The sequence below is a fragment of the Lacerta agilis genome, chromosome 2 (assembly GCF_009819535.1).
Source record: "Lacerta agilis isolate rLacAgi1 chromosome 2, rLacAgi1.pri, whole genome shotgun sequence".
Taxonomy (NCBI): Eukaryota; Metazoa; Chordata; class Lepidosauria; order Squamata; family Lacertidae; genus Lacerta; species Lacerta agilis.
This window is the reverse complement of record NC_046313.1, coordinates 103,642,350-103,696,887: the sequence shown is the minus strand read 5'-3', so window position 1 is coordinate 103,696,887 and position 54,538 is coordinate 103,642,350. Positions and strand designations below refer to the sequence as shown.

General features: G+C 45.9%; 4 protein-coding genes across 8 annotated transcripts; 1 reads left to right on the top strand and 3 right to left on the bottom strand.

Moving 5' to 3' along the window:
- Positions 1-226: 226 nt before the first annotated feature.
- On the bottom strand, positions 227-9,853 carry LOC117042045 (E3 ubiquitin-protein ligase TRIM7-like). Its single transcript, XM_033141497.1, has 7 exons — positions 9,425-9,853; positions 7,660-7,755; positions 6,553-6,783; positions 4,505-4,527; positions 2,930-3,048; positions 2,105-2,161; positions 227-822 (listed from the first exon to the last, which is right to left on the bottom strand). Exons 1-7 carry the CDS (start codon positions 9,842-9,844, stop codon positions 305-307), a joined length of 1,464 nt encoding a protein of 487 aa, XP_032997388.1. The 5' UTR covers positions 9,845-9,853; the 3' UTR covers positions 227-304.
- Positions 9,854-10,939: 1,086 nt separating this feature from the next.
- On the top strand, positions 10,940-26,325 carry LOC117042071 (zinc finger protein RFP-like). The gene is made up of 8 exons (XM_033141533.1): positions 10,940-11,124; positions 13,386-13,821; positions 15,603-15,698; positions 20,515-20,745; positions 22,716-22,738; positions 23,552-23,670; positions 24,515-24,544; positions 24,855-26,325. Exons 2-8 carry the CDS (start codon positions 13,399-13,401, stop codon positions 25,361-25,363), a joined length of 1,431 nt encoding a protein of 476 aa, XP_032997424.1. The 5' UTR covers positions 10,940-11,124; positions 13,386-13,398; the 3' UTR covers positions 25,364-26,325.
- A 1,707-nt stretch (positions 26,326-28,032) lies between these two features.
- Positions 28,033-44,974, bottom strand: LOC117042049 (butyrophilin subfamily 3 member A3-like). 3 transcript variants are annotated; one of them, XM_033141506.1, is made up of 8 exons: positions 44,663-44,974; positions 44,530-44,586; positions 41,721-41,858; positions 40,994-41,275; positions 39,011-39,115; positions 31,591-31,611; positions 30,543-30,575; positions 28,033-28,888 (listed from the first exon to the last, which is right to left on the bottom strand). In XM_033141506.1, the coding sequence occupies exons 3-8, from the start codon at positions 41,818-41,820 to the stop codon at positions 28,374-28,376; spliced, it is 1,056 nt and encodes a 351-aa protein (XP_032997397.1). In that variant the 5' UTR covers positions 41,821-41,858; positions 44,530-44,586; positions 44,663-44,974; the 3' UTR covers positions 28,033-28,373. The 3 variants fall into 3 exon arrangements, with proteins under 3 accessions (XP_032997397.1, XP_032997396.1, XP_032997398.1); XM_033141505.1 differs by having other exon boundaries at positions 44,530-44,974; XM_033141507.1 differs by lacking the exon at positions 39,011-39,115 and having other exon boundaries at positions 44,530-44,974.
- A 3,408-nt stretch (positions 44,975-48,382) lies between these two features.
- Positions 48,383-54,184, bottom strand: LOC117042060 (vespryn-like). Of its 3 annotated transcripts, none has more exons than XM_033141520.1 (4): positions 53,975-54,184; positions 51,746-51,832; positions 50,618-50,713; positions 48,383-49,108 (listed from the first exon to the last, which is right to left on the bottom strand). In XM_033141520.1, exons 2-4 carry the CDS (start codon positions 51,795-51,797, stop codon positions 48,603-48,605), a joined length of 654 nt encoding a protein of 217 aa, XP_032997411.1. In that variant the 5' UTR covers positions 51,798-51,832; positions 53,975-54,184; the 3' UTR covers positions 48,383-48,602. The 3 variants fall into 3 exon arrangements, with proteins under 3 accessions (XP_032997411.1, XP_032997413.1, XP_032997412.1); XM_033141522.1 differs by having other exon boundaries at positions 51,746-51,822; XM_033141521.1 differs by lacking the exon at positions 53,975-54,184 and adding an exon at positions 53,446-53,462.
- Positions 54,185-54,538: the final 354 nt, after the last annotated feature.

The following is a 54,538-nucleotide window of genomic DNA, read 5'->3' as shown; positions in this document are numbered from 1 at the left end:
AGCTTTCCAGAATTTCCATGTTGGTGACATGCTTTTAGACATGTATCATTTCACAACACAGTAATTCAGTTTTACTAGCAAAGCAAAGGTTAAACCGCTTCCCAGCCCCGGGAGGAGCGTGGGGAGCGTTTGCACGACACACCTGCACACTGCAGCTGACACAGTAATGTGCCACTATACAGTTCAGAAAGCTCTTCGGTACAGACTTCCAAAGACAATGTGCATAGAATGGATATTAGCCGATTTTTGGTACTAACGTCTGAGCACCCAGGAAAGGCAAAGCACAGGCCAAGGACCACGTGCTTTAAGAGCCCAACTGGAGGCAAGTTGACGAATCGACGATCCGGAAAAAAGGAAAAACTTCCTCCTCTTCAAAATCAATTGACCGGAAAATAAAGAGACGGGTCTTATCTTCAGCATCATAAAAGGCCACAGTCCCTGCTTCATAGTTCAAAGAAATTTGGATCTCTACTGGATCCTCTTCTGGTTCCAAAATGGTAGGAGGTGAAGTCAGAGCTTTGTACTGATCATAACTAAAGCCCATCGCCCAGATCCCTTCATCAGGTTCAAAGTCAATTTCTCTATCCCTCTCCACAGATGCTCTGGCTACGCCCACAGCCCAATGGTCAACATCCTCAACATCCACCGTCCAATAATGTTTCCCGGAGCTGAATCCTTGCATTCCAAGCACACAGCGAGCATATTCAAACCTATTTGGACTGTAGGGGTAGTCCTGACGGACCTTTCCCCACCGTACTGATTTTCCATCAGAAGACACAATACATCTGGGATGGGCTGTATCCGGATCCAACACCACATTTTCTGAAACACAACATGAAGCAGGATGGTAAAACAAACAAGACAAAACACTTAACAGAATCAGTTACTTCCGTAAGGTAGCGTACCGAGCTCGCAAATTGCATGTATTCTTTGTGAGGGGAGAAATGCAGGACGAAAGTAGGCCAATTCATAGAACCAAATTTGCATGGCAAGAATACAGGGGCACCTGCAGGGTGAGAGTTGCAAGCTGGAGACTGCGTGTGCGGAAACGAAGATGAAATTTACATTTGCTGCTTCACCCACTTCTGCCTCTGGCAGGGGCAAAACTAGGCTTCATTTCACCAGAGTCCAAGGCTCAGTTTGGAATCCTCCATGTACATTTGTACACACACATGCACAGGCTGGGAGTCTCAATGGTGCCCCTTTGAAGGCTTCATCTCGGGCAAAAACCCTGGCTAGCCCCCCTGTATGGCTCTGCCTCTGGCACCACCCAGCATGGCCTGTGGCCCTGGGAAGTCTGTCTTGAGAGAAAAGGAGGATTTTTTTTGTACGCAACAACAGCAGCGAGGATGCTGATTGCCAAGGGGTGGAAAGGAGATAAAATTCCATCAAAAGAGGAGTGGCAAGTAAAACTGCTTGAATATACATAACTAGCGAGTATGACGGAAAAGATCAGGGATCGACCGACCCAAAAGTTTAAAAAGGAATGGGAGATTTACAGACAATATTTAAAAAACATTGTCCCCATATTAAAACTTTAGAATGATCTGAATATCTCTCAGAACTGCGTAAGGGATATAATACAGGCCATGTTTATTGAAAAATAAAGGAAAGTAACAAGGAAACAAAGAACCCACACCAAGGAGGTTGGAAGTTGATGGCTGAAATCTTTTTGTGTTTCCGCATTGTACTGTTTTCTTTTTTGTTATTTGTGAGTTATGTGCTGTGTTTTATTTTATTGGGTTGTGTGCGTTTGTTTGTGTGTGTGTGTGTGTAGTTTATAAACCAATAAAGATTGATTTTATTTTTTATTTTTAGGAAGGCTATCTTGAGAGAATGTGCAACCTTTTCTACAACACCATTTCCTCCAATCTAAGTCCCACTTGATCTATTTACTTGCTGGGGTGGTGGTGGTGGTTTAGACTGGAGTGACAGTGCAGGGACTAACTCGCTTTCTCCGCCCCTCAGCACTGCTGCCAGGGCCTCAGTCCAGTTTGATCTCCCCCTGCAGCAGCTTTTATCTGAAGACAGAAACGCAAGAACATAAAATGCTGGAACTCTCCAACATCTCGTCTTTTTTTGCTCTCAGGAACTAGCAGCTTACCTCTTATCCATTTTGATTTGTCCGTGTTGGACTGAGAACAGTTGGGCTCAGAACAGTCTAGGAGGAGAAAAGAGAGTAAGGTAAAATGTCCATCATAAGGCTAACAGAAAAGACATTGGAGCCTGTTTAACCACGCACCAATGAAGCATTGTTGTTAACTAAACTACAATAATCATTCACAATAATTATCGACTAATGCGTGACTCATGTTCCTAAGGCTAACTGACAGATGAACAACATCTACGATCTGAAGTATGATTCTGTTAAAGCGAGGGCAGCCGTAGTGGCAAGAATGATAAAATAGGGTGATCAAGTGAATTCTGGGTAGCCAGGAAGAGGAGATGGGGCACACGCCACACACTTTGGGTAGCAGAGAGCGAAACCCTTTCCCCCCATACTTAAGGTGCACAACTTGCATATTGGGGACTCGATAGCAATAGACAAGAATGGGGAACTGGCTTAGCCAACTTGGCTTGGGTACAGGAGATTGGACAAGATGACCCTCATGGTCCCTTCCAACTCTACTATTCTATTAGTTTTATCTATAATCAGAGTGGCCTAAGGTTGCTCAGTGGGTTTTATGCCTGAATGGAGACTCGACACTAGTCATCCCTGGTCTTAGTCAGACCTTTTATCTAACCCATCAAACCACACTAGCACAAAGTCACTCGCTTTTTCTAGTAATGAGCACAATGGGCGAAATCGATGGCTGCTGGCATCACTCTGATACGCTATTCTTAAAGGTACAATGCTGCTGACCATAAGAGGAGTGCGGCACCGCATGTTTCATCCCTGCAATCCGATTTAGGGTTCTCTTTTACAAACCTCTGACTCTCCTCAGAGAACTCGTCAAAGATGCACTTTCTTGAGAGAATTTCCTGAGCCTTTCCTTCATGTCTGTAGAAGCAGGAGTAGCTGGAAACTGAAATTTCTCTGTCTCGCATCTAGTGGGAGAAAGCGAGATATTGAAAGGACCACCCTCAATCTATTTGTACAGTCCCTTAAACTACCACCTTTTATTTTTTTGCTTCACAAAGGCTCGCTTGCAGCTTGGTCCGCCACTTGATAGCATAGGGGTAAAAAGTTTAATTTTGGCCTCATAGTTAATGGCATAACAGTGAATGCTGAAGTACACTTATAGTGGCCTTATAGCCGTGGCCCCTTCAGCAAGTTTTTGAGTTCTCCAGAAATCTTTGGCTATTTCTAGATTGCCTGCTTACTGATCATACACACATGCCGATTTGCTTCAAAGGAGACACTGGCCATTTAATGAGCATTCATCCTGATTCGGTTAAAGGGAAGTGAAGTCAAAGCAAGCATCACCCCATATTTTACAGTACACCTACCTGTCCTCATCTCAAAAGAAAGTCTGGTCTTTGGAGGAAGCAGCTACATTGTGCAAAACCTTCCAATCAAATTGCCGGTATGTGACTGAATCCCACCCTAAAGTAGCATCAGTCTGGGGGCACCATTATGTAGCGTTTCACTTAGGCCACATGGAAGCATCTTTAATCAAGCAAGAGGTTATGCTAAGCGACGGATTGGGCACCGGGAGAAGGGGGAGTAGGCAAGGAAAAGTAAAGCACAAAAATTGTGCTGGATCTTGTAGTCATGTCAACTGAGGTGCGCTTAGATAGTGAACTAGGTAGACAACTGATTACTTTTTCATCCCAGAATCCTAGGTGTAGCTGTACCTGCTGTCTGTTGCACCAAGGTGGAGACTGCAGGCTGAATAAGGTCTCTACTTTGGGCCATAGGGATCAGGTTACATACCTAGGATTCTGGCATGAAGTAATGATGGACTCAGCTATACAGCTGCATATAAAACATTTTAGGTGTGTTGTAAAATGCAATATACAAATGTGACACTAGATTGCGACACTGCGACAGTGAGCTATGGCAAATTCAATGTGTTTATCGAAACGTTTTCTTAAAAAGCATTTTCACAGCGGTTGGTTTTTTTTTAAATGTGTGTGTGGATTCCACCATGGCTTCTTTACCTAGTTCAACATCCAAATTTTTAATCCCTGTTTTTGCTTACACAAAGGCACCACTGTTTCTTTTTACTTCCATGCTCCGCATAAAAAGGAACCCTGAGTTGCACGCCAAGGGCTGTATATCCTCAGATATGATGAGACAGAGGTCTCAGGACTGGCATTAGGTTCCCTAAATCAGACAAACCTCTGCCCTGCCATTGCATGTAGCTGTTGAAAATAGAGAGCACTCAGGTCTGCTGGGAGATGACGACTCACAGTCATCGCAAAAGAGATGAAGTCCAATGATGGTTCCCTGAAGCCTTAAAACAGTAGCTTAGATGCCATTAAAAGGGTAGTTGGGGAGGGGAGAGGGGGCCCCAAATAAGTCAAGCATTGTTAAAAAGCAAAAGCAGAAGGCAGGTACCTGTCCAGTATGCTTCCAATACCCTGTGAAGTGAAAAGAACAAAGACAAGTTAGCTACATTTTGCACACAGTGTAATTTCAATTTAATGGGTGACATCCAATGTTAATAATACTCGAAGCCATTGGTTTCAATGGGTCTGCTCAGAGTATGACTTTGCAGGACGTCAACAAATTATACACACACACACACACACACACACACTACTCTTTGCTATGTTTCAATGCTCTTATGGATTTTACCCTGCTTCGTGTGGCTTTGTATTAATATCTGTGCTAGGCTGCTACTGCATCAATTGTTTTTAATTGATTTTAAGTTGTGAACTGTGTAGAATGTAGTTAACTGGGTGGTATGTTGTCACACAAAAAATGGATGAACGAAGCAGTTTTGAGCCTCTTTCCCACTGTTGCTGTGCCTGTGTGAAAGACAAAAATGTTCTTGTTATCAGATTTCTTAAACCCACTGATTGTCGTGGATATACAATTGTACTTCATCCTACTCATGTTACGGCTCTTTCGTCACCTTCTAACAGATGTCCTCCATGAAGCTGTTTTAGTCCTCCGGATATCATTTTGTTTCTTAGAGGTCTACACATTTGACAATGGCATATTTCACATCCTACCTAGTCTCTTCCCCTTGCAGAGAAGTGTCTCTCTCGAAAGGGTGAGGCTTCCTTGCCTGCTTCCTTCTAATTTTGCACAACGGTGAGGAAGGATCTCCTGCATGGCCATTTCCTTAACTGTCTCTGCCCACCTCCCTTTCCTAGGGTCAGGAGAAAGCCGGGTCAATTTCACCAGCGTACTTGGATCTCCAATTTTAAACTTACCCCACATGACTTCACAGTGGAGAACTGTGGTCACAAGCACACTATACATTAAAACACACTGCTTCCACCAAAGAATCCTGGAAACTGTAAGCTAGTTTCTCCCCTATGGCATATCTAGCTAAACTCGAAATCCCTAAGCACCGGAGGGCCTTTGGCTGATGTCATGGCCTCCCCTCAGCTGTCCTTGAAGGCGGATACAGGAAGATTGCTTATCTGGAGAGGCAGTGCCCCTGTGACTGTGGACAAACAGAAACTTCAGAGCATGTGCTTCCCCAGTGTCTTTATTACAGACATTGGTACTAGCCTCATCTTACCATCACTGCATAAGTACCCAGGGCTCACAGGACAATTCTATACCTCCTTGCTGCTTTCAGATAAAAACCCTGCTACAACATACATCTGCACGGCAGCGCTCAAAATTTGTCGGATGACGACTTGTGCCACAAACTAGATATAATGAGCACTCGTATTGGAGTGCTCTGTTGTGGGAATACGCTCCGACGCCTCCCGCGTGCGGCTGCTATCTCTCCGATCTTGTGCTGCCGCGCGTGGAGGAGAAAAGAGGATCCGGCCGGAGTTAAAGCCGGGATTCCTCCGCGCCTCTGAAAGCGCGCCAGAAAAGCCTCTGCTAACAGCTGCTGGATTGCTTTCCCGCCCGGAAGGGCTTGTTTTATTGAGTTATGATTGGTTAAAGCCTGTTTAATGACGCTGTTCAGTTCCTTAATAAATGGCCCCTGCCTCAGTTGGAGGCAGTTGGGAGAGCTCGCTACTAGTGAGTGCATTAGAACCATTGACTGGTCTCTTTTATTTGGCCTCTTTCCTGCTTTCGGCCACACCTTCTGCTTTACTTCTAGCTCTGCCTATCCTTTCCTTTTTGGAAACCTTCAGAAGCCTTCGTAACGCAACTCCAGAGAAACCTTCAGAACTACAACAACAATCTCACGACCTTCAGATTCATAACCAACGGACCCATTCACGGCCAGTGGGAGCAGGCACTCCGGGAATTACTGGCTGTCCCAAATGTTGGTTATCCCCACACTCTGTAGACCGTTAAGTGTAGTCTTATGACCTTTTACACTCTTTCACTCTTGTCTAATGTTCCTAACCCTTCTTTTAGACTTTTTTTTACTGATTGGCAGCCCTTATCTGCCATCTCACCAATCAAGTCACCGATGCAGGATATTTTTGTCATGAATACATTCTGGTTCAGAATACTAGACCTACCTCCAAGAATCCATCTGCTGATTGATTGTCCTTCTTTTCTATCTCACCAATCAGATCGCTGATGTAGGATATTTCATCCTCAAATTTGTTTGCATAATCATTTCTTCTCTTCTCAATCTCTCTTTTTATGTCTTCCAACCTGGCCAGCTGGCTTTGCTCTTGTTCCTCCAAAAACTGCCGCTGTTTTTGTAATTCAGACACAATCTCCTCCCTCTTGGCTTCTGCCTCTTTCTACAATGGATAAGATATAAATGACAATGGGATGTTCTAACAGATTGCCCAACCCAGATCCTAATCATATCACAATCATATCACGTACTCAGTGGGTTTTTTTCTCTAGAAAAACAGGTGCTGGTACTCACCATGAAATTGTTATAGTGTCACACTTTTTAACAACAAAAAGAGATGCCAGTACTGCGTACCCTATAAAAAAGCACTGCATGTACTTGGAATTAAATTGATTCAAGTCTCTTTCAACATATGAGGAGGGTGTTAAATGAACACACCAGCCATTCATTGAACAGAAACTAAAATGGGATACAGGATAACATCAAAATATTTCAACTCCCATGACTGTAATTTTTAAACTGTTTTCAATCATGAATTTTAAATTGTTTTAAACCAGCCTGGGACCTGCTGGTGAAGAGTGGGTAAAAAAACAAAATCACATGGTACAAAAAGGTATTAACATAGGCACCATGCAAACCTATTCCACAAATTGGGGGCCACCAGCAAAAAAGCCCTTTCTCTGTCGCCCTCCATGTTTCAGAATGAGGGGGCACTTGGAAAAGTTGGTTTCAGTGCCAAACCCAGGTCTAAATCACAAGTGAAGCGGATCCAGAAAATCTGTTTCACCCGTAAATCTTGACTTGAAAGCAGCCTCAAACATATTCCAACTTCACGAACACAACAATATCAAGGCACTTATCTAGTTCCCCTTTGCATTTCCTGTAATGCAAAATATAACATAGGTCAGGAAAATGTAGATCCTTATCAAATCACACTCCAACAATGTACACAGATCCTTGCTCTCAAATGATAACGTTGCCAATGGTGATCAGCTCATCGTAGACATGCCTTAAAAGGAGGAGTTTTGCCAATTCTTACCAATAGCTCCTGGCATGGCTTCTCACCATTTGATTTAACCGACAGAATCTTGCTTCTTTCTTTTTTCAGTTCCTTTAGATGTCTAAGTAGTATGCCCTAAGGACAGACAATGCAATGATACGGTAGATTTAAAGTTTCTGCAGACTGAGAATGTTTTATTTACAACAAGCAGCAGACTTGAAAATATTTAGTTTATAGGGTGGGTGGGGCAGAGGGAGATTGCAGCTGACTGTAAGTTGTTGAGCTCCCAGTTTCCATCAGCTGCTACAGTGACACAGCTTGGCACAGGTCGGAGGGAATGGCCAAAACACACCCAACTCCCCCACCCTCCACACAAAAAGCAGGACAGTGCTTAAAACACGCGCCACACAATATGGATATACAGGCTCTTTTACAGAATCTGGATTTTTTTTAAAAAAAATTACTGGTAGCACTTAATGTGGCAACCTGTGAAAAAAAAAATACAGAAAACAAAAGGGCAACCATTTCACTATAAATGCTGTGCAAGGAAGACCCCAAGACAGAAACAGCAGTGGCTGCTTAAGACAGGAATTGCCAACCTTTAGGGGCCAATGGACACCTTTGAATTTTGAGGGGAAATTACTGTCACAAAATGGCTGCCACACTTGAAAGTGGCTGGCCCACAAAATGGTGTGGGGAGGCTGCCCATTACTGGGGGCGGAGGGTGAGTCTCTGGAAGTACCAAATATCAAGCTTCGCAGAGAGCTCTGTGAACCACTACCACACTTCAAACAGGATTGGCACAGTGCAGTTTGAAGCTAACCCCGATTGTATATTTAAAACACCATCTCTGAAAAGGGGAGGAGAAATACACTAAGTGAGGTGTTCACTGTTATAAGAATTACCTGAAATGCCACTGCTTCATATGGAAGTCTGTGGCGATACGGAGACTCAATAGTTGATTCTAGGTTCAAAGCTCCGGTCGGGAAAAATGACAGAGACCAACAATGTTGATCAGGCAAAACAATACTGATCCTTTATTTAGACACAGAAAAAAAACTACAGCTGTAGGGTCCCTGCCTTCTAAGAAAAGGGAAAGGGCCCCGATAAATGGGAAACCCTAATATTTATACCCTCCTATTCCCATACAATCCAATGGTGGCTGGAAGGTGTGAAAAACAAGGGTCTTACACGGAAATTGGATAGTTCATGGAAATAATGGGTGTCCTTTTCATGTGGAGGGGTGTCAAATGTTCTTCCCCTTATCTTCCTATGCGAGACAATAGCTGCTAGCTCATCAAAGGAGTAGATTGACAGCCCTGCTGAGAATTTCCTTCCTGAGGGGTGATAGGTGATATGAGGGGTGATAGGTGATAAATTCCTGAGGGGTGATTTGCAAATGGAATGAAGAGGAAGATGTTTGAAAGCTGTGCCAGTGGATCATGGCGTCGAAGAGGAGGATTCTGGGAACTGGTGAATCGGGCCTCATCTCCAGTCCAGTTACCCCTCTCTGTTCATGGCTAAAATGGTAAAACTGGACATGCCCTGGCATCGCCTTCCCCCCCCTTGTAATTCTTATAACATCACCTTAATCTATATCTGGGGAGGATGCTCACCTGTGACCCTCAAGGTGCTGCTTCGCTACAACGCCCATCACCCTTGCCTGGGTTTAATGGGAGTTGGGATCAAAACACCAAAAGTTCCCTTCCCCTGTTGTATATCATGGTTAGATTAGAGATATCACAACTGCACCAGGCATACAAATGCAACTGAATTATTTGCTAAAATGCACCAAATCATTTACCTTGTAATCCGCAGCAGCTGTTTCTGCGGAAATAACAGAGTGGTTTCTGTGAGCCTTGGATCTCTCGCAGAACATGCAAATAAGGGTATTTTCGGTTTTGCAGAAGAGACTCAGAGGCTTCTTGTGCTCCTTGCACATTTTCTCCCTTCCTGGACTTTGCTCCAGCTGCAGACTGAGCTGCTTAGCGGCTTCCACCATGTTCGCCAGGCGCCGGTTGGGTTTCAGGCTTTGCCAGGAAGCTTTTCTTCTGCAATCCGGGCAGCAAATGGAAGCTCCCGGTCTTTTCCAAAACATAGTGACGCAGGCTCGGCAAAAGTCGTGCTGGCACTCCGTGATCATTACTGGATCCTTGAAGTAATCCAGGCAAATGGAACAAGTGACTTCGTCCTGAAGGTGTTTTGCTGGATCCGCTGTAGCCATGATCGCAGCAGCTGCTGTTTGCTGGGAGCTGGAGGTGAAAAGGCAAGATGAGTTTCGCTTTCGTGTTGCTGCAATCGGGCGTCTCTTTTCTTCCCAGGCAGACTCACAAGCAGGAAGCCTGGGAGAAGAGGAAGGACTACCTCTATGTTAGAGGCACTGACGGGGTAAACGGTGGCGGCTAGCCTCTTGCTACCTTTGACCCTAGTTAGCAGATTACTAATTAACTCAAAAGTATGAAATCGCTTTATTGGGTCACGGTCACAGCTGCTGGCCTGGTTTCATTTAACATTCCTCTCTTGCAAGATGCTGCCCAAACACTTTCTGTTTGAAATATATAGCCCTCATTGTGGTGGTGAAGGAAAGAAAATGCAAGGCTTGCTAAGTTAGCACTTCATTGGAAAAGGGTAAAACGCGGATATTCTCTCTGCAGCTGTGTTTTGGGATTGCAGTGTAAATCCGAAATGCAGTGGTCGTTTTGCTTTAAAAAATGAAGAGGATTCCTCCATTTCCTTGAGAAGATCAAGAGTATTGAGAAGCAGTGTGGTATAGTGGTTAGTATCGCACTAGGACCTGGGGGGGGGGGGAACCAGACTCAGTGCAATTGTGAAGCTGCCCCTTCTGAACTCTTGCATTCTTTTTCTTTTTCTTTCTTTCTTTCTTGCCAAATACCCAGAGCCCTAGGGCACTACAATTCATTCCGCACCCTTCCCAAGCTCCTGCGCCTTTTAAGCGTTTCCTGGAAGGCAGGAAAAGAATAGTCCAGTATTTGCCAGCATTTTATATCCAGGGTGGGGTAAAATGCACCTGAACATCCCCCCACCATGCCTCTTACACACATTTATTTATTTAAAGTATTTCAGGAGAATCTTGCAAAGCAGTGGGCGTAAAATTGCTGCAAGTAACGCCGATTTAAAAAATAATAATCAGAAAACAGCTGTTTGCTTTCTTCTCCCTTAAGGAAACCACCTGGTGGTAGTTGGAAGAGACCACCCCTGGGAGCTGCCTAGTGGCAGCAAACCCAGCTCATTTCCTTATTTCCAGTTTTTTTAAAAACGCCCCGCTCCCTTTTGTTATAACCCAGATGGGTGCCTTATTGGAGAGCTGACGCAGCCGGCAGAGATCTCCCATTGGGAGCGCTGTGCGGGGCGGAGTTAGGCCGCTGCTGGGCTCTCTCCTTAGTCCGGGCCGGGCCGGGCTTTTGCCTTGCAGGCTGGCTGATGATTCCCGGGGGTCGGACGTTGCATTTTAGCAGGCGAGTGCAAGAGGGGGAGCAGAGCAAGGTAGGTGGGCGGGTGGGTGGCGAGAGAGCTGCAGGCGAGATGGGGCAGCTGAAAAGCCTTGGAAGAAACCGTGGGAGGTCCGAAGCGTGGTCTGCTTAAGAGGTTTTGCTTTTCTAATTTAAACAGTGTGGTGGCAGTGTGGCGTAGTGGTTAGAGCGCTGGGGAAAGGTTCAGAAAAGAGCAGCCAGAATGGTCAAGGGGATGGAGGAGTGACTCCCCCCCCCCCAACAAGGAAAAGCTGCAACGTTCGGGACTTTTTAGTGCAGAGAAAAGGTTGACATGAAAGAAGCATTTAAAATTATTAATGCCACGGAGAAAATCCCCCCCCCTCTCCCACAGCTCTAGAACTCGTGGGCATCCAGAGAAACCTGAGTGTTGGGAAGGTTCAGGTCCAGCTTTCGAGCTTCCTACAGGCAACTGGTTGGTCACTGTTTGGAGGCATCACAGTCTTTCAGCCTCGCTTTGCCTACCTCGCAGGGTTGTTGTGAGGTTAAAATAGAGAGAGGGAGGGAGGAAGCCCGTGTTGTCACCTTGTGCCCATTGGAGGAAGGTGGGGTCAGAAAGTACTAATAAATAATAAAACAATTGGCTGTTGGGGAGAGAGAGGCTTGCCATAGTGGTACACAATGTGTGGCTTTTTCCTCCACTGAAGGAGTAGCCCTGTAGGAAAACTATAGGCTGCAAATGTACCATGCATTTAAAGCCTATTCCCCCTCCCCCCATGCACAGTAAAATCATGGGAACTGTAGTTTACCCCTCACAGAGCTACAATTTCTTAACAAATTGCATTTCCCACCATTCTTTTGGGGGGGAAAGAAATAGGCACTGTGTGTGCTTTAAATGCATGGGGTGTACACCTAGAAACATACTGTATTGGGCCACAAATTAACTGAATGATATCTGATCGGGAAACCAGAGGCTTTTGGCATTTTTGTAGTACAGTATTTGCTTGGTGTAAAAATCCAACAATGTTGTTTTTGCAAGGTGACAGATTCAAAGTAAATGGTAATTCAAGCTTGCTGGGGGGGGGGCGGCATTCCCTGGGAAAGTAGCAGGGCAAGAGGAATACTGCTCAGTGTGGACAAGGCCGTAGAGGCAATTCTGACACATTTACAGTATACTCAGCCTTTAACCGTGTGCAGGTGGCTTCAGTACTAATGACTTCAGGTACTTTCGGATGGCGGCTTTGCACTGCAAATGAGAATATTCAGATATTGCACCTGGGTTACTGGCAGCAATGTTTTAAGCAACATCAGATTTCCTCCTTAAAAGTTAAATTTGGATAAAAGGGAAGTGGGCCGACATTTTTATGCTGATGTTGCATGACACTTTGTTGTATGTTTTTATGCCAATGTTGTCTGAACTCTGTAGAACCTCCCCCCCCCCCGCATAAACACCCATCCTTCATCCTTAAACAGCATACAGTATGATAGGGGGACATTGGGCTGCAACCCTGTACACACTTAATAGGATCAGATTGCTTGAAAAAAATCTTTAATAGTGGGTCCTATAATTAATAGTATGGCCAACCTGTTGAATGCAGTGAGAGTCTGCATTTATTTGAGAATTGTTTATTGTAATAAAACTTGTAAGCGGCTTACAAAAAGAATAAAGTAATGAAATAAGCAGTAAAAAAATGTAAAAGCAATTATTTAAAGCATGTTACAGGTGGGTAGCCGTGTTGGTCTGTCATAGTCGAAACAAAATAGAAAATTCTTTCCAGTAGCACCTTAGAGACCAACTGAGTTTGTTCTTGGTATGAGCTTTCGTGTGCATGCACACTTCTTCAGTGTGCATGCACACTTCTGTTTCAGTGTATCTGAAGAAGTGTGCATGCACACGAAAGCTCATACCAAGAACAAACTCAGTTGGTCTCTAAGGTGCTACTGGAAAGAATTTTCTATTTTATTTAAAGCATGTTTTTTAATATATATATATATATATATATATATATATTAAATCAGCAGTAAGCTAAAAACAAGATTTAAACACACGTCGACACTCTGCATGTCAGGATAGACTTCCCCAAACAAATACAGTACGTTTTTAGCAAGTACCGAAAAGTGAAGGCACCTGCCCGATATCAAAAATTTGCTCTGTTAAATGTTTCAGGGAAACCATTCAGAACATATGTTTGTCCCTCTAATAGTTAAAATCACGTTCAAACACACTCTCCCTCGCAATCTAGTTCCTGGTTGCAGAAAGGAGACGCCCCTCTCTGTAAGCAAAGGAAAACTAAACTTTGTTCCTCTGCGTTGCAGCTAGAAGACGCCGATGGCTGCGCCGAACCCAGAGAAAAGCCTCCAGGATGAAGCCACCTGTTCCATCTGCCTCGATTATTTCCAGAACCCGATGATGGTCATCGACTGCGGGCACAACTTCTGCCGGGACTGCATTGCCCAGTGCTGCGAAGGGTCCGTTGCCAATGTGTTCTCCTGTCCGCAGTGCAGAAAACCCTTCCCTTGGCAGAACCTGCGGCCAAACAGGCACCTGTGGAATATCGTTGAGCTGGCCATGCAGTTCAGCATGCGGCGAGCCAAGGAGTCGGGTGAACAGCAGCTCTGCAAGAAACACCAGGAGCCCCTGAAGCTCTTCTGCGAATACGATCAAACGTCCATCTGCGTGGTTTGTGACCGGTCCAAGCTGCATAAATATCACAGCATCATTCCTATAGAGGAGGCTGCTCAGGTTTACCAGGTAGCGTGGGTGGCTGAGGGGGGGGGGGAGGAGAGATTTTCAGTCGCGTTTTTCGTAATTGCTAAAAACAATTCATTCTAGTCCAATCATCTAGTCCAATCCACTGCAACGGAGGAATCTCAGCTGAAGCATCCATGACAGGTGGCCATCCAAGCTCTGCTTAACATCCTCCAAGGAAGGAGAGCCCACCACTTCCCATGGGAGTCTGTTCCACGGCCAAACAGGAAGAGGATTCTACTTTCTCTTTCACTCTTCATTTCTGTTTCGATGTAGTTTGTTTTACCTTATTGTATTAAGGAACAGCTTTAATAAAAACAAAATCGAAAATTCTTTCTAGTAGCACCTTAGAGACCAACTGAGTTTGTTCCTGGTATGAGCTTTCGTGTGCATGCACACCAGGAACCAGGAACAAACTCAGTTGGTCTCTAAGGTGCTACTAGAAAGAATTTTCGATTTTGTTTTGACTATGGCAGACCAACACGGCTACCCACCTGTAACTGGAGCTTTAATAAAATCTTATTTTTTTAAAAAAAAGAAACAGTGGAACAGAGTCCGAATCAATGGGGGTTCTTGGGGGTGGGGACATCTTAGGAGAACTGGAAAACAACCAGCATTCATGTATTTACATATGAAACAACTTCCTGCCGGGTTAGTCTGTCTAGCCTTATATTACCTGCCCCGTCTGACAGTAGCACTCCAGGGTCTGTGCAGGGTTCCTTCCCCTTAACCTGCTGTCTGGATCCTCTGTCTGTAGAGAACAGAGGTCTTGGTAGACCACAAACTTGACATGAGTCAACAGTGTGATGCAGCAGCTCAAAAAGCCAATGCAATTCTGGGCTGCATCAATAGGAGTATAGCGTTTAGATCAAGGGAGGTAATAGTACCACTATATTCTGCTCTGGTCAGACCTCACCTGGAATACTTTGTCCAGTTCTGGGCACCACAGTTCAAGAAGGATACTGACAAGCTGGAACGTGTCCAGAAGAGGGCAACCAAAATGGTCAAAGGCCTGGAAACGATGACTTATGAGGAACGGCTTAGGGAGCTGGGTATGTTTAGTCTGGAGAAGAGAAGGTTAAGGGGTGATATGATAGCCATGTTCAAATATATAAAAGGATGTCATATAGAGGAGGGTGAAAGGTTGTTTTCTGCTGCTCCAGAGAAGCGGACACGGGGCAATGGATTCAAACTACAAGAAAGAAGATTCCACCTAAACATTAGGAAGAACTTCCTGACAGTGAGAGCTGTTCGGCAGTGGAATTTGCTACCAAGGAGTGTGGTGGAGTCTCCTTCTTTGGAGGTCTTTAAGCAGAGACTTGACAGCCATCTGTCAGGAATGCTTTGATGGTGTTTCCTGCTTGGCAGGGGGTTGGACTGGATGGCCCTTGTGGTCTCTTCCAACTCTATGATTCTCCGTAGATCCTGTGTCTGTTGTTTCCTCACTGTCTATTTTAAGCTATAAGATCTTTGGGAAATTTGGGGTCATCTGCTGCCTGTCTCTTCGGAAGGTGCAAATACAGAAAAATGAATTGCATCTATGTATCTCAGCGAGTGGGTGGCTGGAAGAAAATCGGTCTTATTTGAAGATTGTGTGTGATATATGCCGGAGGACCAGTTTTAGATACAGTTTAATACAGCACAGAATGCAAATTAGCAATCTGATGGTATTTAGATGTTGTTACAGCACCGAGCTTAAATAATTCTCTCTTGCATGTGTAGCTGCTTATTTGAGAAGGACATGGTGAATGGCTCAAAAACTCTGTTATTCGCGTCTGTCTTAGGAGAAAATACATCACTGCTTGCAAACTCTGAAAGAAGAGAAAGACAAGATTTTATCATTTAAATTAGAAGCAGAGAAGCCAAGCCAGGATCTGCTGGTAAGTGCAAGAGCAATCGGAAGTTAGCAATACCATTACATCTTCACTTGGTTTTTAATTTGTATATGGCGTTTTCTACATTTCTGTGTTGGGAAATTTCAGCTTTGCATGTGTTATCCATGCAGAGTGCCAGTTTTTAGAAGCCCAAGACTATCAGTTTATCACCTGTAGCTGTTTGATCCACTTCAGTAAAGTGTACACCTGGAATTGATGTGAGTTCAGTTCAGGTTTTGTATGACAGCAGTTAATCAATTTCTATACAGCAGAGAATCTTTTGAGTATCTATTTTTATTAATGTTTTACTATTTGACGTTTTATTATGTTTTCTGTATGTGCTGGAAGCCTCCCAGAGTGGCTGGTGAAACCCAGCCAGATGGGTGGGGTACAAATATTATTATATTATTGCTACTTTTAATAATACATGCGTATATATACTCTCACAAGACATATAGATAGCCTAAGGTGAGCAATAATAGTACTTAAAACTTTTCTTGTTACAAAGTCTAGATTCTTAAGATTTCAGTAATTCAAAACAGGAAAGCTTCTTTCTAAGTTCCCAGGTCTTCCCAGCTCTCGCAGGGTGCTGCCAGCATAGGTGCAGGCCGTGCCAGATTTACGTATAAGCTAAACAAGCTATAGCTCAGGGCCCCACTCTCTTGGGGGCCCCAAAACATTTAAAGAAAAAAAAAACTGGATGTACATTTCCAAAATATAAGATAAGTTCAACAATTACTTTGATAAAATACATATTTTGATATGTGCAAATGGCTTTAGATACATATTAGGTCCATAAATTATCATGTAGCATATATTCAACACAAAAAACAGTGACCAATTTGTTGTTGACAAAGGACAGCTGGACATATAAAGGGCCCCATTACCTTCAGTAGCTTGGGGCCTCATCAAACCTAAATCCGGGCCTTGGTGCAGGAAAGCGAGCTGATTTGCTCGATCTTCAGAGCATATTTATATAGTACCTGACAACCTTATCTGAAAATATGTCACTGTCCCATAAATTAGTCTCAGAGCCTATACTATGTTACGAGTTCTAAACATCCCCACAACTTTTATCTACGTTAAAGCTTGTTCATGCTCGCTAAATAACATTCCCTATACTTTCGTAATATGCATACTTGGAGACATGCACATTTCATCTGGATCGGGGGTCTGCAACCTGCGGCTCCGGAGCCGCATGCGGCTCTTTTGCACCTTTGCCGCGGCTCCGGGCAGGGCCGGTGCGTTTAGCGCCGAAATGTAGGGGGCGCTGCACCGCGCTGCTGGCCCGCCTGCGGCCACCCACTTCTCTACCTTGTCGGCGGCTGTGCTGCTCATGCGTGCCTCGTTTCATGCCAGCGCAGGCGCAGCAGCAGACCGCAGCAGCTTCCCTCCTTGGCGCCTGTCCCGGCGCTTGTGTTTGGCTGCTGCTGGTGGAGCTGCTGGCTGCTGCGATTCAACGAGGCGCGACGACTCGACGAGGTAAGGAGGCAGCTGCGGGCTGGGCCAGGGGCGGCGGGCGAGGGGGAAGCCCTCTTTTAAAAAAGTGGAAGGGCCCGGCTCCAGGACACGTGGCAGTCTGGGAAGGAAAAGGAAGCCCGGCTGTTCAGCTAAGGGCGGCCCAACGGGATGAGATGGGCGTGGGAAAAAGCTCAGGGGATGACCAGTCCTGGGCTCTGTTTCGGGGGCGTGCAGGAGACTTCCCTTAAGCAGCGTGGCGAAAGGGGCCCGAGCATGGCCGTACCGACGGGGGGGCGGCAAGAGGGGGCAGTGGCCCCCCCTAGAAGCTCCCTGCCCCCCCCCTAGAAGCGGGAGTCCCATGGACTGAAAGAAGGGTTTTATCCATTCTGAAGGAATGTTTTCCCGTGCCTGCAGGCGGGACATGATCAGCCCCCTGCTTCAGCCCCTCTCAGCTGCCTTGCCCAGCCCCTCTGCTGGCCAATAGTGATTGGGGCAGTGTGCATGCTGTGTGCTTTTGCATAAGTTTGGTAAACTTTTAGGGTTGCATTTGTGCTGTTCATGGGGCGGAAGTATTCTGGGGGGTTGGATTTCCCCTTCTAGATTTGCCCCTGCAGCGTCAGGCGTTCGGACGGTTCCTTTAATACAGTGCTTGTTGTTTGGCTGGGGGGGGGAGCGTTTTGTGATATTTTGCCATTTTGCCTTCATTACCTGCTCTTCATTACCTGTCTAAATTGTGCTATAAGCTTCTGGGTGTTTATAGTGCTTGGAGCCTGTACTTGCATCCATGTTGGGCAGTGGTTTGGGGACATATTGGAGGTCACCATTTTTGGTGGGTAAAAAACTTTGTGTTTTAAAAGTCACCCTGCTGCATTTTAGAATTGCCCTTTGACTTTTCCCCCCCAGGCACTGTAGCTTAATCGCTGGCCTCTTTGTTATTCAGTTGCCTTGGAATTAGCTACATTGTTCTTTAATAGCTGGGCTATTACCTCACCGCAACTGGATTCCCAAATTGTTTTTTTTTTAAAAAAAAGATTTTCTTGGTTTACAAAGTGTGTGCAATGAGAGAAGGGGGAAAGAGGTTTTTGTGCTGTTCATGCGGCATGGGGTGGATGTATTCTGGGGGGTTGGATTTCCCCTTCTAGATTTGCCCCTGCAGCGTCAGGTGTTCGGACGGTTCCTTTAATACAGTGCTTGTTGTTTGGCTGGGGGGGGGGAGTGTTTCGTGATATTTTGCCATTTTGCCTTCATTACCTGCTCTTCATTACCTGTCTAAATTGTGCTATGAGCTTCTGGGTGTTTATATTTTTGTGGGCCGCAATGGTTTTGCGGCTCCCAGTTTTTTTCTCTCTTCGGAAACGGGTCCAAGTGGCTCTTTTTGTCTTAAAGGTTGCAGACCCCTGATCTGGATAATGCCGATTCTCAGTTTGCTTTGATGAACCAATCCTAACATTAATACATAGGCTTGTTGTTGTTGTTGTTCAGTCGTTCAGTCGTGTCCGACTCTTCGTGACCCCATGGACCAGAGTACGCCAGGCACGCCTATCCTTCACTGCCTCTCGCAGTTTGGCCAAACTCATGTTAGTAGCTTCAAGAACACTGTCCAACATAGGCTTACGATTCTTCTTATCGTGACATCCATATAACCAGCTCATCATGTTCGGACATTCCATAATCCAAAACTTACAGACCGCTGAAAGATGAGCAAAGCTTTTCAGTATCTTTGTTACCTCACATGATTGAGCATCTTCCAAATTTCAGCTAAATGGGGGTTTCCCAAACTTGGGTCTCCAGCTGTTTTTGGGCTACAACTCCCATCATCCCTAGACAGCAGGATCGGGAAGCTTTTAATGTTTAATAGACTATTGTAATTTAATATTATGTTGGAATCCGCCCATCTGGCTGGGGAAACCCAGCCAGATGGGCGGGGTATAAATAATAAATTGTTGTTGTAATCCAGAAACGGCTGGAGACCCAAGTTTGAGAAACCCTGGGCTAAACTTTAACCTCATACATTAGAGTTATGTGTTCCAACGTGGTTCTATGTTTTATAAAAACAAACCTTTCCACCTGGTGCATGGTTGAAACCTATTGCCCCCCTAAGTGTTATGAGCGTGCTTCGTGCACCTGTGAACTAGCCCTTGGCAGCTGGATTCTGAAAGTAGAAACTATACAAGAGCATCTAATTATAATCTGTTGCTGAGTTTCAATTTTAGCTGGTGTTTCACACTTCAGTCCAATGTCAGCTTCTCTTTCTGCAGAAGGAGACGTGGCAACACACATCTACAACTCGGTGCAATGTGGGAATATGTTTTTCAGCTGCGCTTGCACCTGTGTGCACCTGTGTTTATTTGTGTATGATTATGTTTGATTACAGTATCCTTCCACCTGGAAGGGAAAGTGATAGCAGGATCCGGTAGGCTATTTGCCGCTGGGATCCCTCCGCAGAGTTTATTGGTTCCTAACTTTTGAACTTGGTACTGGTCAGTTAATCTGCTTCCCGCCCAAATTAGGGCAGCAACAGTGTTGTGATTGGTTTGTGTATCGATTATGACGTTGGTTGTTCACTCAATAAAAGCTGCCACTCCCTGTTTGTGGTGTGGAGAACGCGCGGAAAGCCCAGAGAGAACGTTGCGTGACAAGCCTAGGCAAAGTGAAAGTGAAACCATCCAGCCACGCAGGGCAGCTAAAGCCGTTACCCTCCAGACTGCAGTCTTCGTCTTAGTGTTTCATTTTCAGTTTTTATTTTAAAACCTTTTATTTGGCTACCAGTTTTGGCCACCTTTAGCTTTATTTTCCTCTACGGAGTTTCTTGGACCAGACAGTCGCTCGCAATCATCTTCTACGAGGCAACCTTCATCGAACTCACAGAACTCAAATCCTTCAGGTCACAGCCAGCGGTTCTACTTTATTCACGGCACGGTGTGAGCAGGCTCCGGAATTGCCGGCCGTCCCGTCCGCAGGCTGCCTTCCCTTGCAACTGGCATCCCGTGTGAGGTCAATCTTGTCCTGCACACGGGAGGCGCCAGCAATAGAATCCCCACAGTGCAACACCATTTTGCATTATATGCAATGGAAGCAGCCTGGGGAACAGCTGGATTTTGACATTACAAAGCAGATGCAGGGACCTTTTAGCCCTGTAGATGTTGCTGAGCCACACTTTCCATCAACCAGCAGCCAGGGATGTTGGGAGTTGTAGTTCAGCAACTTCTGGCTGGATGTCCGTGCCTCTCGGCAGAGATATTCGATAGTGTGCTGGAACACACGGAATGGTGTGTCATGTGTCAGGGTGCTTTCCTATGGGTGGGTAAGAAATATTACAAATAACCAGTGTGCCCCCCCCATTTGCACCTGTCCCAATTAGGCAGAAACTGATTCTGAGAGGCAGAAGCTTATGTTGGAATTTCAGCAGCTCCGCCAGTTTCTAGAGAAAGAAGAGCAAATCCTGTTAACCCGTCTGCAGAAGCTGGAGATAGAGATTGAGAAGAAGAAGGAAGAGCATGCAGCTAAATTTTCCGAGGAGATTTCCCGTATCAGCACCCTAATTGGCGAGCTGGAGCAGAAGGGTCAGGAGCCGCCAGGTGGGCTGATGCAGGTAACGCTGTAAATCAATAAATGCCATTATTTAAGGGCCGTAGCACAGGGATAGCACATGCAGAAGAAAGTCTCGGGTTCAGCCCCCGGCATCTCCAGGTAGGGCTGTGCTGGAGGGGAGGCTTTGCCTGAAATCTTGGAGAGCTGCTGCCAGTCAGAGTAGACAATACTGAGCTAGATGGACCAATGGCCTGATATGGCATAGGGCAGCTTCCCTTTCATCCTAGTTACCGTATTTTTCGCTCCATAGGGCGCACTGGACCATAGGGCGCACCTCATTTTTAGAGGAGGAAACAAGAAAATATATATATTTTTCTTGTTTTCCTCCTCTAAAAGCCCTGTTTTTTTGAGGATCAGCTAAAAGTTTTGCAGCTCCTTTTCCAAAGGGGGAAAAGCAAAGAGAAAAAGCCCAATTTTTATGGGATGGGGTTGAACTCGCATTTCTGCAGCTTCTAAAGGAAAGGGAGCCTTTTCTGCAGTTTCCAGACAGATAATCTAATCAGCCAGTCACATGTTGCTGGGGAAACAAACAACCTCCCTCTGCAGCACATTCAACAAAGGAGGGCGGGGCTGAAAGGCAGCCCGGGACTCTTATCTCTCTCCCGATCTCTTGCTGATCAGCTGCTGAGCGGGGTCCTTTCAACACCCCCTTTTCTCTTTGCAAAATAAAAAGCATGATCCTCTTTTGGCCCCTGGGCAATTCAGCTCCGGGGACCACCATTCGCTCCATAAGACACACAGATATTTCCCTACTTTTTAGGAGGAAAAAGGTGCGTCTTATGGAGCGAAAAATACGTTATTTCCCATTTGGCTGCATCCTCCTCCTCATTTGGCCTTCTCGCTCCTCTCGCCGCATTCCTCCAGTGGTGCATCGTTGCAGGGTTAACACCTTTCCTGATCCCTGGAAGCCCAGTATTTTGAACCTGGGGGAAAAGATGACCTGAGTTTCTGCTGGTGCTGTGTGTCCAAAGCAGGGCCTTCTTCCCCCTCAGCAGAGCAAGATCTTAGCCTGTACTGTGTTGTTTGTTGGCATCCATCTGTCTCGAGAGACAACGGAGTCTGTCTCTGGGGGTGAAGCCAAACTGCTGCATCAGCAGCTCCAAAGTTACCTCCCTGGGGTAAAAGCCCAGGCAGTGCGTATGAAGGTCCTGGTCTGCCCAGACGACAAGATCCCCCCACTCTCGGCCTCACTGATGCAGTTGAAAGGAAAGCAGAGCAATACGTTTGGCACCCACTTGGCTGCAGGAGTTGCCAGAAGGAGGCGTACAAGGCGACTTAGGGACTCCACTCCGGATTTGTGTAGGGTTTACTCCAGGGGTAGGCAACCTAAGGCCCATGGGCCACAAGCGGCCCACAGGGGTCGTTTAACCGGCCCATGAGCCGCCCCCAAACCGAGCCGCCCACTGGGCAAGTCCCCGCGCACTGTGCTAAACCGGCGTGGCACGGGGACTCACTTCCGCGGCGCCATAAATTGCATCTGCGCAGACACAGATGCCGGAAATCTCGGGCTCACGCACCAGCGCAATCTGGCCAACGGAGGGATCTCCGCTGGAGTGAACCGGCCCAGGCGAGGTAAACCTTGCCGACCCCTGGTTGTCTCCTTAGGTTTCTCTTCTCCCAAAGATATCCCGCAAGGCAGTAGGTATCGTGATATTCAGCCACAAAAAGACTGAATGAATTGGTTTGTTAATGCCGCCAAACTGAAACGAATGCTTTGAGGGTTGAGAGCAAAATGAGCTGGGGAAGATAGTAGGTAGTTGATGCAGCAGCCTTTCGGTGGCTGGGCATGTCTAGGCCTGGTCAGTGCCTGGATTAGGGGCCACCAGGGAAACCTACGAATGCCGTTTTGAGTTTTATGATGTAAGGAAGGCAGGATATAAGATGAACCCCTGTAGAAATTAATTCCAAATATGATGGGTGTTGTACTGGACGACCTAACCTCTCTGTCTTGTCTCCTCTTTTTCTCGCTAGGATATTGGAAGTGTCTTCAACAGGTATGAGGCTGTTCTTCCTGTTGCCATTTCTCCACCCTTCACAGAAGGCAATTCTATTGATGTTCTGCATGCATGCCAGTATGTCTGAGTGGGAAAGTGTGATTGTGCTCATGGTCCTGGTGGCAGGCTTCTCAAAACCATCTGCTAAGGTGGGAATGCTGCACTATGTAGGCCTATTTTATATATATACAACATTTATTTTTATTTTTTTGCAGTTTGTACATCTCAAAATAAACATTTTACATCATGCCATGAAACAATGGACTTAACCTTCGCTTTTCATGGTTCATTTTACTTACCTATCGTTCCTACATATTTTACTATAACCAATTGAATTGTTTCTCCATTTTGCATCCTCCAGATATTTACAGTGCTGTTGAATTTATCTAAATACTACCAGCGTTTTCAATTATACAGTTATTTTCTAAATATTCGGGGGGGGGGGAGAGAATCCCCTCCTCTTTGAATAAAGATTCTTCTTGTCTCTTATTCTATAAGTTGCCAACCTTCCTTACTAGGGATCTTGCTCACTTTCCATCTTTGGGCTTGGACTATGTAGGCCATTGGTCTGATCCACCAGGATGCTTCTTGCATCCTTCCCCTTCTACCTAGATTTCTCTGAATTTTCACTAGCATGTGCCCCTAGCACACACCCTACCCCACACCCAAAGTTGCAAATCCATTGGCCAATGTCCTAGTTCACCTTCCGTCAGCTTGGCCAGCTGTTTACACTGTGTAGATGCATTCTGCACCTGATGTTCTGAGAAGCTGCGAGTGAATAAAGATTTCTTTTCATGTTTGTTAAACCTCTAGGTGCAAGACGGGCAAATTTCAGTTTCCTACTCCACCTGATTCTTTGGAGCTCAGTACAATGCTTCAGGAATTCTCCAAAGAGAGTGCTTCACTGCAGGGCGAACTGAGGAAATTCAGAGGTACTAAATGGGTTTCTGAAGCTGATCGCTGGGGTGGAAATTCTACTACTGTATTGTTCTTATATAGCTCTTTATCCAGGCAATCAGTGAACGCTTGTCCCAATCACATTGCACCTTTGTACAATACCCACCATTAAAATACAGGGGGCTGGATTCAGAAAAACCTGGTCGTTCTTTAGTGGTTGAAATTGTTGGGATTAGTTTGTGATGACTAACTTGTCCCTTTGATTTCAAGGATCTTAATGCATGATGGCCTGGATCCATCCCAATGGTATAAAACTCTGTGCATGGTTGATAGGGATACAATATTGTGAGCCTGATTGTTTGCTTGCTATCTGATATTATTATTATTATTATTATTATTATTATTAATTAATTAATAGTATCATTGCTGTAAATGTGTGATCCAAGGCTTGATGCTTACAAAGAAGAGAGAAATGTGTAAAGCTGGAAATGCAATTGGGTAGCTGTAGATTTCCAAAGTGATAATACTCCTAAGACTTTAGAATGGTGCATGTGAATTAATATACAAAGGAAAATTATATGTGTTTGTAGAATTAATTTTTAGATCCTTGCACTGTAAGCTAATTCATACATCTATTTTCTTTCTTTATGTTTGTTTTTTCTTGTTTGGAATATGAAATGCTGGAATTTTATTTTTTATTTCTATTTTTCTTTTTTTCCCTTTTGTATTTGTTGTATTTTTGTGTAACTGCAATTTTTAAGATGAATAAAGTTTCACACACACACACACACACACACACACAGTTCATTTTTTGCTAAATATAACACATTAACGAATCACAGAAGTTTGCATATGCTTATCCTCCTTTTCTTCCTCTAGAGACTTTGGATGAACAAAAGTGGATAAATGGTAAGTCCCTACAGATTCTGGATATCTCACGGAAAAGATAGATTCATGCCTTTTTGTATTTTTAAAAAGAAAAGAGGCTGTGGGGACTGGGCAACCTGTTGTTTTCTATATACTGCAACTCTCCTCGTTCCCAGCCATGCTGGCTGAGACTGATGCAAGTCTCAGATCAGGAGGAATGCTCAATAAATAGGCCGCCTTCAGAAACAGCCACCTGCAGCAGATGAACGTTTACTTGTTTTATACATTGGCCTTTGGGGAGGGTTCTTGGAGCTTGGCTCCATGCCTGACTGTTGCATTTGATCTCTTGCAGAGAACGTGACACTGGACCCCATGACGGCTCACCCTCGATTTGTTGTGTTTGATGGTCAGAAAGCTGTCGCATGGGGATCTGTCCGCCAGGAGCTTCCCTACAGCACCAGACGATTTGACCCCTCCCGCTGCGTGCTTGGCTCTCAAGGATTCACCTCGGGGAAGCATCATTGGACAGTGGATGTGAGCAAGGGAACTTTCTGGGCTTTGGGTGTAGCCAAAGAATCCGTGAAGAGGAAAGGGCAGCTGAATATCGTCCCTGAGGAGGGAATCATGGCTGTGGGTTTTAGCAACGGTCAGTACAAAACCTTAACGTCGCCCCCGACTTTTCTGAACCCAAGCAAAGACCCCCGAAAGATTCAGATCCGTTTGGACTATGAAGGAGGAACATTGGGGTTTTTCGATGCAGAAGAAAATAAGCGCCTCGTTCTCTTTACTGTCAAATTTGTGTCAAAATTATTTCCTTTCTTCCGAGTTGGGGACATGAACACTGTGCTTCGACTGTGTTAAATTGTCTGTTCTTCTGTTGGACTTGGGTCTTTGGCCCTTCCGACAATGAAGTAGTGTCAACATAACTCTCTGGCTGTAACACACAATACTGAACTTCAGCGTGGTTAATACGACGGCTGCTTTTGACTTGCCTTAATTCCCTTATCGGGATACTATATATTCTGAATGGAAACTGGAGCCTAGGCTTAAAGAATGTGGGAGACCTGAATGCATACACCATTTAAAACTACTTCGTAGATATAGCTTCTAGTAAGTTTTAGCAACCTCTTTGTCTCGCCCGGCTGTATTTCCTCTCATTTGGATACAGATTCCAAAGTACAACATTTGTACCCCTCATATCAGCTGCGAGTGGTACATCTCTCTTAAACTGCAGCCACTCGGAAATACACAGAAATGGTGATCAGACAAGAATGGAGATCCAGCTTGTGGGAAATGGGAATTGAAAGTGGAAAGTGTGTGTGTGTGTGTGTGTGTGTGTTGATATGAGGTGTGTGTACAGGTATCTGTGCCCAAATGAAAGCAGCATTGCAATATACAGCCAGTAGTTAACCGTTGAGTGCAGTCAATTTATCCAAGCCAAGCTGAGACCAAGAAAGACAATGAAAATTGATGAGAAAAGTGGTGTTTTGTAATTTTAACATGGTAAATACAGGGATACAGGAGATCACCTTGGTTTTCAATTGAGATCCATTTGGGATGCCTTGTTAACGTACCTTGCAATTTTTTACATCCTGGAAAATATATATATTTTAAATTGCAGCCTTTTTTAAAAAGTAGAGTAAAAGTTTATCCAAATTTGCATAAGTATTTTAAGAATTCTTTTTACTTTTACTTTTTTATATATAATGCTCAAACGAAAAAGCACAGGTGACAGGAAATGTTTAGGTACTGGGTTGTCAGAATTATTTGCTCTTCCCTGTACCTGTTTGCCAAAACTTAATAAATGCTGACATCTCCTTAAATATGTTGCCGTCCTTTACTCTATAAATACAACATTGGTTAACTCAAAAAGCCATTATGCAACTTTCTATAATCAGCTCCTTTTCATTTGGAGGCTGTTTCAGTTCTTGCCACAGTTTAAACACTTGCTGTTTTCTCTTTCCTTGAGTGCTTCAGTCTATAACTCACAAATGCCAATCCAGAGGAGAACTGATGGATGTTTGCTGCAATTTGGTGGCAAACAGCGGGTTTCTTCAGGGGAAAGCAGAAGTGTGGGTGTGCCCATGGTTAGAGTCTTCCAATGTAGGCTTAAAGGTAAAGGTAATGGGACACCTGACCATTAGGTCCAGTTGCGGATGACTTGGGTTGTGACGCTCCTCTTACTTTATTGGCCGAGGGAGCTGGCGTACAACTTCCGGGTCATGTGGCCAGCATGACTAAGCCGCTTCTGGCGAAACCAGAGCAGCACACGGAAACGCCATTTACCTTCCCGCCAAAGCGGTACCTAGTTATCTACTTGCACTTTGATGTGCTTTCAAACTGCTAGGTTGGCAGGAGCTGGGACCGAGCAACGGGAGCTCACCCCGTTGCGGGGATTTGAACTGCCGACCTTCTGATCGGCAAGCCCAGAAGGCTCAGTGGTTTAACCCACAGTGCCACCCACGTCTCAATGTAGGCTTAGGGGGTACTTAAATGAATGAGGTAATTAACGGAATGCTGAACCATGTATACAGAGTAGATCTCACCTTAGCACTGAAAAGGTGTTTATGTTCATTTAAACAAATATTCAATAATAATGACACAAAAGCAGCATGAGACATGCAAGCCATCTTCCACTAATATCTTGGACATAATCATTTTAGGCAAATCAAGAATGCCACAGTATCATTGTCCACAGTCTCATTACTGTGGTCCCCATATGACTCTCAGCATGTCTTGTGTTTGGTTGAACAGATTGCTGCAAAGTGAAAACTACCCACACATAGTGAGTCCAAAACAAAAAAAAATTCCTTCCAGTAGCACCTTAGAGACCAACTAAGTTTGTTCTTGGTATGAGCTTTCGTGTGTGTATGCACACTTCTTAAGATAGTGAATACAGTCAGTGGAGATTTGAATTAGTAAACACCAAGGGTGCTCTTGAATGCTTTTACCTGCAGGGAATCCAGGGGGAGGCCAACCCACGAATATTCTTCCTTGGCCATCACATTTGAAGGCAGTGGCATAATCATAGCAACGCTTCCATGGTTAACTCTTGCTCTGATATTGCTGCTGGTAGCTGTCAACCTAGCGGCTGATGGTTGACATCACATAGCGAGGGTTGTCCTCTGGTTTTGATTGCCTGGTTTATTCATGCTCAAGGACACCTTGCATTTCAGAGACAGCCACCTTCATCCCGTCTGAAATATACTCGGAGTCCAGTGTGAATTTCATGCTCTTTATTCAGCTCATAGTAGTGAGGAATGCAGTTCCCCCAAAACGTTTGCTTTATATACACTATTTACACAATGGGCCCCACGTGATTGGCTAATTCCGGGATACTCCTGTATGCCAATCGGAGTGCGGATCCACTTCCACCTGGAGCTGGATTGGGTGGCCCCTGCAGACCAATCAGACTGCTGCAATCTCAATCCTATTGTTCTGGGACCAATCAGACTGCTGCAATCTCAATCCTATTGTTCTGGGACCAGTCAGACTGCTGCATTTTGGATCCTATTCAACTCAGTACATAACACCGTCCATCAGCTCCTCTGCGAAGGGATAGCGGTTTGCCAGCTGCCCATGCTTTTCCTGCTGAAACTTGATGATGGCGGTGATCTAATTTATATGACGCCCACCCAGCTGGGTTGCCCCAGACACTCTAGGCGGCTCGCCCACAAAATATGAAAAAGCACAGTAAAACATAAAATGATACATGCACGCACCCCCATCCCTAGTACATAAGCAGAGGCTGGATGACCACCTCTCAGGGATGCTGTAGTAAAAGATACCCGTGCACCAGCAGGGGGGTGAACTAGATGACTTTTGAGGTGTCATGCCTTGCTTGCCCATTAACCCTCACACAAGGAAGGTCTCAGGGGCACATTCGAAGCCAGCATCCCACCCCGACCTGCAGGAAAGGGAAGACCACCTCCCCGTTGAAAGCAGCGAAAGAGAAAGTGAAGATGTGCGTCTTGTGGTTGACGTCATGAAACGCCACTATCCCCGTCTCGTAGTCCAAGTATATCCCAAGTTTCCTGGGTCTCTTCCGCAAAGACAGGGGGGTCTCGGGGACGGTGAGAGCTTGGTACTGGACCCGGCACTTCTCCACGGCCCAGATCCCTTCGCTGGGGTCAAGGCTGAGGCACTCCTTCCTCCTCACGGAACCCCTTGCCATCCCCACGGCCCAGTACCCCTCCTCGCCCACCTCGACTTCCCAGTAGTGCCTTCCTGAGGAAAAGCCCTCGCTCCCCAAAATGCAGCGCTCGACGCTGAATCTCAGGGGGCTGTCAGGCAGGCTGTGCCACGTGAAGCCTTGTATGACGTTCTTCCGGTCTGCAGACAGGATGATCTCGTAGTTCGCTGTGTCCGGATCCAGGGTTACATTTGCTGCAGGATGGAGAAGGTGAGAAGGAAAGAGATCACGGAAGGAAGGAGGGCAGTATCGGTGCTAACCAGACAGTGTTGCGGCTGAGGGCCAGCGTAACCAGTTGCACTGGCGCATGCTATCTGCCTGCCGCCCTCCTTGACTTATTGGAATATTCTAGAAAGAACTTGAGAATTGGTCTTGAACAGGTTGCTAGGCAACAGAAAAATCTCCGCAGCAACAGCTGCCTTTATTAAGGGCATGTGGTCAATAAAGGTCAGAGTCAGTGTGCAAATGAGCAATTGAATATCAGAGCCAGATGGCTAAAGGAGAAGGAATTATGTTGTTTTATTTGACCAGTGTAAATTTGCATAAACAATAAAGATTTTCTGTAAGAAGAAACTATGCTGCAAGTTTGAATTAAAAGAATACACCCAAGAGTAGATGCTCACGTGTCAACATTATGCACAATTAATACTATCTGGAAGGGACGCGGTTGGCTCTGTGGTCTAAACCACTGAGCCTCTTGGGCTTGTCAATCAGAAGGTCAGCAGTTTGAATCCCTGCGACGGGGTGAGCTCCTGTTGCTCTGTCCCAGCTTCTGCCAACCAGCAGTTCGAAAGCACACCAGAAAGTGCAAGTAGATAAATAGGCACCACTCTGGCGGGAAGGTAAACAGCGTTTCTGTGCGCTGCTCTGGTTTCGGTGTTCCGTTGCGCCAGAAGCGGCTTAGTCATGCTGGTCACATGACCCGGAAAAAACTGTCTGCGGACAAACGCCGGCTCCCTCAGCCTGTAAAGCGAGATGAGCGCCACAACCCCAGAGTCGTCTGTGACTGGACTTAACTGCCAGGGGTCCTTTACCTTTACCTTTTAATACTATCTGGCAGTGAAGTGGAGGAATTGCCTCCCCTGCCCCCTAGAGATTTGAAATTTCTCCACAGCAGCAGTGTTTCTTTGAACTGATTCATTCATTTCATAAGGTTGATACACTGCTTGATTGTAAAATAAAATAAAATATAATCCCTCAGGGGTTTATGAAAAGAAGGAAACAATAAAATCTTTAGTCAAAACTTATCTGAGAATTAAAAAAATTGAAACCAGCAGGAAACTAAAAACACAACAGCAATCTGAGTAGGTTTGTCTAAACAAAGATGTTTTTGCCAAAAAGAGTACAGGGATATCAACAGGCAGGTAGTTTCAAAGTCCAGGTGCCACCACACTAAAATATCCATTTCTTTCAGATGCAAAAGAGGTATTATGTGACACCAGTAACAATTAATGAAGGACATCAAGGTTTGTAAAATGCTTAGAGGTTTTCTTGTGTGTTTTTTTAAAAAAAACAAAAACAAATCAAGTATATAAATCTTGATAAACAAACAAACAAATATTCCCGCAACCGTTGAGAATCCTTCTGAAGTCACTATTAAAAAACGTGACCCGAATGGATAACACCAGACTCCTATCACATGGTGAGTCCCAAATCTCACCACGGGAAAGATATTCACCTCACAGGTTCTCCTTCCCCGCCCTACTCTCTATGGGGTAAAAACCGCACCATGGCAGTTTTATTGCATCCTCAATTAATGTCAAAAATTCAGCATCAGGGAGTGGCGACAGATTTCATGCCTGAAATAATGCATTGTGGCACGCATACGAAAACAGGAGAACCACTTACCTTTTTTGATTGGCATCACCAAGTTCCTCCAACCTAAAAGCAACCACACAATGACAAATTAACATTGGTATGGAAAATCTTGATCTTGGGTGCTTTACGCATAAAAAACACCAATACTGTTTCAGTGCTGACAGCTATGTAGGCCTGCCACAAAGCAATGTGCCATCTGAGGGAGATGTCCTGACTGCCTTCTCCTCTGGTGTGCTGACCTCCTCTGAGGCCTGTTCTGAATAGTTTTTGGTGCCATTAAATGGTATGGGCCCTTCTAGACTATCCTGAGTTATTTTGCCTCAGAATAGGCCATTGAACATTATACAGAGAGTGTCTGTGCTTTGTGGCAGTTCTGGGAACTGTAGTTTACTCCTCAAGAGCTTCAGTTCATCATTAAACAAACCACAGTTCCCAGGATTCTATGGGGAAAACTATGTTGAATATGTTTTAAATCTATGGTGTGGATGTAAAATCTTGTGCATTGAGAGAGCCCCTTCCTATAATTCAAACTTTTTTTTTTTAAAGGAACTGAGTCCGAATGCCTCAATTTGATGAATTTCACCTGTTCTTTGAAACATGGAGAGAAAACACCCAGTGTCCTGTTAGTGTAGAGTTGGCAGTTTTGCTACCTAACAAGCCTTATTCTAAACTGGGGAAGGTTTTGGGAAATACCTTTTACGGTGGAAATTCTGAATCAATTATTTTTACCCACTCCAGTTGCATGTGTTGTTTCAGCCATCAGTTTTTGCTATTGACTTTAACTGTACCAAACTTTCACGTCTACTAAAAAAAAACCAACCCTAATTTTACTAAAATGGTCTCCCCCCCCCCTTTTTTAAGGCCACAATCCAATACAGAGTCAGTACAATTCTGTGCACAATTACTAGGGTGTAAAGCCAAGTGAAACCAGTGGGATTTGTGTCTGAGTAAACAACAAGAATTGTACTCTTAGGCATGGTTAAGTTTATTGAAATTAATGGACTTTAAGACTGCCTGCCTCTGCACAGGACTGTGGCCTAAATGTGTTTTTCTTCTCAAAAGAGGCAGAATGACTTACTCAGTTCTGCAGAAAGCTTTCCTAGAAGAGAAAGGAAAGAAGAAATAATTATAACTGCTGTAAACATTTGAGTGTACAATCTAGCCACCCGTTGTTTCTGGACTGAATAAGGTGTGCTGATTATGATCAATTAAGAGCAAGACTGAAGCAGATGGGACCTCTTCTTTTTGGCGATGCAATTTATAAGTCTGGAGGCACAATCTGGATTAGGCCCACAGTGGGGGCCAGAGTTAAAGCCACAACTTCTCATTCTGGGGACCCTGCACGGGCTGCTTTTCAACAAACAAACCCAGCACTTAGGGCCAGAGCTATGTAGGCTGGCCCTGAGACCACCTACAGTCAAAGAAGACAATCCTAGCCTAGATCAGGCGTGGGAAGTATTCTTGGCCCAACGGGCCTGATCTTTATCTCCCACCACTGCCACCCACCTGTAAAAGTTGGTCTGTGGGGATGGGGTGTGTTGTGTCGTGGGTTCTAGTCGCAAGAAGTCCAGTAACACGTCTTAGTGAAAACAGCTCTTTATTATAGGGATTAGACAAGACTGGGGATAGGGGGCAGGGAAAGCTCTATCTACAGACACATTGGGACCGAGGGAAAAGATACATTTCAGCGGGAACCAACAACATTCAAACCCTCCGGCGGGACCCAATCAGACCGTGGACCGTGATTGCACACCTCAAATTGACCAATAACAACACTTTACCCTGCTGCCAGAATATCTTATTTAATACACAACACTCCCCCGCACCCAGTTGATACTATACACATAATCTTTCAAGTGTTGCGGAGGTCTTCGAGTCCTACCGGATCGCCTAACCCCCGGTGTGTCACTCCTTGGACTGTCCGTGGTCAGACTTCTCTCCCCAATAACCTCGGGTACCTCAGCGGGAGCTGTGTCACTAGCTGACTCTCTAGGCTGACTAGTTGTCCCCGGGTTAGGTTCATCAGTGGTGATCTCGGTTTCCTGACTCTCTGAGCCCTCCACCTCCTGTGGCCCGGAGTCATCCTGACTAGACTGCTGCGATTCACTGGACGCCGGCAGAGTTGTGCGCGGCTCCTCCCCACTCGGGTTTACCCTGCTTGGAAACCGGCGCCTTAGCTGGTCAATGTGGCGGCGTATTACTCTGCCATTGTGATGGCCTGGGAGTCAGACTCTGATGCTGAACCTGAGGGATCCCAGCCTGCACAGGATTCCCCGCCTCCAGAACCAGCTGAGCCGGGGCCAGGGCTTGAGCCTGAAGGATCCCCACCTGTGCAGGATCCCCAGGTGCAGGCATCAGCAGAGTCTGCTCTGGCTCCTGATGGGAGGGAGGACCCATTGCCTGCAAGTGCTCCACTCCCAGCCTCTTCAGAGGAAGCTGAGGCTTCCCCTGGGTCCTGTAACCCACCATCCTCTCCTGAGCTACAGAGGCTCAGGGCAGAGAGGCGAAGGGAGTTAAGTGTCTGCAGGAGGAGTGCTCGCCTCCAGGCCCGGAGGAGAGGCGAGTCTCCAGAGGATCGGGACCGCCCTAAGCATAGGGCCAGATAAAAGCCAGCCAGACCAAGCCCAAGTTGCGTGAGCAACTTAGTTGCAAGCGTGTGCTCAACCTGCAACCTTGTGCCTGAACCTGCCTTGGACCTTGACCTGCTTCCTGCCTCGCTCCCCGCCGGACTGACCTCCTTTGGACCCCTAGACCCAGGACTGGACTTGGACCTCGCTTCATGGACAAGCCCTTGGGGCCAGCACAGCCATCCTCTAACGTCACAAAATATGACACTGGCCCACTGGGTCGGGTGACCACCCCCGGCACCCATGCTGGTCCCCTTGCATAGTTCCGGACCCAAACCAAATCCTCTGTTGTCAGGTATCAGGTTCTGTCACCCTCGGCAGCCGGTGGTTCTCTTGTATCGCGGCCCGGTACCTTGTCAGGGTGGACATAGTCTAGGATTGTGGCCAACCTCCTTCCCATTAATAATTCAGCTGGGGACTTGCCTGTAGATGCACACGGCGTTGTGTGCTGCAGGAACAACATCCTTGCAATGCGAGCAGACCAATCCCCTTCCAAGAGGCGTGCTATTGCACCCTTGGCTGTGCGCACCATCCGTTCGGCTTGGCCGTTCGTGGATGGATGAAAGGGAGCCGAAGTTACCCCCCTAATGAAGTTATCGGCCAGGAATGCCCTGAACTCTTGGGACACAAAAGCCGCCCCGTTGTCTGATACTATGGTCTCGGGTAACCCATGCGTTGCAAACAAAATGCGAAGGGCCCTGATTACAGCAGCTGAGGACATGTTTGGCACAATTGAGACCTCCAGCCATTTCGAGTAGGCGTCTACTACAATTAAGAACACCTTTCCCTGATACGGCCCTGCAAAATCTACATGGAGCCGACTCCACGGTTTCTTAGCCCGCTCCCACCAATGCACTGGTGCCCTGGGCATTTCTGGGTGCACCTCCTGGCACGCTCGACAGGTGCGCACCCATTGTTCAATGTCCTTGTCCATCCCTGGCCACCACACATAGCACCTGGCTAACGATTTCATCCGAACCATGCCCGGATGACCCATGTGTAATGTGTCTAACACCTCATTCTGTAGCGACTTTGGAATAACCACCCTATCGCCCCACAATATGCAACCCTTATGGAGAGACAGCTCATTTTGTCTTGCCATGAAAGGTCTAAATTTCTCTTCCTGAGTCCCACTTGGCCATCCCCTCCCCACCCACACAAGGACACGGGCGAGGACAGGGTCCCTTTTAGTTCTCGCGGCGATGTCGACGGCAGTCACGGGTGGTCCGGGAAGTGTCTCCATCATCATGACGTGCTCGGCCGGAGCTGGGTCGTCGTCGGCTGCTCCAGGTAGTGGTAGACGACTCAGCGCGTCCGCATGGCACAACAGCTTACCCTTCACATGACACAGTTCGTATTGAAATCCATTCAAAAAGATGGACCATCGGAGCATGCGTGGGGACAAGATTTGAGGCGTTTGTTTATGCGGGCTGAACAAACCCAGCAAGGGCTTGTGGTCTGTTTGAATAGTGAAAGGGCGGCCGTACACGTAGTCATGGAACTTCTTGATTCCTGTGACTATAGCCAGTGCCTCCTTATCAATCTGGGCATAGTTCCGCTCTGTGGGGCTCAAGGTTCTGGAATAGAATGAGATTGGATGCTCCGACCCATCCGCCTCCCTGTGACTCAAGACAGCCCCCACGCCATATTGTGAGGCATCACACGCCAGCACCAATGGTTTAGCAGCATCATAGTGGGCGAGTGTACTTTCCTTTGACAGCACGCCCCGCAGCGTTTCAAAAGCTCTCTGTTGCGGTTGCCCCCAACGCCATGCACACTTCTTTTGGAGTAGCCGATGCAGTGGTTCGGCTATCGATGCCTTGTGTGGCACAAAGGCGTGATAGAAGTTGACGAGGCCCAAGAAGGACTGCAGCTCAGCCTTGTTACTAGGTGTCGGTGCTGCGGCGATAGCCTTAACCTTGTCTTCCATGGGGTGGATGCCAGCAGCATCAATTCTGTACCCTAAGAAGTTCACAGCTGCTACCCCAAAACTACATTTCTCTTTTTTAAGTTTCAACCCCGCATCCCGGAATTTGCATAGGACTGCCTGGATGCGTTCCAGTAGTTCTTGAGCGTCCTTGCCCGCGATTAACACATCATCAAAATACGGCAGGACACCTGGCAGGCCTCGTAACAGGCGCTCCATAAGACTTTGAAATATGCCAGGTGCCACGCAGACTCCAAACTGCAGCCTATTCACCTTAAAGGCGCCCTTGTGCGTCACAATTGTCTGGATTTCTGCGGACGCTGGAGTCACTGGAAGCTGTTGGTATGCCTGTGCCAAGTCAATCTTTGCAAACACCTTGCCCCCAGCCAGCTTCGCTAATAGTTGGGACACTACTGGGATTGGATAAGAGTTGCCCCTGATGGCCTTATTAATTGTACATTTGTAATCCGCACAAATTCGTATTTCCCCGTTAGCCTTCAGGGGTGTGACAATGGGTGTTTCCCATTTAGCAGAGTCCACTGGTGAAAGCACCCCTTGCTGTATTAGCTTCTCCAATTCAGTCTCTATTTTAGGCTGTAGCGCGAATGGGACCCGCCTGGGTTTGAGGCGGATCGGCGCAACCCCCGGGTCCAGTTCTAAGTCGATTGGAGGCCCTTTATAACATCCTAACTCTCCATTAAATAGCTCCCCAAATTCCGTGTACAGAGTGTTAAATGTCTCGGAAGCTATCTGGACCATGTTGAGCCCTGAGATTCCCAACCCTAAGGCCGGGAACCAGTCCGTGCCCAGCAGGCTAGTGCGCTTCCCTTTTGCGATCACAAGCTTTAATACGGCCTCCCTCTCGCGGAACTGTACGTTCACTGCGCACATCCCCAAAATGTCTATGCGGCCGGCGGAATAGGATTGCAGAGTAGCAGGGAAGGGCTCCAATCTCGGAAGCTTACCTCGAGGAAATAACGATCTGGCCGTGTCCTCCGAGACGATGGAGAATCCGGATCCGGAGTCCACCTCCATGTTACACGGCTTCCCTTCGATTAGGACCCGCACAGCTGGTTTCCCTTGGGCTGGGAATGGCACAGTTCTGCCCTGGATTTGCGTGAGGTAGTTGCAGTCGTCGAGTTGGTGCGTCGCTGTAGATGTCCTCTGACCTCTTGATTTCGTGGACCCCGACGTGCCACTCGACTTGCAGACCCTGGCTATGTGCCCCGTTTTCCCACAAGCATGACACGTAGCATCTCGGAACCGGCACTTTCTTCTCTCATGTGATCCGCCGCAGCCAGGGCAGACCCCCTGCCGACCTTTATTTGCTGTGCTCTCCTGTCGCACCATCTCTATTCCCCGCACAGGGCTTTGGTTGGGGCTGACATCCTGGTTGTCCACGGTGTTGGTTGACTCTCCAGCTCGCTTTTCGGCTCGCTGGCCCGGGTTTTGCTCCTCTCTCTCAGCACTTTCTGTCGCAATGGCCTCACGGAGCGCTGTCGCGAGATCCATGTCTTGTTTTGCTGCAATCCGCCTGCGGCCCTTGCTGCTGCGAAGACCGCACACAAACCGATCCAGCAGGGCCTCCTCCAAGTTAGCGAATTTGCAGTGTCTCGCCAGCTTTCTTAATTCGGTGAGAAACACTGCTACCGTCTCGCCAGGTCGTTGTTGCCTCTTATGGAATTCGATGCGCCATGTCATCTTCGACGCTGTAGGATTAAGGTGACTCGAGAGGTGTTCCGTAATGCTCGCGAACGACGCCTCCCGCAGGGTTGTGGGGGCCAGAATTGCCCGAGCCAACTCAAAGGTCTCTGCCCCGCAGCAACTCAGGAACAACGCCTTTTTCCTTTCCTCGTCGGTGACCCCTTTTGCAGCCACGCTGAATTCAAAGCGCTCGAGGTAAGCATCCCAGGCCTCAGTTGCTCCGGGCTGAAATGGTTCCATGAACCGTGACGCAGCCATCTTAGTGGACTGATCTGTCCTGTCAGTCACAGGGAGTCTTGTCGCCAGAATCAGGTCGCTAGGGTCAACAGCCCTCAGCCGGCCTAATTCAATCCCATCCTCGTCGCCAGTATGTTGTGTCGTGGGTTCTAGTCGCAAGAAGTCCAGTAACACGTCTTAGTGAAAACAGCTCTTTATTATAGGGATTAGACAAGACTGGGGATAGGGGGCAGGGAAAGCTCTATCTACAGACACATTGGGACCGAGGGAAAAGATACATTTCAGCGGGAACCAACAACATTCAAACCCTCCGGCGGGACCCAATCAGACCGTGGACCGTGATTGCATACCTCAAATTGACCAATAACAACACTTTACCCTGCTGCCAGAACATCTTATTTAATACACAACAGGGTGGGGAGAGAAAGAGTAAGTAGGACTGAATACCCCATTGAATCCTGCTATCCACTGGGTTTGGGTCCGTGAGGGAGTTCCCAATGGGGAACTCTTGTGCGCTCCAACCAAGCAGTTATCATCAGATAACTAACAGGGAGTTTAATCCAGCCACATCTCTACCTGTCTCATACTTCACATCACATATGATGTGGGGCAGTGGGCATTGTTTGGAGGACAAATGAGGAGGCATGGTGGGGCAAATCTGGCCTGTGGGTCAGACGTTTCCCCATCCCTGGTCTAGATGCCTCGACCGGAAACAAAGCAGAATGTCTGCTCTGAAACATTTGCAGGTGCCAACAGTCCTGAAGTGGGGTCTTATGTAACTGCCCCAATAGCATATTGAGCACAAATCACAATGAATGAACAATGAAAAGGATACCCGCTTCTTCCCAAATTTAACCTCGGCGTAACCTCTGTGCAAGCAAATCAGGACGAATGCTGAATAAACAGGTTGTCTGGAGGAGACCTGTGAAGACACACCTGTCCAGAGACTAGAAAAGAATTTTGAAAGCCTCTCCCTAACAGGGGCGTAGTAAGGGGTGGACCGCCCCATGTTCCATAATGGAGGGGGTGACAAATTATCAAGGAACAATTACTGCCCTACTAGGGTGGTTCATAAAAAACTTTTTTAAAAAACATTCCTGCTCCAAAGGTCTTATCATACTTACCATACTAGGGATTATATAGCTATATATGAAATTTCATGCATATCGGTTAATATCTTGACCCTCCTCCACCAAAATAGCTGTTTACTTGGCTGTTTTCCTATGTCATGAAGGCTGAAATTTCAGTTCAGTGGAGCACTTACTGTTCCCAACCCTAACCCTTTGGAAAGCCATCTAATTAGACTTTAATTTGATTTTGAGATGTTTTTAGGAGGTAATTTAATTATTGTTCGATTTTATATCAATGTTATGTATCTGATGTTAGCCACCCTGAGCCTGACTTTGGCCGGGGAGGGCGGGATATAAATAAAAGTTTATTATTATTATTACTTGTTATTCCTTTGTAATAAAATATGAAATAACGTTAAACCATTTTTCCGGGGGAGGGGGAATCAATGGGGGGGGGGGTTGACAAGAAATTTTCCGCACTGGGTACCACCTGACCTTCCTACGCCTCTGCTCCCTAACAAGAACAGAACTGTAACTTCTGACTTCCTCCCATGTATTTAGAATCACAGAATTGCAAAGTAGAAAGGTATCAAAAGGATTATCTAGTTCAGTGTTTCCCAAACTTGGATCTCCAGCTGTTTTTGAACTGCAAATCCCATCATCCCTGACCACTGGTCCTGCTAGCTAGGGATGATGGGAGTTGTAGTCCAAAAAAAGGTGGAGACCCAAATTTGGGATACACTGATATAGTCCAAACCCCTGCAATGCAGGAAATCTTTTGCCCAACATGGGGCTTGAACCCACAACCCTGAGATTAGGAGTCTGCTGGTCTACAGACTGAGCTAGAAGATGCTACACAGTGCCACCTGGTATCAAAAGCACATACCAACACCATTTACACACTGGGTATGAGGCTGCTTCCTAGGTACTCACTGTTTATATTAAACAGGTAAAGGAGGAGGAGAAGGATGCCGAGAAAAGCCAGGAGGGAGACACACAAACCAGCTATCCACTGAGAGATCTTTGGGAAGAAGTGATCTGAAAACAAAGCAAATTACCAAGGATGTTATAAACCTGGTTTCTGAATCACATAAAAGGAAAACAGACGCCGAAGATTTGGCAGTGCCTCCCCCTCCCCACCGCTATTGCGTTCTCAGTGTTGAAATTCCCATTCTGATCACTCTGCAGGAGTTTTTATAGGCTTTTAAGCTGCATGCTGGCTCTGCACACTTGAGGCACTGAATATTTCACACCCTATCCTTCAAGCATTGAACTTTTAATAAGCCTCCTGTTCTGCAGGAAATTCCTGATCCTGAGGAGAGCTTCAAATCCGTCCCTGCTGTCACTGTAGGCGCTCGCCATTGCCTAGATCCTAAATTGATAGTGATTTTAATCTAACGTATTATAATATAGCACTTCTTCCTATCCTTGATTTGTCCAGCATGGCATCCCAGTACATATATATGCAAGGAGGGTGATTCTGCAATGAAGTGAAAAGCAATATGTTTGAGGACTGCTGTGGGTTTGCAGGGGAAGGGGTATTTTATTACCAAAGCCACTTTGAGAATCATCCGATTGGAAGACAGCAGGGTATAAATCCTCTAAGTAAATAATATGGGGTCCCTGTGTCTTCCCCCATCTCTCTCCTTGTTGATGAAAAAGTAACACGTAGCTGAGATAGGGATGCAGCAATAAAATTGCTAGCACGTTTGCAAAGCTCAGCAGGGTCCGGTATGGTTTCAGATTGGATGGGGAACCGTGTGTTGACATTCCTGCTTTGCAGGGGGTTGGACTAGATGACCATTGAGGTCCCTTCCAGTTCTACACTTCTACGGTCCGATGAAATCATCTCGGTGCACATTTCGACAGCAAATCTAATCTGCCACTGTCACTAGTGACCTAGTTGGGAAGTGAGCCTGCTGGAAGTTCTCACTGACTCTCTTTTCAGGTTCCTTCTCTTTAGAGTACCGTATTTTTCCGTCTATAAGATGCCCCCATGTATAAGACACCCCCTATTTTGGGGGACTTAGATTTAAGAAAATGGGGGGAGATGGCCCAGAGTCTAAGACATTATTTTTAAGAGAAAAAACCTTGTCTTATACATGGAAAAATACGGTATGTTGGTGTCAACCCAGTGGTGGAGCTTCATGCTCCGGCACCAGGGGGCGGAGAGCAGGCAGGGACGGGGCTGGTGCGCGTCCCGGAGGTGTGGCGTGGCACCCGCAGGGGCGTGGCACGTGGCATGGGGGCGTGGCATGCACCTGCGGGGGCATGGCAGCCAACGCGGGGGGCAGCCGCGATGGCACCCCACCACGATCGCACTGCCAGGGGGTCACTCCCCCGCACCCCTCTTCCTCCGACAGTGTGTCAACGTTGGCTGACTTCATACTCCTCCCCTCACTCGTTCACTTCTCTAAGGTTACTAGACATCCCCGTTTCCTGGGGACAGTCCCCAGATTTACAAATCAGTTCCCTGACAAAATCCATCCATTCTGACTGAAGTTGAAAAGTGTCCCTGGATTCATTGGAAAAAAAATCTGGTAACCTTACACTACACATCACTTGAGAGTCTAAGGCAGGCATAGGCAAACTTCGGCCCTCCAGATGTTTTGGACTACAATTCCCATCATCCCTGGCCACTGGTCCTGTTAGCTAGGGATCATGGGAGTTGTAGGCCAAAACATCTGAAGGGCTGAGGTTTGCCTATGCCTGGTCTAATGCTGTGTATACCTTTAAATCACATCCTTTCCCTCCAAGGATTCTGGGCACTGTAGTTTAGCCCCGCCCCTTAACCAACTACATTTCCCAGAATTATTCGAGGGAAAGACTGTACTTTGAAGGTATATATACCTGTAGTTTCTACAGAGCCACAGCCCCAAAATACAGAACCGTTACCAAGAATTCTGGACAGCTTACCTGCTATATGAATAGTTGATTCCTTTTCCTGGTTGAGGAAGCTGTTCCGGACCACACAGGTTAGGCTATGATTTGAGCTTCCTGTTAGGATGATGTCGTTCTGCACCTCAAACAACCCATTGCCCTCCATGGAAATTTTTTGTCCCAGTGAAGGCAAATGCCTCCCATTGGGATCTCTCCATAGGATCTCAGGCTTTGGGTACCAGCCACTGGATCGGCAAACTATTCGGATCCCCCTGTCCTGATAGCCTTGGATGGAAATAAGGGGAGCAGGGCCTGTTGCTGAATTGGGAACGAACAGAAATAGTGGGATAATTCAAAGTCTTCCTGGAATCTATTCAAAAGAAGCTTAAAAAACCCCAGTAATAACAACTGTTTCTTTAAACCGCTTTGAGGTTTTATTTTCTTATAATCAATCGGTATAGTTTAGGAAATAAATAAAGCGGTATTAGAGTGCTCTAAATGTATGGCATGGTTGTGACTTAATAATCTTCCCCAAGTCCCGGGTTTAACCACAGCTGGTTCCTGAGCTAGATGGACCAAATATGCCACAACAGCTTACAATTTCATGGTACTTTTGGTACGTATGAGAAGCCTGTATCTAGGCTGCTGGTAGATTATTATTATTATTATTATCATTATTATTATTATTATTATTAGTTCCCTTCAGAGAAAAATAAGACACAAACAAATACATTTCTGTGAGAGGTACTAGTGAGAGTCTTACCAGGGTCCACATTATTTACAGTTGGAATAACAAAGAAAATGGTGAGAATGAACAGAAAGGAACACATTTCTGAGTCACAAGAGAAGATGGGTGCCTCCATTTCCTTTATTTTCTGGCCTCCGGGGGATAAAGCAAACCCTGGAGAGAGAGAGAGAGAGAGAGAGAGAGAGAGAGAGAGAGAGAGAGAGAGAGAGAGAGAGAGATTTACAAACTGGTTATGATACCCAATCCTCTTTTTCAGTTTTCATGAAGTTTTGTAACTTAAGGTGCTTGCTTGAGGAATGGTCCATGATGACCACAAGAAGATGCTGGGAAGATGTTACTTTGGGATTAGCTCAAGGATGGGGAGTCTCAGGTCCCCCAGAGGAGCTGAATATGGCCCTCCATGCCTCTCTATCTGGCCCTTGGTGCTCTTCCAATAGATCAGCCTTTGCTAATTTGGTTCCCTCCAGATGTTTTCAGCAACAACTGCCACCAGTCCCATCCAGCTCACATGCTGGGGCTGATGGCAGTAGCAGTCGCAGTCCAGAGCACCCAGGGGGCACCAGGTCGGCGACTGCTGCAACAGGCTTTTGTGACGGTTTGCAAGAGGACTCTCTTCCCATTGGCTTTGCCTCCCTGACACCTGCAGCCAAACAGGATTTTGAAACGAAAAAAAACATTTGGCTGTGTTTACTCTGCATTAGGGCTGCCATACATCCGGAATTCAGGCAGCAAAAAGGCGGAAAACCTGGATGTATAGCAAGAAAGGTTTTGTTTTTTTAAATAAAAATGCTTTAAAAATCAAAGAAAAGCCCCCAAAACAGTCAACATCTCCCCCAAAAAGCTGAACAATTTTGTCCTGATTGTCACTTTTAGGAATATGGCACCACTGCTCTGCATCCAAGGCGCTAAGTGGCATAAAAAGCACGACATTAGTCACAATCCTCATCTATCCTGTCGTTTCTAAGGAAATACTGTGTTTTGATGCATTAACCAGTTTTGATCCAGATTAAGAAAACTGGTAGTGTGCACACACAGCCTTTGTTTGCCAGAGGCAAATCGGGGAGGATTGTACACAATAGGAACAGTCACATCTCTTTCAAACTTCTTACCACCTTTAAGTCTTGGGGGGACGGGGGACGGAGGCAGGCAGGGGAGAACGATGGCTCATCTCCAGAATGAAGCTCTGCGCCTTTAACTGACATGCAGAAACACAATAAAACATTTTAAAAAATCCTTCCAGTAGCACCTTAGAGACCAACTAAGTTTGTTCTTGGTATGAGCTCTCATGTGCATGCACACTTCTTCAGAAATTACGCGTGCAGGTTTTCCCTGCATGGAGAGGTAATGAAGGAATGGGCTGTAGTGGCTCAGTGGTACGGCATCTGCCTTGTCATGCAAGGCGTCCCAGGTTCAATTCCCAGTATCTCCAGGTAGAGTTGGGAAGAGATTCCCTGTCTGACAGGAGAGCCTCCACTGGTCACCATAGGCAGTCTTGGCCTAGATGGACCAGTCTTGGGTCCGATTCAGTAAAAAGAAACTTCTTATGTTCCTACATGGGGAAAGTTGGAACCAGCTGGATTTCTGCCTATCGTGGATGCAGGACCGTCTTAACCATTGAGCCTACTGGCGCAAGGCGCCAGGGCGCAATGGCCTGGAGGGCGCCTCCGCCCTCCAGCCCCGCCGGCAGCGCACTCCGGCTGCCTGGCGGAGCGCAGGAGTGTGAGTTGGCCGGCTGCACCGCGCCCTCCAGCTGCCCAGCGGAGCGCGAGCTGGCTGGCCGTACTGCGCCCTCTGGTTGCCCGGTGGAGCACGGGAGCGCGAGTTCGCCAGCCGAGCCAGGGCACCTGATATGCTTAAGATGGCCCTTTTGGCCTGATTTGTTTTTATGACATCACGTCAAGCAATTGTTACCAGTATGTTTCTCTGGCACAAACAGCCTTATCTTTTACAAGAGTGCCCAATCCACGTTAACTGCACAATCCGAACTTGCCAGAATGCGATTGAATCCCACCCATAAAATTGTCACAGTCTGGAAGTTGGTAAAACCACAAGAAAAATGTGTTGGCTACTGTTATTCCTAAAGGCATTTGTAATTCTCCACAGGATGCAACCTTGGCATTATCAGCACCACGCTCTAACCAACTGAGCTCTTACTTTCCCTTCTATCTACCATCAAGCCATTTTTTTAAAAGGTGTGTTTTCAAGCCATCCAAAGTCCAAAGCCCTTTTAAATCCTTTAACCACAGAGCAAGCCTTGCTCCCATGCTGAATTCGACAGGACTAAGTTGGAACACATTATCTCTTTGTAGTGGTGCTGTCAGTTCCACTGAGTTTCCACTATAATCAATGAGATTTAAGAGTGTTTAACTTAGGATGTTTACTATCTACTGTATTAGTTTTATACAAAGCTCTCCCGTCAACAATTGAAGTGCTACAGAAATAAAATATTTACATATCTATCTATCATCTATCTATCTGTCTGTCTGTCTGTCTGTCTGTCTATCTATCTGTCTATCCATCCATCCATCCATCCAATCATGTCATTAAAGGGTCTAACAAAACAGATACATTAAAGGTTTAAAACAAAACACTTCAGTTCCCCTCTTTCTTTAGCTACTCTGGTGTGAAAAGGGTTCACATCAATGCAGCCTGGAATGCACACTTCAAAACTTTTAAATAACTCTTTAATGTTAGTCACTGCAGTACACATATGGTTTTAGGGATTAACTACATATTTTTGGTCCATAGCAAATTTGTCTGAAGTGTTCTTTTGTTGCTTTAAAGCTGACCTGCTGCAAAATCATGCTATAGCACTTTCTTTTACCTTACATGTGAATAATATTTGTCACTGATATCCCAGGTTGCCTTCAGCTTCCATCTCCTGAAAACCAAAGAGTTCTGAGTGATTCTTTTCCTCTCGAATCTCCCCTAAGTTAGAAGGCCCCTTTTTTCCTTACAGTATCACAGCTGGACTTGAGCAATCAATGAAAAGATGAAAGAGGTTCCAAACGTTCTTATCAGTCAGCTGGCATCTGTCAGTCATCTCCAAATTCGATGGTCCTCAAGGCAAGCTAATATGAGGTGGAGAAAGAGAGGGGAACCTCTTTTTGTAAGGAACCCAGCCCCAAATCTCCTTGTCTGATGGCTGTTACGTTATTTTTAAGGTTCCCCATCTGTCTCCGTCTTATCAGCTGCCAGCAGATGGACAGACGAAATGGGAAGGAGGCCATGTTTCGAGCCCACGTCATCCGCAGCTAATCACCAGCAGTCAACAGTCTACTCCCAAAATGTTTACAGAAACCGCAGCATAAGTAGTTTGCATGTCTATGGAATCATGGAATCCTAGAGTTGGAAGGGACCGCAGGGGTCATCTAGTCCAACCCTCTGCAATGCAGGAATTTTTTGCCCAAGGTGGGGCTTGAACCCATGACCCTGGACCCTGAGATTAAGTGCCTCATGCTCTAGTTAAGTACAGGGAAGGAATTCTGAAGGGCATTTTGTTCATTAAAATGCCTGGCTTTCGCTCAATGCATCAAGCACCACCTTAAATAACTGTACGTATATTTGCATATTGCTCCACAGAAGGAGCAGAACTTGTCCCCACCAGAGATACTACTCCTAGCATCCCATACAACCCTCCTTTGAACAGACTTTGTATAACAAGTACAAAGAAAGACAGGATTCATATTTATTTATCAAGCCATTTATATATTGCTTCACCCTTAGCATTTCTAACTTAAGCTGTATGGCTCACTGGTAGAGCATATAATTTAAAAAAAAAATTCCTTCCAATAGCACCTTAGAGACCAACTAAGTTTGTTCTTGCTATGAGCTTTCGTGTGCATGCACACTTCTTCAGATACATGCACACGAAAGCTTGTACCAAGAACAAACTTAGTTGGTCTCTAAGGTGCTACTGGAAGGATTTTTTTTAAAATTTTGTTTTGACTATGACAGACCAACACGGCTACCTACCTGTAACTGGTAGAGCATATATTTTGCACCCCAATCTGATTATTTGGCATCACTCCGAGAGTTAATAGTAGCTGGCTCTGTGTGTTTTATGATTTTCATCAGGAGCGTAGCTGGAGAGAAAGGGTGAAACTGCCCTTTGGTGCAGTCCCTATCGCAATTCAATTCCCCCCTGCCATGCGTGCTACTTAAATAAACAGCAAACAGACCATCAAATGCAGAAATATATTTAATGTACAGTCCAGCTTGGTCATTACTATAAGTCACCTCCTTATGTGGAATAGAGCATGTTCAGGTTTCTTTCACTTCCGCATGAACCTAGTGGAAATTTCCCTCTTAAATTTCCATATTAATGAAAGGCTGAACCACGGAGAAAATTCTTCTTCTGTAACTGATTGTCCAGAAGCATTGCCTTACTTTGCGTAATGATTACTCTAGGTTGGAAATGGACAGCAGTTTTAAGAGCTGAAGGTGGAATGAGAGAGAGGCATTGTCCTTTTTGTCTCAAGGGTTAAACATGTTTGGCAGGTATCTGAAACAATACACAAAGAAACCCTCTGCAAACCTGTTTATGAGAGATGACTTATGGCCTGCTGAAGGGTCCAATGTGACCTGTGAGGCTCTTTCCCTAAAACCACACCTGCCTGTCAATCAGCTAATATCATTGTGTGATGTCAGCTGGTGGATGGGACTCAATCCTGCATTGACTGCGCCCGCCAGCTCCCTATAGGGAACTGACACACACAGGGAAAGCAGAAGACTTTAATTCTCCACTCATCGGCTGATGGTAAAGGTAAAGGGACCCCTGACCGTTTGGTCCAGTTGCGGACGACTCTGGGGTTGCAGCGCTCATTTTGCTTTACTGGCCGAGGGAGCCGGTGTACAGCTTCCAGGTCATGTGGCCAGCATGACTAAGCTGTTTCTACCTTCTTGCTGCAGCTGTACCTATTTATCTAGCTGCACTTTGTGCTTTCAAACTGCTAGGTTGGCAGGAGCAGGGATGGGGAACAGGAGCTCACCCCGTTGCAGGGATTCGAACCGCCGACCTTCTGATCGGCAAGCCCTAGGCTCTGTGGTTTAACCCACAGCGCCACCCGCGTCCAGCATCGGCAGATGAGTGGAGGTTAAATCCTACTCAGCCCCTGCAAGGGAGCAGGACTGAACTCTCCCCTCATCAATTGATGAGCAAAACGTTGAATCCTACCAGGTGCTTCTTCGCCAGCACATTTCCTGAAGCCTCCCTCCAAAGGATGCAAGGCGACTTTTGACAGGTGGGTGGGACCGCCCACCTATCAGTCACCTGCTGCCGTCATTGATGTCAGATGATTGATAGGTGGGTGGCTCCATTCACCAGTCAAAGCTGGTCAGCAGTAGTGGTGGTGGTGGAAGATCAGGAACTTCCCCGTTCCTGGTGAACAGGGTACCATGTTTCTCATGCCACTTTCAACTCTACAACATTTGAATCTGAAAGGTTGGGGTTGAGGAATTTCAGCCATACCGTTCCCCATAAAGACAGAGACTCTATTTTTTTTTTTTAATTATGCAACTTTATTATTATATTTTGGTAATACAGAAAAAAACAGAAGAAGAAGAAGAAGAAGAAGAAGAAGAAGAAGAAGAAGAAGAAGAAGAAGAAGAAGAAGAAGAAGAAGAAGAAGAAAACTGAAAAGATATACAATCCCCAAACCCTTGAAAACAAACACTACATACCGGTATTTATTATCTAGTACTCCCCCTACCTACCCGCAGCTTCCCTCCGCCACAATTCGACTTTTAAAAATCTCTATTTCCACATTTATTTTTGCATTCTCCAAGTATATAATTCTTTGTACATCTTTTATCTCTTTTCTTTTTCAGTTCATACATATACTTTACATTTTTATCCTAGGCATATTAGCACATCTTTCTTAGAACAATATTTTAACGTAATCTTCGAAACATTTCCATTCCTTTTTTAATTTTTTTTGATTTGACTGCTATCTTATAACTGATGTTAGCTTTGCCAGTTCTAAATATTCAGTTAATTTGCAAATCCACTCCTCTTTTGAGGGCAAGATTTGAGATATCCATTTAGAAGCAATCACTACCCTAGCTGCTGTAGTTGCATACAGAAAAATACTGTATATTCTGGCATATAAGACTACTTTTTAATCCAGGAAAATCTTCTCAAAAGTCAGGGGTCGTCTTATACGCTGGGTGGAGAATCTGCAGTCGAGTATACCTCAAACTCTATATTTTAACTGGAAAAGTTGGGGGTCGTCTTTTACACCCAGTCGTCTTATATGCCGGAATATACGGTAATTCTCTCCCCCCCCCACTTGTGGCGTATCTTTCCCTATCAAGCCTAGGAGATGTACAGGTGAAACTAAAAAAAATAAAAAATAGAATATTGTGGAAAAGTCCATTTATGTAAGCAATTGTTTTCATTAGCTACTGGAGTTTGATATATGAGATAGACTCATGACATGCAAAGCGAGATATGTCAAGCCTTTGCTTGTTATAATTGTGATGATTATGGCGCACAGCTGATCAAAACCCCAAAGTTGAAATTGTTAATTTGGGGTTCTCATCAGCTGTACGCCATAATCATCGCAATTATAACAAATAAAGGCTTGACATATCTTGCTTTGCATGTCATGAGTCTATCTCATATATTAGTTTCACCTTTTAAGTTGAATTACTGAAAGAAATGAACCTTTCCACGATATTCTAATTTTTCGAGTTTCACCTGTACCTCTGGTATTTTTTAACAATTGGGATTTTCAACTTTTTCTTTAATTCCTCACGTATTACTCTCCAAAATTTATTCATCTCCCCACAACCCCACCACATGTGTATTGTTGTTCCTGTGTCTTTACCGCATGAAGCCAGAGACTCTTAAATCCTTAAAAATGCATGGCGTGGCGCTGGCGGGCAATTTTCCGCTCACTCTCTCAAGTCGTTCAGGCGGAGTGAAACCTCTGCACCCACATAGAAGAAAGGATATACTACCTCTCCGTTGCGGGGAACATTTTTCTTAATGACTTTACCATCAATGTAAAAAGTCACGGTGTCTTGATCGCAGTCCAGAAGAACCCCAATGGTTCCAGAGCCTTGGGGAGGTGGTTGGGGGTCGCTTTCCCGACGCCGAAGCCACCAGACACCATACTGCACAATCCCCTCCTCTGGGGTAAGGGAGAGGTAGACATTCCTTTTCACAGACTCCAGCGCTACCCCGACCGCCCATTCCCTCTGGTTTCTGTACACCACTTCCCAGCAATGTTTCCCTGATTTAAACCCTGGAGAGCCCAACACGGCAGGGCTTTTAGTGAACCTCTTGGGGTTGGGAGGTACGACGTGGTCCACACCTTCCGATGTCACAGTCTTCTGGTCTTTAGACACAACAAGTGCTGGGTGGGCAGTGGCCGGGTCAAAGGTCACTTTAGCTGCAACTGGGGGGAGACAGAACATCAAAGCGTCATGGGCCCAACCAAGTCTCCTTGCAGAGGAGGGTTGGGCCAAGCCTCACCCCCCCCCTCAGCTGTGTACACGCCACTCTGGGCGGCTTCCAACAAAAGGTTAAAAATACATTAAAACATCAGTTATTAAAAACTTCCCTAAACAAGGCTGCCTTCAAATGTCTTCTAAAAGTCAGATAGTTGTTTATTTCCTTGACATCTGATGGGAGGGCGTTCCACAGGGCGGGCGCCACTACCGAGAAGGCCCTCTGCCTGGTTCCCTGTAACCTCACTTCTCGCAGGGAGGGAACCGCCAGAAGGCCCTTGGAGCTGGACCTCAGTGTCTTGGGTGAACGATGGGGGTGGAGACGCTCCTTCAGGTATACTGGGAATTCTGGGAATGGTAGTTTGCCCCATCACAGCGCTATAATTTCCAGCACCCTCAGCAAATTACACTTTTCATTATTCTTTAAGGGGGTGGAAAGGAAATGTGCTTTAATGCATGATGTGTATACAAGCTAAGCAACATGGAACTTTGCTCCAACAAGTCCATCTCAATTCCAGGGTAGGCCATCAACTTTCTTTTCTTTGGCTGATACACAGCGTGCATATGTACACACTCACAGCCCTTCGAAATGGGGACTTAATTTGAGAGTTTTGGCTAGTAGCTTGTCTTGTTCTGCACTGGACCCAGATTTATGGCTTGGGGATCTCCCTGGGAACCAAATACACAGGCAAGACCAGTAGAGTGCTGATGCTTTGAGCCCCTCCATCTTATGCTCAGTTTGTGTATACGGTATATGTGCAAATAAAACCATAAATCTTAAAGGCACCACATTCTCTGTTGACCTTCATTCCAAGAAAACTGAACGCTGCCTGGGTAAGCACAGCCGCCCCTGGAGTCTCTTGCCACTTGGAGGTTGGGGTTGGGGTTGGGGTACGCACAAGAGCACATTTCTATGATGGTCCGTTCAGCAATGACACCAGAGGTGCTGCACCTGAGACTCTCAAGTGCTGCTGGAATACATGCTGGCTGGGGTTGATGGGGCTTGTAGTCCAACTTTTGGAGGGTAGCTGTATCCCCACCTCTGAATTTAATACAGCTGGAATTTCCTGCTGTCAGAACAGTGCCCAGGTAGAAATTGCTGAAATGTCTGGGAAAATCCAGACATATCGCAACTGGTGTCGGAAACCTAGATTTTGGTGAATTTCCTTTAAAATAGCTCAAAAAACTTCACTTTTATTATTTTTTGATATTTTGCACACACACAAAAGCTCAACTTGGTCGAAAGAAGCTCAACAACTTTTGTGCCCAGATTCTCACCTTTTTGAAATATGGCGACCCTAACAAAGCCCCCAAGTGCCTTGCAACGTTGCCAGCTTTCAGTGCACTGGGATTTTCTAGCAATATTTCTCAATTCAGCCAGAATGACTTTTAGAAAGTTGCATTGTTATTATTATTCCAACCCATCGCCCCACTGTCTTATTTTACTCATTGTTTACCTCGGTAGCATTCCTTTGGTAGGGAAGCCAGGACTTTCCCACCACCTTTCTGCTCAGCCAGAAAGCACAGCATTAGCCACAGGATACAAAAGAATCCTAGAGAGGCACAAAGGGGGAAAGATAAGGAAACAAAGAACAAGATGCTTCCATAAATAGAACCAGCATGGAGCAGTGGTTAGGGTCTTGGACTAGGACCTGGGAGGCCAGGGTTCAAATCCCCACTCGACCATAAAGCAACACTGGGTGAACCTGGGTCTGTCTCTATCGCTTAGCCCAGGGGTAGGCAACCTAAGGCCTGTGGGCCGGATACGGCCCAATCGCCTTCTCAATCCAGCCTGCAGACGGTCTGGGAATCAGCGTGTTTTTACATGAGTAGAATGTGTCCTTTCATTTAAAATGCATGTCTGGGTTATTTGTGGGGCATAGGAATTTGTTCATTCCCCCCCCCCCAAAAAAATAGTCTGGCCCATCACATGGTCTGAGGGACGGTGGACCGGTCCACGGCTGGAAAAGGTTGCTGACCCCTGGCTTAGCCTAATGCACCTCACAGAGTTGCTGTGAGGAAAAGGTGGGATATAAATGTAATAATAATAATAAAAACAAGGATGCAACGGGAAGGTGATGGTGGTACTTCTATGTCCTTTATACAGGATGTTCAGTATTTTGCAACAAAATAGAAATTCTTTCCAGTAGCACCTTAGAGACCAACTGAGTTTGTTCTTGGTATGAGCTTTCGTGTGCATGCACACTTCTTCAGATACTTCTTCAGAAGTGTGCATGCACACGAAAGCTCATACCAAGAACAAACTCAGTTGGTCTCTAAGGTGCTACTGGAAAGAATTTTCTATTTTGTTCCGACTATGGCAGACCAACACGGCTACCCACCTGTAACAGTATTTTGCAGAGAGCTTTACGGTCTTTGCAGACCATCCTTGCAAGGTCATTTCCTCTATATTACCAGACCTGCCAAAGAACACATTGGGTTGAAGCCAAGCCTGACTGACTTGGATGGTGGCCCGAATCTACAAATGTAGGTCCAACTAAATAGCCTCTGGTCCCTTCCAGTCTTGCCTTATGATATCCAACGGGTTCTGAGATAAAATGAATAGCAGCAGTTGTATCCATTACCTTTGAGCATCGGCTGAACATTGCTTCTCATTGAGACCAGAGAAAAAGACATGGCTGCCAGGGCCTCTTCCTTCTCACTGAGGGTGGCTGCAAAGTAATAAAAACAAATGAAATATAATAAATATTTCTTTTTGTTTTTTGTTTTTTTTAAAAAATACAATCAATAGAAACTTTTAGGGGAAAGTTGTTACTGTTTTTGTTACATTGGAATCAACACAAAAGAAACAAAACAGTAATTTTGGAGCTATTAGATATGATGCATTTAACTGCATACCTCTATAGGTTTGTATGGCAATTATATATTTCATACTCATGGAATTGGGGGGGGGGGGCGGACAGTATTAAAAACCAAAAGTAATACTCTTTGTCCAGCTGTTAATCCCACTGTGAGTGGGAGATTGGGATCAGGACTACACTGATAATAGGACCCATGGAGGGGAAGGTGGGAAATCTAGAGATTCAGAGAAATCTCTCAATATGGATATTTTATTTTGTACAGCCATATCTTGGAAGTCGAACAGAATCTGTTCCGGAAGTCCGTTCAACTTCCAAAACGTTCAGAAACCAAGGCACGGCTTCCGATTGGCTGTAGGAAGCTCCTGCAGCCAATCAGAAACCGCGGAAGCCGCGTCGGATGTTGGGGTTCCAAAAGAACGTTCGCAAACCAGAACACTCACTTCCGGGGCTGCGGCGTTCGGGAGCCAAAACTTTCGACTCGCAAGGCGTTCAGCTTCCGAGGTATGACTGTATTGTGACAATTCTACACTTGTAAAATCAAATAAAAATTATTTCAAAAGGCATCAGGACTACACTGCAATGGGAGAGGGGCATAAACCAGTGCTATTTTCATAGGAAAAGAGGAGCTAGAACTCACCATGAACGCCTCCCTTGTTCTCTTATAATGGCAATGGTGCCCACCTGAAAGGTGCTGGAACTGAGCTCAGGCTGAGAAAAAGCCCTAGTGTAAACCCTTTCCATTGCTGTTCTTCTAATCAACCCACCTCCCCAAAAGCTATTATTTACCTCATGCAGCAAAGCCCACAAAAACCCGTATTATACTTCCCTCCCCAGTTTCCTCATGTTTGAGAGAAGAGGTTGCATCCTAAGTACCGGTAGAAGGCATCTCCAGCATGCAGGAGGACCTCTTTCAAGACCATGCAAAACCCTTGAGCAAGACAAGAAAACGGAAGTCCAGAAAGGTGTCCTTTCCTTTGGCCAGCCAACGACATGATCTCTTGTACAAGGTCTTGTGGTGCAAGCACAGCATTTGCCGCCATAGCTGTCAAGTTTCGGATTTGAAAATAAGGGATCAGCAGCCTCACCTATCCCGGGGACAGTCACATGGCAGTGGTGGGCGGAGCCAGAAGCAAAAGTGGGCGGCACTGGTGTGAACGCGCGCAGTAGGCTTACTGTATTTTGGAAACGCTGTCCGTGGGCTATGACGCCTGTAAGCGCCGGAAATGGCTCCTGCTTGCTTTGAGGCTGAAAGGAGGCGAGGTCTTCCCAGTCCCTGGCCAGCAGGGGGAGGGAGAGGAGCTGCTTCCTTCGAAAAAACGGGAAATTAAAGGGATATAAAAAATAAGGGATAGCAGCGGGAAACTGCTTGAAATAAGGGAGATTCCCGGGGAAAACGGGATACTTGACAGCACTGTTTGCCGCCCCAGGCAGCTGAGCGACTCCGTTTGCCACTGACAACTTACCTTGTTTTCTAGAAAGAAACGTACAGTATTTCTATTTGCGCTGACAGAGCCCAGAGTATTCTAGGAAGTTGGCAGGACTTCTCTGTGGTTAATGACTGGAGCTCACTTCGCTGAGTGCTTTTAAATGATCCAACAAGGATGTGGCAAATCTTCCGAGAAGGATGTGGGGACACATCTAACCCTTTCCTAGATTGCAAAACAACCTGTAGAGCCTGTTCTATAACACACTCTGAGTGCGTGGCTTATAGGGGAGCTAGTAAGTAGAAGTTTATTCTTTCTTTTTGAATTCTATAAGTTTTAACTGATGCAAGTTCAGGGAACGTTGCAAGCCCCCAGGAAAGACTTCGTTTAGGAAGAGAGGGTCCTTCTCTTAGCAGTTGTGCCACATATTGAGAAATAATATTATTGCACACTCAGGCGGTAAGAAGTTCCAGAAACTGTGCTGCCTGGAGTTGGGGTTCCTTTAGAAGAGAAAGCACTGGAGACTTGAGGGACTTTATATACAAATGTACAGGATAAATTGTCCTACCTTGTAGATGATCTGCTGTCTTGCGCCAGACTCCCAGAGAAAGACAGAGCTGTTCACAAGCTGTCTTTAGGTCTGTCCAACTGCTCACTCACTGTCTGTTCCCAGAAGTGCCTCCCTCATCGTTTCCACTCCCAACCTCTGAAGGCTTTCATATTTAAAACACAAGAGAGAACTTCAGTTTCGGTCCCATTGATGAAACCATCCTGGCAATGAACCAGCAAGCTGCTCGACAAAAGCAATTGTTTGTGCCAGTATCACTTACGCCTCCACGGGGCCCAGGAAGTGGCGTCCACTACAATTAAAAAGGACAATGAGACGTACAACCAGTTCCAACACTTGTTGTACCTATTGTAGCTTTTCTTTTTTCTTTTTACAAATAGAAGAGATAGAGAGAGAAACATCATCAGCTGACTTTTTAGCAAGAATAGCATGCCATTGAGCCTGACGTAAACATTAATTGCATTGCGTTACATTGATCAATGATGTAAGCCTTACAAAAATTACCAGTATATGGGCAGTCCATACATAGAATCATAGAATCATAGAGTTGGAAGAGACCACAAG

Bases quoted from the DNA above. Each gene is read 5' to 3' on its own strand.
- LOC117042045 (XM_033141497.1), bottom strand. From the start codon at position 9,844: ATGGCTACAGCGGATCCAGCAAAACACCTTCAGGACGAAGTCACTTGT. The intron at 4,528-6,552 runs GTAGGTCTAGTA...TTCACTTCACAG, and splicing joins CAGCAGATGGATTCTTGGAG to GGTATTGGAAGCATACTGGA. The intron at 2,162-2,929 runs GTTTGTAAAAGA...TTCTCCTCCTAG, and splicing joins TTCTCTGAGGAGAGTCAGAG to ACTGTTCTGAGCCCAACTGT.
- LOC117042060 (XM_033141520.1), bottom strand. From the start codon at position 51,797: ATGTCTTTTTCTCTGGTCTCAATGAGAAGCAATGTTCAGCCGATGCTC. The intron at 50,714-51,745 runs GTAATGGATACA...GTGCCTCTCTAG, and splicing joins TGTTCAGCCGATGCTCAAAG to GATTCTTTTGTATCCTGTGG. The intron at 49,109-50,617 runs GTAAACAATGAG...GTCTCCCCCCAG, and splicing joins ACCAAAGGAATGCTACCGAG to TTGCAGCTAAAGTGACCTTT.
- LOC117042049 (XM_033141505.1), bottom strand. From the start codon at position 41,820: ATGGAGGCACCCATCTTCTCTTGTGACTCAGAAATGTGTTCCTTTCTG. The intron at 41,276-41,720 runs GTAAGACTCTCA...TTCCCAATTCAG, and splicing joins TGTAAATAATGTGGACCCTG to CAACAGGCCCTGCTCCCCTT. The intron at 31,612-39,010 runs GTGAGTACCTAG...TTTCTCTTCTAG, and splicing joins TTACCTGTTTAATATAAACA to GAAAGCTTTCTGCAGAACTG.
- LOC117042071 (XM_033141533.1), top strand. From the start codon at position 13,399: ATGGCTGCGCCGAACCCAGAGAAAAGCCTCCAGGATGAAGCCACCTGT. The intron at 20,746-22,715 runs GTAACGCTGTAA...TTTTCTCGCTAG, and splicing joins CGCCAGGTGGGCTGATGCAG to GATATTGGAAGTGTCTTCAA. The intron at 23,671-24,514 runs GTACTAAATGGG...TTCTTCCTCTAG, and splicing joins CGAACTGAGGAAATTCAGAG to AGACTTTGGATGAACAAAAG.